This window comes from Equus przewalskii, unplaced genomic scaffold (genome assembly GCF_037783145.1).
Source record: "Equus przewalskii isolate Varuska unplaced genomic scaffold, EquPr2 ChrUn-3, whole genome shotgun sequence".
In the NCBI taxonomy this organism is placed as follows: Eukaryota; Metazoa; Chordata; class Mammalia; order Perissodactyla; family Equidae; genus Equus; species Equus przewalskii.
The window spans coordinates 1,374,302-1,446,390 of NW_027228751.1; the positions used below are offsets into that span (position 1 = coordinate 1,374,302).

The 72,089-nt window shown below is 41.0% G+C and overlaps 1 long non-coding RNA gene across 1 annotated transcript; it reads left to right on the forward strand.

The window, feature by feature from the left end:
• Positions 1–17,586: 17,586 nt before the first annotated feature.
• Positions 17,587–48,607, forward strand: LOC139081667 (uncharacterized). The gene is made up of 2 exons (XR_011536859.1): positions 17,587–17,696; positions 47,458–48,607. It is a non-coding gene; the product is annotated as an uncharacterized lncRNA (long non-coding RNA).
• Positions 48,608–72,089: the final 23,482 nt, after the last annotated feature.

Here is a 72,089-nt window from a genome sequence, read left to right on the forward strand (position 1 = left end):
AGCTGAGGCCAGGGGCATGAAAGCCCTGTTGGATGTAGCACTTACAGATGAGACTGCTGTGGGAGAGAGCAGGGGAGAGGAGAGTGCATGCTAGATCTGGATAAGTAAACAAGCCTTCTTCAGCATAATTTTTCGCCTTCCCCCTCATATCATCTCAAACAGAGGACACAGACAATCCCATCAGTAACTTTTTCGTCACGGGGAGATGTTAGATTAATCACACACCCCCTGAAACTTAAAACATTAGCCACTGTTGGGTTCTTCGTTTATCTCTGTAAGGGAAAAATGAGGAGAAAGAAAATGATAAAGTAACATAAAATCTATTAGAATCTCTGCCTCTATGGCATCATGGATCTGAGTTGGGATTCATAGCAGCCTTCTACTACCACAAATTTCTTATTCCTCTGACCTTTTGCCAGTATCTCAGATGGACAGGATTATTTACTAGGGATAATTAAACTTTAATTTTTGCAGAATCTGAGTCCTTGACGGTCAAGTTTTTATATTGTTGCCACAGATTTCCATTGACCAGGGTTATGGAGAAAAGGAGTACTAAGAAACAATCCAGTGAATCCCTCCTATTCTCAGTATGGTCTTTCTTAATGCCTTTCTCAATTTGGTCTTATGGTCTTTCTTAATTTTTTAAAGACCAAATGTCTCTCCAAAAATTGGGATCAACCACCCTACCCAGTACAGTGTTCTCCTGTTCTCTACTTGTTCGTCTGGAGGAATGAGGAACCCAAAATGGGCAGAAGGCAGACTTAGCTTCCAATTCATCTGGGTGACTTGGTTCCCTAGTGGAAGCTTTCTTCCAATGGGCACTAGAACCTCAAGACACATAACCTAGGTTCATGGGAACAAGAAAGAAAATTCTTCCAGTAGGTTATTAGTTATAATAGCGAGAGAGGCCTCTCCCAGGTCCGGTTCTTGACTCCTGAACCCATGCATCCTGACTAAGGGGAGGTGGTGTTGATTTAAGGTGTATACAACATCTGAAAAGTAGTCCCCCAATTGTGCACAGTGTTGTCTCTCAGCTGGGACCTTAACTGAACCAGTAGGCCGGGCCACTGCTTTATCAAGCCAGCTGCCTCTGGATGTTGGGGTATTTGATAAAACCACTGAATTCTGTGGTTGTAAAATATATCTCATTCTTTTATAAAATACGTCTACTATTATGTCATGTGAGATATCATAATGATGGATGAGTTATTTTTAAGTCCACAAATAAGGATGTTGACCAAAACACTTAAGGTGGGAGAAGCAATATATGTTTATTCCGGTGAGGACAAGGTACTTCCTACTTTATAACAAGCAGGATCCAATGTAACCAACCTGTAAGCTGACAGGTCTCTCTGGGGAATAGTGTCGCATAGAGGGTTCCCCATGGGCCTCTGCTGTTAGCAGATTGGTCACTCAGCCATGATGGCAGTCAGACTTGCTTTTATGAAGGAAGACCATGGTTTTGAACCCACGTAGAGTTTTCCTCCATGCTTCCGCAGCCACTTTGTAGCTGGGTTCATCGAGAAAGCGCTGGAGTGGGTACGGATTGAGGCCGATTGGCATGTTCAAGATAGGTCATCTTGTCCATTTATTTATTGGGAGTCTCCTTAGTTGTGGATGCCCTCTAGTGGGCATTTATCAGCACACTCTCTTGATTCTCTATTCTCAGAGCTCTATTTAAGTACTCCATGTCATCAGTTTTCCAATTTTGTCCTTTCCAAATTTCTGATCAGCTGGCCAACTCATTAGCCACCATCATAAATCAGCATTGACATGTAACTCAGGCTATCTTTTCTTCCAAAGCATGTGATAGAATATGCTGCATACAATTCTGCCCTTGTGTGGGCATATTTCTCTGACATTGTCTTTCAGGGCCACCCAGGAATGCAATCTTGGGAAGCATCTGCAGACTTTTTGCTGCCTACTGTGTAGATGTATGCATGAACCACACCAATGCTTTTCTTCCTCTGTTAATTAGTCATAAGAAACATCACATGAGACCATAGGTGTGGACTGAGGAACAGGCAATGAAACACAGTATGGACAGGTATCATAGTAATCTGGGCTTTCTCTTTGTGTAATTTACCAGTGCCTTTCTGACCATTTGGGATTCAATCTTTTATACACCACCTCTCTCTTATACTGGAGTGATTCTATGTATGTCTAATTTTATGGTTCTGTAAATAACACTCAGTTCATTATGGGAAGTTCAGGTCACATAGTCACTTGGTGACCCATTGCCAGGCATTCAGTCTCTACTAGTGGCAGTCATAAGCTACTTTCAAATGCAGAATAGTCATTGGTGGAGAAGAGCTTGGCCTTATGCTGTGATTTTCCTATTGGGCCTTCCAGAGGCTCCATACTGCATCTGTGTCTAACATAGATGCTTCTGATATAAACGAGTTTTCTGGGTCATAAAGGCGGCTGGCATCATAGCTTTGATTTGTCACAGAGCTCTTTCTTCTTCTGGGATTTACTAAAAACTGACAGACTTATGGGTTACTTGGTAAATGGGTCAGAACAGCATGTCAAGATAAGTATATGTTGTGTTCAAAAACTAAAAAGGCCATTAAGGCATTGTGCTCTGGCTTCATGATGGGTGGTGTAAGTATAACAACTAGTGTGTTGCTTTTATTTTTTTTTCTTTTTCTCCCCAAAGCCCCCCAGTACATAGTTGTACATTCCAGCTGTAGGTCCTTCTAGCTGTGGCATGTGGGACACCGCCTCAGCATGGCCTGATGAACGGTGCCATGTCTGCCTCCAGGATCTGAATCAGCAAAACCCTGGGCTGCCGAAGCGGAGCGTGCAAACCTAACCATGGCTCTGGCCCTCTTTTTTTTTTTGTTGTTGTTGTTTTTTTCAGTCTGTTGCTTTATAAGAGATATCCCAATGAGCTCTGGACCACTACAAGACCCTGAGAAACTTCCCCAATGTGGCAAGACTTAGAAACTTTACAGGGTTTATCTCCTAACCTTTAGAGTTTAACTCCTACCATGCATAGGTTTTACTAAGGCATCTAGGAGGCTTATTATTCCCTGATTACCAGCTCTGAAGAGCATAATGGTATTAACTGACATTGATGCTGAAAAATCACGTTGTAATGTTCTGCAGGATATCAGGAAAATTATGACCGAGAACGAGAGTTGTTATAGCTCTGGGGAAACACTGTAAAAGTAGATTGTTAACACTGCCATGTGAATGCAAACTGCTGTGGATTTTCCTTAGTGATGGAAATGGAAAATAAAGCATTTACCATCTCTGTGGCCGTGTATCTGATGTGAAGGGTTGGTTTGTTCTAGTAAGTATACCTCATTTAGAGTTGCAACAGTGGTTGTAATAACAGTATAATTAAGTTTTCAATAATATTTTGCCATTCTTTAAAATTCCTCTGGTTTTTGCACTAAACACTTAGGAAAGTTTATCGAGTATTTGGAAGGAATTTCCACCTTTGCCTCTCTAAGTCTTTGATGGGGATCCTATTCTCTGAAGTTTCCCTAAAGTTACAGTATCGATTTTGCTTTACTATCTTGGTACAGGGGGAGGTCAGTTGCAAGGGCTTCCACTTGGTCCTTCCTAACAGAATAGCCTTACTTCAGCGGAAGGGAATAATGCATGGAATCTGCCTTTTACTTACTATTTCTATTTTTATTATGCAGTCTGGGACCCATGAAATAATCCCAGAATGAGTCTGCATGGGCCCATTGTAAAGAGGGGCTGGGCCAAGACTTCACCTATGACCTGATCTCCACTGTAATATGAAGATCTTAGTTCTAATACTCCATCTATCACCTCACCTCCATAGGCCCCTACTTCACAAGTGCACCATGATGGCATTTTGTGTCTCCAGGGATCAGCATTAGTTCAGAGCTAGCATCTAATAACCCCAGGGAATTGATTATTTCCCCTTTTCCAGCGTACGATCACACTGGTAAATGGCCTCAGATCCCTGTGATGAAGGCTTGGTATAAGTTTCATGGTATACTCATATGGCTGTATTGCAGGGTCCAAACTCAAAGGAATCTGGCCTCCTACTCCAACAAAGAGCTCTGAGTCTGGGAATGGGCTTAAATTAGTTAAGGGGTTGGGAATCCCCATTCTGGCAACTTAAGTTCCTGCACATCAGACGTAAGATATTTTCTCTTACACCATAGTAGACAGCCCATCTATATTATACCTAGGGATCCTGTGATTAATTAATCATCCTTGCACATTAAAATACTCTGATTATCATTTTATCATTGTGGCCTATGATAGTAATTGCCTTCCTGGTCTCTGATATTTAAATGATACCACCTGGCCTGTACCAGTGCAGGATCCCATTAGTGCCATTGAGATCAGAGAATCCAAATCTATTGCATCATTCCCCACCATCTTCTCTAGCCTATAGAGGACTGATGCTATGAGAGCCTTCAACAGTGCTGAGGCCCCACTCACCAACACATTTCTTAATTCCTTGATGAATAAAAGTACCCTTTGTGCCTTCCTTTGCTGGAGTGGAGGTGGGGGTGAGGAGGAGTGTATTTAGGAAAGATATGAACAGATTGTGCATAATGGATCCATTCCAACATTCTCATTTACTGAGCCTTCAGACTCATCCCTCTGAATGAGTCTTAGTGAACTTAGTGAGTCAAATGAGAACTTAGTGAAGTTCTGGCATTTGATCTCATTAATTCAAGGCCATTGTTGATTATAGGCTTTGATTAGCCAAAACACTAAACCCCAAATTTTGGTTTAGTGCACCTATGTCAATGAAATCAACTTGCTTGAATCCAATATTTATTTCTTCTAGTCTAATGCCCTTAAATTGATCCTCAAGCTTCCCCTGTTCTGTTTGGGGAGGTCTCATAATTCCTTTGGTGTATAGGCTATCTTCTCATGGAGCAGGGCTCTTACCTCTCCAACTGGGCTAACTCTTGTTATTGGCTTGGAGGCAAAAAGACATGGTGGTGGTGGTGGTGGGTCTGAGGAGAATTGGCATCAGCTTGTGAGGCAAGTGCCCTAGATGCAGCCATTGAAAAACTTTTATTCAGAGAAGGGTGAGTTGGGGAAGGAAATGAGGGAGGAGGGAAGAGGAGGAGCTGCCTCCACTGACAAGGGAAGTCGAGGGATTTTGGAGGTTCAAAGTGTTCAGCTCCTTCATATCTTTGCAAATATCTACATCCCACGTCTCACGGTTCCACTCCTTCTCCCACAGGGCTCTTAACGTAGCCTGAGATGCATGGAGGTAGTTCACTGGTACTGTAATGCTTGAAACTCTGCAATACAGAGCTAGGACTTGGTACTCAGCCATATTGCCTTACGACTATTGGAGACGAAGGATTCTTCAAAGCTGCCGTGGAGTCCTTCGGATTCCATACACTACCCTTAATTCCATATTCATAGCTTTTAATTGGTTTTCCCTAGGTTTGCACTCTAAATCAACACACACAAGAATGTTAACTTGTCCCGAACAGGATTTTTCATCCTCTTCTCTAAACCCTACTCCTTCCCCAGTCTTCTCTGTCTCATTCAATGTTACTAGTATCCACCTAGTTGCTGAATCCCAAATCTAAGATCCCTCTCGTTCCCTCACTCTGCATATCCTACCTTTTAGTGGGTCCTGTGACTCCATCTATCTCTAAGATGTGCTCCTAAACCTTATTTCTCTGAGTACATTGCTATAATCCTAGTCTAAGCCATCACCATCTCTTGCCGGTATCCTAACTGGTCCTCTTGCTTTCACTCTTGACACCCTACAATTTATTCTCCAACCAGAACTCTGAGTGGTCCTTAAAAAACTGTTAGTGGAATGGTGTTCCTCTGATGTTTAAAAACCCTCCAATGCCTTTCCATCATACTTAGAATTTAAAAAAATAATCATTTTTTAATTTAAAAGCCACCCATGCTCTGGTCCTTGCTTATTTCTCTATTTTTCTCTGTTATTATTCTCCCTAGATCACAATGCTACAGCCACACACTCCTTTCAAGTCCTTGAACATGCCAGCTTCTCCCACCTGTGAACTTGTGCCCCAGTTGGTCCCTCTGCTTGGAATATTCTTCCTTTTGATCTTTGAAGAGCTAGCTCCTTGTCATTCAGATTTCAGCTGAGATGTCTTTTCCTTGGAGACCTCAGCATAGCACTATCACCATCTAACTATTTTTTTTAGTTAACTATTATTTATTAGTTAATCCTTTATCTATTTTTCTGCTTGTTTATCATCTACCTCTCCCTTTACAATATAAGCGGGAATTTTGTTTGCCTTGTTCACTAATGTATCTTTACACCTAGAACCTTGCAAATAGTAATAAATAAATAATAATTCAATAAACATTTACTGAATGAAGGAAGGAAGCTTCCACCTGTGAAGAAGCTGCCTTGGCTAATATGATGTCACTAAAGTAAAATCATAGAGCAAATGAAATATTTATTAAACCATTGGGGGCAATGTAGACATCATAAATAAAAAGACATAACAGGCCCAATAAACCTGATTTCTTTGAAATATTCAGATTATTGATGACAAAAGAGAACTAACAGCAGGCAAATAGGAAATTACTCAATTATGAGAGACTGGATATGCAAATGCAAAATGAGCAGACTAGATATAAAGATAGAACTCTGACCCATAATCTGCAGCAAGTAGTTCAGGAACACAACCCATTATCTGCAGTAACCAGTCCAGGAAGCCAACCTACCACGTATATAACCAGTCAAGGCAGCCCAACAACAACTCCTGTAGCAGTTGGCCCCAAATAGCCAGGACTTGATTAATAGACAGCTTTCTCACCTTTTGCCTTCACTTCCAACTTAGGACCAACTGCAGAAAGCCAAGTATATACCCTAAACCCATCACCCAGGATGCCGCTTTGCTGGTTAGCATGCTTACAGCTTCCCAGTGCCAACAGCCTCCAATCAGGGCATATCTGAAGCCTTCCCTTTGTTTCCACTATAAAAGTGTTCTCACTTGTCTGCCTATAGTTGAGTTTCTGCCAAATGCATGTGATGGTGGCCGACTCCCTCTCTATAGCAAGCTCTGAGTAAACAGCCTTTGTTTATTCTCTTTTAGGTGGTATTTTTTTATTTTCACAACTACACCAATGTATCTAATACCTAGATAATTCAGGATAGTGAAGGGATTCAGCATGAATTTTCCAGATAATTTTGGTGGGGGGACCACCCCTCTGGGATCTGAGATGGACTTTTGAATTTAGATGCTGTGTATAGCTCACTCTTTAATGCCAGAATAGTCTAATGAGGTTGCATTGTATTGTGTGATATATATCCCCACGAGTATGTGCTTGATAGATCATTATGCAGTTACATTGCCTCCTTGCTTCAAAAAGAACAGAAAAAATGGGAAAAAGAGGTTGAGTTTGAAAAAAGTATAAAGTTCCTTTTCTTCAAGGAATGTCTGCCAAATTAAACATATATAATTATGTATGGTTATTTATCTGTAATGGGTGTTTCTGAGACAGAATTATAAGGGAAACTACCTTGCTGTTGTGGCTGCCTGTTTGGGTACTGTGAGCGAGACAGAAATTGCTTTATTCAAACCATTAATGAAATGTCACTGTCAATCCACCTCTAACTGCATCATGTGCTTTTTATTCTTTGTGTTAAAAATAAAGAAATAAAGAAGAAAATATTTCCAGATACCATCTTATTCTTGTAGAAGCGAGCTGTGTTCTAACCCTAAGCTTTACACTTATTTCCTGCTTATTTATAAATTTCACCATAAAAAAATCAAATATCTAAATTTAAAGATATAAGATAAAATTACTATGAAAAATTTTCCCTTGTATGTCATTATTTCCAGTTACAGCCTTTAATTTTTCTGATGATTTGGTAAAATGTTTTCCCTCCCTTCCTCCTTCCCTCCCTCTCTTCCTCTCTTACTTTCTTCCTCCCTCCCTCCCTGACTTCCTTTTGTTTTTGTTTTTTCAAAGAGAGAAGCAGAGTCTCTTTCTAATTTACATCTTCTCCCTGTGGCCCTACACTTCTTACTCAGCCCCCTGATATGTGCATGCTGAACCCAGGGTTTGAAAACACATCTTAAGAAATCATAATATGTTAATATTGGCCCCAACTCCTGGTGTGGTCCTAGAACACAAAATTTGGAGTAATTTGAGGTGTACTTGATAAAAATTGCTCTGGGTTTCACGTGTCAACACCTGCTTTGTAGAATAGGACATACCAGGAGACATGTTTAACTGAATCCTATATACTAAAGACGTGGTGTTTCCCCTTGATGACATGGCACCAGAGCAGTCACAGCCCACTCTGACCTGGCTCCGTCAAATCCCCCAGCTCCCTCAGGAACACACTTTGGCAAAACTAAACCAAGGCAACTAGTGTTTTTGCAAGAAATTGTATTACTGGGGCTAAGAGATTGCCTGCCAGATGTTAGTACCGTGACTCAAACTTCCGAGCCTGGCTTTTGACACCATTGGTAGAGGGTGGGTCTGACCAGCTTATTGTGGGGAAGAGGATGATAGTGGAGGGCACATTGAATTGGAAACACAAAAGGGTCAACTGTGGCATCTTTCTTGCAAACTTTCATTTATTTTGTTACATTGGGTAGAAAAAAGGGATTACAGGGATATGTTTTGACCCCTAGACCCAGGAGTAGAGAGGATAAGTGTCTTCAGTGGACCTGACAGCATCTCCTATACTGGGCACAGTGAACAGATTAGGAGAAGGGCATGAGTGGGCCCTAGGCATCAGTGGAGTGCTAGGATGGAGCCTACTCATTGCAGAGTTTATCTTTGTGTCTGACAAGACTCTCAGCTGCCTTCGGAATTTTTAGGAGCATCAGTAGAATAGGGCCTACCAATTAGCAAACTTTGGCCCTTAATCACCAATAGCACTGAAGTATTTTGAGCATTTGGTAAACTGGCTTACCCCACAACAGCCATAATGTTAGTTAACATGTGTTGAATATTTTGCACGTATAGGCACAGTGCAAAGAGCAGTATGTAAATTAATTCTTCTGATCTTCATTACAACATCACAGGTGGGTACAAATAACATCCCTCTTTTCCAGAAGATGAAACTGAGGCCCAGCAAGCTTATGAGACTTGCCCAAGTCAGTAGGTGCGGGGTGGGGAAAGAATGAAAATTTCTCATGTCCAAACCCTTGATATTAGTTTCTATGCTATCTGGGAGAAATAAAGACCCTTAACCTTTCCCTTTCTCCTTTCTCCTTTGTCCCTGCTTATCCAAAACAATTTCCCCTGCCCTCAGAAGAAATGAGAGAATTTCTCAGTTTTCTGAATGGTACTAAAACAAGATGGGGTCCACACCTAACTTGACATGGGGGTCTAGGTTTAGTAGTTATGCCATCACACATGTCCCAGTTGTTGAGTTTTAGACTCCGTTATATTTTTTCTTCCAGGGCCGAGCAATAAAAATGCAAGGCCTGTCACCACTGTTGGTGTCTTACATCTTCCCAATCCCTAATTCTGCTTTTCCTAATGATTATCAACTGTAAGTTTCCACAGTGATTCATTTGGTACCATTCCCATTTATTTTCATAATATATGTGCCGCCTGGCTTCGTGTTCACTCCTCTCCAGCCCTCGTCTTCGTAGCTCTTTCTCCCCCCATCTCAATTTTGGAACAATCATCTATAGCCATTAACTGACTTAACAAATCTTTCTGTCAGTGGGGTACTTTATGGAAATTGAAAACTAATTAACGTTTATCTCAGCAGCTAATCACATAAAATCTACTGCTTTCCTATCTCAGGTTCTAAAATAATGATTGCCTGTGAATTGAGCAAGGAAGATCTTGATAAGTCCTGACAGGCCACAAGCTGAGATGAGAGACAACGGGTAAGTTTCAGCCTCTTCTGCTAATGAGGACCACGGGGGTACAGGAGCTCAGAGACTCCAGGAAAAGATGGCCTCACCACTGGGACAGTTAGTCACCGAGACACACAGGTTGTGTCCACGTACAAACACACACACAGAGGAATATCAAAGACTGAAAAGTTGTTGGTTTCAATGTCTTAAAACAGTCCTCTTGTAAAAAATACTTAACCATTTATTTATCTATCCCTTCATGCAGTGACCATTCACGTATTGCCCATAATATGCATTTTTTCTGTTGTGTGCTGGGGAGAAAAAAAATTAAATCATTTAATTTAAATTATAAGTCACAGAAACGCAGCAGATGGAAGAAAAGGGATGTCCGGGGACATGTCTTAAGCAGAAAAGGATTAACTGAGCAGTACACATCAACAGAAGGAAGGAAAGAAACAGATTCTCTTTTGATTTGAGAAACTGAGTTAAGTCATGTTCTATGAGTCAGCCAGGTCTCTTTACTGCTGGAGTTTGCAGAGCCTCTGGTATGCTAATGTGTGTTAATCTCCAAGAGGGAAATAGCATATGCTGCTTCTCAGATTTATGTGACTATGGACTTGTAGGGGTGTGTGTGTGTGTGATATTTATCACATAGGATGAAGGTCCCCAGAATATATTTTGGAAAACTGTGGCATAGAGTGAAATCCTTTATGCAAGAGAATTAAGATTAGAAAACACACGTGAAAAAAATTTGTATGTGGTGGCTAGGCCTTGGGAAGGACACTCTATTAAAGGGATGGAGGCAGATGTTGAACTGGCCCGGATATTATTTGGCATGGGGGCTATAATCACACAGCTGGCCCCTGTCACTGGGCTGCTGCTGGCCCATCAATGCCTTAGAACAAATTTGAAACAGAAACCCCTCCTCTGGGGAGATGCAGTCCTGTGCCAGGTGCAAGGCTGGCAGTGGAGGGAGGGCTGGGTTTCAGCCCCTATTGCCTCCCCAGTGGATGCCCTTGGCCAATATGCAACTTAGACAACTGAATGAGGCACCTGTTCCGGAAATCGGGGCTCTCCTTCCTGCTGACCTTAATTAACTTTCTCAATGCCACACTTCCGTCTTCCAAACGGTAGATCAACTATCAACACAGAATCACATCACACCACAGTCAACTAGAAAATGGTTGAAAATAAAGATTTCAGGCCCATCCTCAGACCTACTGTGTCAGAGACACCAAATGTATCCCCGAAGTTTGTATTTCTTCTAAGCATTCCAAGTTATTCTGGTGGGCAGCCACTTTGGGGAACACGTGAGGAGAACTGCTTGATTGCATTTAAGTGGCGGAAGAGAGAACAATTTTAACCTAAAACCAGGAATTCTGTTTTTTCCTAATACCAGGAGGCAGATGGAAAGTTTGTGTGAAAAATAGAATAGAACCTCTAAGATTAAAAATTCTTACCTAATGTTAATCTAACTAGGTTTCATAGTTAATCTGTCTATATGTACATTTTCCATTAGAATTTAGTTAATGTTACTAAAGCATGTCCTAGTCTAATCAAGTACATACTAAAGAGATGGGTGCTTCAAAAGGACAATATGAGGGGAACCTGCTGTGATCCTGAGTTCAAAGTCTCAAGCAGTTCCGTTCCCCAGGTTCCTTTGAGGTATAGAAGATGGAAGACGGAGCCAGAGCTGGACACTCAGGCCCTGAATAGGTTTGCTCTGCTGGGTGGGATGAAACCAAAGACCTTGTAGAAAAATAAAACAAATAACGGTTTAAAAGACCTACTTGCCTTCATTTTGTCATAGGTAAATTTGTTGAAATTCAACTTTTATTAGTACTAAATCCATCAAATCATGGTAATAACCTTGTCAAAGTGAACGGCACACAGTTAGTGCTCGATAGATGTAAGCTTCTCAAGGATAGGAATTAGCATCTTATTCATTTCTGTATCTCCCAGAACCTAGCGTTAGTTGAACAAACATGTTCTGATTATTTATGACTCAACACATAATAGGTTATCTGTAAGTATTTGTGGAGTTAATAAACATTTTATTAAAAAAAATTTTGAACATTTTTTTCAAGTGCTTTAAATTGGTTGATATAAAAATCCAGCCACAGGCATTGCAACATCTATTTGGGAAAAAGTTCTTTTAGTTACAGTGAACATAAACCTAGCTGAAATAGGAAATCTGGGGCGACTTGAGCAGAAGCAGAGCGGGGTCTCGGGAGGTCTAGGAGCAGGAATCAGAATATCTCCGGGTGCTCTGGCTTTCTTGCTTCTCTCTCACTCTGTCTCCTCTCTCCAGACAGCTTTGTGTGCTTTGCTCTATGATCATTGCCAAACAGAGTCTCCCAAGGGCTCCCAAATTTATATGTCCTCAGTTCACATGGATACATCAAAGTCAAATGGCCAGTCTCTCAACCTCAATTCCAAATTCTCAGAGGAGAGAATCTGATGGGCTCATTTTTGATCAAGCTGTCACTCAAGGTCAAATCAACCATAACTGCATGTGGGGAAAGCGGGGCATGTCGTACAAACATGGCCAACTGGACTCACTCCCATTGTATTTGTGACGTTCTCAAAGAAGAGGGATATGAACTGGGAGGATCCCTGTGTAGCCATCTCTTACCCATAGACATCTCTCTACATTGTGCCTCTACAATGTCCCTTGTCATTTGTACCTGCCGCCACCCTACTCCATCTTTAGGGAATCTTCATGCTTTGCCTTTATAAGGGGAATTTTTCAAACACAATGATGTGTCAATTGAATTTTAGTAAATGGGACATGCGATTTGGATTCTGCAGGAAGTGAGTCATCTAAAGGGATCTTGTGGCGAACACCTTTAAGTTAAGAAACAACATTAATTTCTACGTTCTCGAAGTGAAGGTTTTTGCTGTTTAGATTTTCTGAAGGCAAGAACACCAATACCATAGACACACCTCTCCTTTTTCTGCACTTCATTTTGCTTAACAGAACCAAACACAGAATTTGAATGGAGCACTTAGAGGAAATAACATTAGTGATGGCTAGGATTTCCACTCAACAGAAAAGAAATATATACACACATATATATTTTATTTTAATGAATCAAGAACAGAAATTTATAAGGACAAATATAGTATTAAAGTCCTAATGTATAAACATTTCAAAGTGGTTAAAATTATATTATTGATAAGATTGGATAAAGAACAAAATACTTATGATATACCATGTGAATTGCAAAAGAAAATTCAACATTTCATACATATTATAATTCCAACTATGTAAAATACACTTTTTTGTCTGAGAGAAATTGCCAAAATATTAAAAGTAGTTATATATGAATAATTATACTAGGGACTTTTCACATGTTTTTCTATATATCTTCTTATGTTTTCAAAGTGACATGTCTTACTTTTTTACTGGGGATTGATGTAGCATTTATTTAGTAAGTTATTATTGTTTTTTTAACCACAGGCTTTATTCAGATTTAAACAGTTTTTCCAATACTGTTCTTTGTCTGTTCCAGGATGCACTTCAGCATATATTGTTGCAGTTAGTCTTTGCGTCTTGTTAGTCCCTCTGAGCTGTGACAGCTTCTCACTCATGCCTTGGTTTTGATGGCCTTGACATTTTTGAAGACTATAGGTCAGGTATTCTGGAAATGTTCCTCAGTGTTTGTTTGTTTGATGTTTAGACTGGACTTATGTATTTTTTAAGACTTTTTTTTTTTTTTACCAGTTTTAGATTTACAGAAAAATTGAGCAGAAAATGCAGAAAGCTCCCATATGCCCCCTGTCACCAACAGAAAATATGTACACATTTTTTTGAGGAAGATTAGCCCTGAGCTAACTGCTGCCAATCCTCCTCTTTTTGCTGAAGAAGACTGGCCCTGAGCTAACATCCATGCCCATCTTCCTCTACTTTATATGCGGGATGCCTGCCACAGCATGGCTTGCCAAGTGGTGCCATGTCCAACCCGGGATCCAAACCGGCGAACCCGGGGCCGCCGAGAAGCGGAACGTTCGCAATTAACCGCTGCACCACCGGGCCAGCCAGGAAAATATTTTTATAGACATAGAACCAGGTGGGACCTTATGGATCATGAGATTCCAAACCATTCACTTTACAGACGAGAAATAGGAGGTGCAGATACTCAAGCAATTTGCCTAGGGTCACCCAGTACTGGGGCTTACTTAGAAGACACACAGTTTTGGTGTTTTTTTCAATGATTTCTAAGTTACTTCTCTGTAACCTAAGAGGTGTCTTTGTAATAAAAGTGTTAAACTCAGAGAATTTTGCATAGCTTTTTTTTTAACTTGTTTTAATTATAGAACTTGGAGACTGCCTTGCCTTAAGTTTCTCTCAGAAACAATGCGTGTTGACACTCATTCTTCCAGCAAAGAGGCAGGGAGAGCCAGCATCTGGTTTTAAACATTTCTGGCACAATGGGATCAAGGCCCTAGTGAATGCGTACAGACTGCTTTTTACACAATCTAAGGGGGCCTCTGGGCTGGATTATTTTCCTTCTCTTTTGGTGGCTGACCAAGACACAGACACCTTCTGAGAAAAATATCTTGGTTTTGAATAATGGTTTTCAAATTTGCAAGGGATTCAAAGGCTATTTGGCAAACGAAGTTCAACTTGTCTGAAATTACGGATTGTCTTTGTGGTATTCCACGTTTTTGAGTGAGTGTTATTTCTGAGTCCAACGTCTTTCTCCTTTTTTGGTCTGTAGATTGCACTCACTGCCTCCAGCTCTAGCAGAGCATTTGTTCCCAGATAATGTCAAGGAAAATGGCCAGAAAGCAGGCATCATAAGTATGAAAGCTTAGAGGTGCAAATTTTCTTACATTTTCCTTAACATGGCCCAGATGAAAAGCACCACCAAAATGCCTCAAATTTTCTTTGGCTCAAAATTCTTATCTTCCTAGAATATAGCAGCAAAAAGAAAAATCTTGAACTCAGGTTACCATCAGAGGAATGTTGGAGTCCCAGCCCACACTTAGTTTCGTTCAAGATCCTGCAGACACTTCAGCTCTCTGACTTCTCTACCGGAGATGCCAACCTTCCATCTCTGCTACCAGTCCTTAAAGCCACATAGACCCTGTCTGATGCTGTTGTCACCACAGGGCACTATTTTTTTGGTACTACTGCAACTGCCATCATCACTGTAAGAGCTGTTTCTGCCACAAGTGTAAAGATAATTTCCATTAATGCTTCTTTTATTCGCCAATGTGTACAATGCTTCTTTCCTTCATCTGTCAAAGAACATAACTGAATTCACTTTTGGGGGATATATCCTTGCCTCACTGTCTCACTGAGGGTATTCCTTAGTGACCTTGAACTGACAGCCTCAACTGGTTCATTTATCTTTCAGTATTCTCATACTTCAAGGCTTGCTCCTCTCACTGCCCTTGCCCCAACCATGGCAGTGAGGTAAGCATCGTCTCCCCTTTCTTTGTTGACAAACCCTTAAGCCCCAGATGTATTTTTTATTTTTTAGGTGGACTGAGAAACCACACAAAAACAAGACTTTGGTATTCTACTGCGATATCTAGTTGCTGTATTCTTAGGCATATCAGCCCCTGACTGTATAGTTCTGGAGGTTTGGAAACCCCAGAGTACAGGAGAAAGATCTAGAATGTGGGTTAATAAAAAATTTACCAGTCCTAACTCAGTTTCTCCTTTAAATTGGACATAAGCTATGTTTTATGTTGGCAAAGTCTGCCTTGGGGACCTCTTGCCTCCTTTTTTGGATCTTTTGTCCAACTCCTGCTGTCCAATGTTTTGCTTAAATGATGCCAAACATTTGGATACTTAGCTGGGTTTTTCGGTTTTGCACCCAGATGTTTGGAATCCTGTGGACATTGTCAGAGATTTGTTTATCATCATCCAGCTTGTAATCCTACTGTGTCTGCATAATCTTCATCTTCCAGATGAAAACTGGAAGAGTCAGTCAGTCATCCAGATGTCTCCAAATGTCTGGGTGTTTGTCATTGCCAAAGAACATCTGGATGACTGCAATTTTTTTTCAGTTTTTATTCGTGTCTTTGGCACAGACACGGTTTTGGGTTTCGTTGCTCTGGATACAGCACAACAAATAATCTTAATGGGATGGGTAGATATTTAACAGAAATACATTCGCAGGGTTCCTGTGGTTAAAATGTCAGTCATTTGTCTGTACGATTCGAACATCATCTCCACTTAAGAAAATATCCGAGGGAAGCGGCAGGGTGACTCCTTTGCGCTCTCTCGACAGGCCCCAGCATCGGGGGAGTTAGGAAGTTGCGTGCCATCTGCATTTGTCTGAAGAGAGCCACAAGGCTGGAGATCCAGTTCAGAAGGGGAACCAGCCTTGGCACCATTTGCAGCCTAGAACATAAAACCTGAAAATAACCACTCATCACAAATATAAGCATATCTCTAAATAAATCTTGGGAAAATTGTTTGCCTTTTTAGGGAAAGTGTAAAATGAGGGAGCTGGATGAGATAATCACTAAATTCTCTTCCAGCTCTGGCAGTTTATTATTTTATAAAACCTATGTGCCCATTGCACAAAGGAGGCAAGAAAACTGGAAGCACAATGGCCTGATGGTTGATGGAGTATGACTTTCAGAGTCTGAAAGGCCCAGTTCAAATGCCTAGCCTCCTTGAGCCTCACTTTCCTTGCCTTGACAAGTGTAATAATTTGGAGCATCGTTGTAAGGATTAAATGAGACAACATATTTAAAGAGGTGACATAGTGCCTGTGCCATAGTGCACAAAGCTCTAAGAAATTAAACTCAAAGTAGAGTTGAGATTCATCCGTTAATTAGTGTCCAGAGTGGGTCTGGAATTCAGAAGAGAGGCATGACTGGAGTTGCAAACACGGGAGTCAGGTGGAAAAGACAGGAAAAAAGGGTAGAGAGTGAGGCCTAGAGATGGAGGAGTCAGAGCCAAAGACACTCCAATGAGAAAGGTAGGGTGGAGAAAGATCAGCGAGTGAGGTGGGAGGTGGGGTGGGAACAGGAGGGTGTGGTGTCCTGAAAATCAAGAGAGGAGAATTTTCAAGAAAGACAGTGATTTTCTGGGTCACATGGTGCTAATTGGTCAGTGAGGTGAGATGGAGAAATGTGTGTTAAGAGCTAGCGTAACAGTGGTTGTCTTGGTTTGGATTCTTTCAGAAGCAAACCCAGAAACAGCAATTCAAGTGGAAGTAGTTTATATAAGAGGTGAAGGTAAGGGAGTGGGGAAGTGAGACAAGAAGGGAAGACAGCCAGCTACCAGTGCGGGCAAGTGACGATGAATACCACAGGGAAACCCTAGAAGTCCTAAAGACCCTCCTCAGCGGGTCGCTCCGAGGGAGGGGATATGTCAAACCCTGTCAATCATTAGTTGAGTGCTGCTCCTGCGGTGGGGAGAGGGCATTGATTTGCTGGCTTTTCTGGTTTGCTGCATAGAGGTGAATTGGGCTCCAGTGGCAAAAAAAACCACTCGAGTGAAGAAGTGCACGTGCTTGTGTTTGGAAGTTGAGCTTGCAGGCACAGGAGTGGGAAGAATGTGGGTTAAAAGCAGTGTCAGTGGAGCGATCGGAACAGAAACCAGACTAAAGCGGACTGAAGGGTGAATCAAGAGTGAATCAAAGTGATGAAATGGAAGAGCATGTGCTGACAACTTGTTTCCGAAGGTTAAGTATGCAGAGGAGAAAATAAATGGGCTATTAGCCAATGTGAGATATAGTTTCAAAGGGAGATGCTTCCTTAGAGTCGGTTTTTATGGTGATTGGAAAGACTCAACAAAAAGGGAGAGATTGATGATGAAAGGGAGAGTGGAGAACTGGAGTGAAGTCCGTGAGAAGCCGAGAAGGGACAGGAGTCTTGTGCACACAGAGGTATTGGCTTTAATACGTGTGGCTTTTCTGTTTCTTGGGAGCATGGATGGAGAAGGTGGGTATAGGTAATGCATCTACATACGGTTTCCATTTTTCTGAAAGAATTATGAGGCCATGTTGTCTGTGTGCGGGGTGGAAGAGCAGGGTGGGAGAGGTTTGACAAGATGATGTAAGGTGATTATCTTAGAGAGGGAACAACAAACTCTCCTCTATTTTCAGTTTCTTCTCTGAGCTCTCTCTTTACTTGCTTTCTTTTCCGTTTTACTTTCATTTAACTGAAACCTGCCTGTCTCCTGAGGACACAATTTTTCCTACAGCCCTATGAAGAGGAGGCTGCTTTTTCCTTTCCACTCTGCATCCCTCAGAACCAGGATGGGGACAGATGTCCTGCTTGTTCCCCATTGCCACTTCGAGATCTTTTATGTTCTGTTTACCTGTAAAATTTACAATTTCTGTATTCTGAAGAGTGTGTCAAAGTTTTCCATTGCATCATTCATTCACTTTTCTGCAACATCAATTCTGCTTTTTTACCTCCTTCAATGAGGATTTCAATCCTGCATTTTTGTTTTTAGTTCTGTTGGAATCATTTCTTATGTCATTTACATCTATTTTTATCTCATGTTGTTGCTTTTCTCCAATCCTGTTGCCCTATCATCTCAGCCTGGCCAGTCTTTGTTATTTTCTGCTTCTGCTTCAGAGAGGCAATCTCTTCTAGACCCCCATTAAGGCGCACATTTTCTTTTGTCTGCTTCAAAAGGTTAGTTGCAGAGAAATGATCTTATTCTGGGTCTTCTGGGTGCCTTCTTTGGTCTGGAGTATTTTTTTTACAGTCTCATTTTGGTTTATTTCTCCTTAGTGATCTTTGAATAAAGCAGCACCTTTGTCCACATTTGTTGTTTATGGTGAAGGCATTATTTTGTTTACATCTTTGTTTACCCTTGTGGGGGTTTAATCCTCTCTTCAAATACAATGAAGGGTCAGTTGATGAGTACAGTTCCTAATTTATGTCTCAATTTCTAGATGAGTTTCATCAAGTGCACCTCTGCTCTCCTGAGTTGGCAACCTATATCCACTTGAATGCTTTATTTTCTGGTATTTAAGTCTATATGGTACTTTAAAAACTATTATTTATGGTGTATATAGCTCTTCTAGTCTCTGCCACCAACAAACTCTACCTTATTTCTAACTTAACTATTTTCTAGGATTGCTGTCCCCGCCTGAATGACAATGACCTGTATGTGTGGGTAGCTGCAGGACTAGGGAAGAAATGGTGTTAGAGGAAAGAGACCTTCCCACTTAGACTCACACCAAGTGGGGAGAAAAATGGCTGTCTGGTTTTCAACTTGAGTCAGGAGATGTATGGCGAAAGGGCTACAGAGCATTTCTTTATCATTGTTGAGGTCAACTTTGGTCCATGAAGTGAAGTCAGATTATGCTGTACACTAAAGTCTGGTCAGGGTTTTATCCATCCAGATCTCTTGGTGTTACTTTTTGTAGCAATTCCTCCCCATTTCCAGTATTAGATGATCTGTCATTTTCGTTTTCCAGAATGTCATCTTTTTTTCCTGAATCCTCTATGATGTTTTAGGAACCAGTTGAGAGAGGGTGAATTGGGGTCGTTAACTAGACTCACTTTGGATCAACGGTTCCTATGCTTTAGAGATGGAAATGTCCTGGTGGCTCCATGTTTCCAAAGGGGTAGCATGATGGGATGGAGAGTCATTGTTTCAGTTGGACATATCTGCACCCTGGGTTTGATTACCAGCTGCCATTTTATAATTGCATGGTCTTACATCTGTTAAATTGGGCAAACAATATTGACTTCATGGGGTTCATAAAAGAGTTTGACAAAAGTGATAAAATGTGAAACATCTAACCCAGCACATGACTCATTATTATGATTCACATGACATTTGCAGAAGCCTTGTAACACACCTATGATAAAGAGCTTAGTAAACCAGACCAACTAAGTTATACTACTAATAACTAATTTTCTATTGCATCTTTATCAAGTCCTTTTTTACGTATATTTTTTCACTGACTCCTCATAAGCACCTTGGGAATCAGGGAGGTTGCCTTCAATTCATCTTTCAGAATGAGCAGTAGAGAAGTAAAGTGAATTCTTCAATACAACTTGCTCATTTAGAGTTGGGTCTTGAACCCAAGTCTTCTGCTATGGAAACCTACACTGCATCTTAAATCTTTGTTGGCACCCTGTAGGGCACCTGTTCCAATAACCCCAATCCCAGAGAGGACCTTCTGCACCACTGTGTGCTGGAAGAGCAGGCAAGCTTTCCTAGAAAAAGGAAAGGTCTTTAGGACCTAAGGGAAACATCTCATCCTACTTTTAGGCACATCCAGTTCAGTTGTACATGTTAAAACATAGCTACATGAGATGTCTTATCAGGTGTCATTTGTGCTCTTTGCGAGAAAAGCTTTCCAGTGAACACACTTAAGGTACGACTGTTTCTTCTATTATTAATGGAAACTGAGCCGCAACCGTACCCTGCAGCAACGTTGTCACTTGGATCATTTATGTCTTGTTTTTAGACTAAAAGTAAATTCGCAAGCAACTGAGAAAAATGAACAATTGCTTTAACAAAAAAAATTACCATCTTAGGAAGAGAGCTAAAACTGAAAGTGTATAGGCATGGCAGGAGAGAACTCTTGGTCTTTTGGACTTTATCTCTGCTTTTTTTTAGATAGAAAAGAAATCCAAACAGCAGCCTTCACTTTACTTGGGGTGGGACGGGGAGAAATAGTCAAAAGCAAAATTTCTTCTTCCAATTTTGATGTTTGCTGGAATAATACCTAGGAACTGACAAGAGTGAGTAAATTCTCACTTAGTCATTCTCCCTTCTCCATGGAAGTTTACAGGGACAAGGGCCTTTACACATTTTTGAGTTAAGGGCCTGGAAAAACAGAGTCATGGTGACATTTTCTCAGAGAAGTGCCCCTACATTTGTTATCAAATAATTCAAAGCCATTTGAACTTTATTATCCAGCTTGTGCATGGTCTCGATTTCATTTACCTTCCAAGCCTTGTAAAAGCTGGTAACTCTTGTGCACAGTCACTGCAGCACCACATATAAGGCATGGAAGTAGTGCTCAGCTGTGTCTGGTGGAGAGAATGCATGTGCGATAGCACCAGAAAAGTAGAAATCTTCTCCAAAGGAAATGTGAGTAAATAACCAAACCAGAGAGATGAAAATAGAGCAAGAAGAACTAGAGTCTAAAAGCATAACAAATCTCGACTGACTGGCTTATGAATATCATAATAATTCTTTGCATTGATGAAGTGAATAGTTGCCCACATCATCTAATTCATTCAATCAAAAAATTTATTAGACACATGCTATTCTCCAGGCACTGTTCTAGATACTGGGGATACAGCAGTGAACAATGCCTGCCCTAAAGAGCTTACTTTCTAACAAAAGGAGACTAACACCCAACAAATAAATAAGTGAAACCTCAGATGGTAATACGCATATGGAGGAGGAAAGTGGGAGAGGAGAAGGCAGTGGTTTAATTTTAAATAGAGTGGCTAAGGGAAGGTTTTACTGAGAAGGTGATATTTATCAAAGACCGAAAACACAGTGAGCCATGCATGCAGATATCTAGGCAAAGAGGATACCAGGCAGAGGAAATGGTGAGTGGAATAGTTCTGAGGTGAGAATGAGACGTCAAGGAAGCTAGTGGGGCTGGAGCAAAGACAGTGATGAGATAAGATCAGAGAAGTGGCAGGGACCCAGATTGTATGGGAACTTATAGGTTATTGGAGAGACCTTGGTTTCTGGGATGAGTGAGATGAAAAGCCTTTGGAGAGTTTGAACAGAGAGAAGGGGTGACCTGGCCTGGTTAACATTAGAGACTACAAAGAACAAGAGAAGACAGCCTGGGGACAAGGGAGCCCTGTTAGGAGGCCACTGCAATAATCCAAGTAAGAGAGGATGTTAGCTTGGAGGTAGTCAGTAGTGGTGGATGTGGTGAAGTGGTCAGGTTTAGGATATATTGTGCAGGTAGAACTAACATTTTAAAATTGAGATATAATTCACATACCATAAAGTTCACCCTTTTAAAGTATACAATTTGATGTTTTTTAGGATGTTCACAAAGTTGTGCAACTATTGGCATTATCCAACTATAGAATATTTTTATCACTCCCAAAAGAAACCCTGTACTCTTAGCAAGCATTCCCCAGCCTCATTTCCCTCAGCCCCTAGAAACTATCAATCTGTTTTCTGTCTTTCTGGATTTGCCTATCCTGGACATTTTCATAAATGGGATCCTACAATACATGACCTCCATGTCTGGTTTTTTTCAGTTAGCATAATGTTTGCAAAATTCACCAATGTTGCAGCGTGTATCAGTACTTTGTCCTGTTAATTACCAAAAAGTATTCCATTGCATGGCTATACCACATTCTATGTATCTATTCATCAGTAGATAGACATCTGAGTTATTCGCGTTCTTCTCAAGTACACATGGAATATTTCCAGGATAGATCATATATTAGGTCATAACACGAGTCTTTACAAATTTAAGAAAATTACAATCATATCAACTATCTTTTTAGACCACAATGAAGTGAAATTGGAAACCAATGATAAGAGGAAAACTGGAAAATTCACAAATATTTGGAAGTTAAACAAGACATTCTTGAGCAACAAATTGGCCAAAGAATAAATCAAAAGGGAAATTAGAAATATTTTGAGACAAATGAAAACAAAAACACAACATACCAAAACTTATGGGATGCAGCAAGAACAGTACTAAAATGGGAGTTTATAACAGTAAATACTTACATTAACAAGGAAGAAAAATCTCAAATAAACAACTAACTTTACACCTCAAGGAAGTAGAAAAAACGGAAAAAACGCAGCCCAAAATTAGCAGAAAGAAGGAAGTACTGATAATTAGAGCAGAAATAAACAAAATAGAAAATAGAAAAATGATAGAAAAAAATCAACAAACCTAAGATGGTTTTTTGAAAAGATAAACATAATTGACAAACCCTTAACCAGACTAAGAAAAATAATGAAAAGATTCAAATAAATGAAATCAGAAATGAAAGAGGAGACATTACAACTGATGCCATGGAAATAAAAAGCATCATGAGAGAATACAATGAACAATTACATGCCAACAGACTGAATAACCTAGAAGAAACAGATAAATTCTTAGAAACAAACAACATGCCAAGACTAAATCATAAAGAAATAGAAAATCTGAACAGTCCAATAATGAATAAGGAGATTGAATCAAAAACCTCCCTACAAAGAAAAGCCCAGATGGCTTCACTGGCAAATTCTACAAAATATTTAAAGAAGAATTAACATGAATCTTTTATAAAAATCTTCCAAAAAGACTTTATAAAGAGAGAACACATCCAAACTTATTTTATGAGGCCAGCATTACCCTGATGCCAAAGCTAGATGAAGACGCTAAAAGAAAACTACAGGCCAATATCTCTCATGAACATATAGGCAAATATCCACAACAAACCAGCAAATCATATTCAACAGTACGTTAAAAGGATCATATATCACAACAAGTAGAATTTATGCCTAGGGTGTAAATATGGCTCAACACATGCAAATTAATTGATGTGATACACCACATTAACAGACTGAAGAACAAAAACCATACAATCATCTCAATTGATGCGGAAAAGCATTTCACAAAATTCAACACACTTTCATAAAAAAGCTCTCAACAAACTAGGTAAAGAAGGAATTTACCTTAACATAATAAAGTTCATATGTGAAAAGCCCACAGCTATTGTCATACAGAATGGTGAAAAAAATGAAAGCTTTTTTGTTCCTCTAGGATCAGGAACCAGGCAAGGATGCCGACTCTCACTACTTCTATTCAACATAGACTGGAAGTCTTAACCTGAGCAGTTATGCAAGAAAGAGAAATGAAAGGCATCCAAATCAGAAAGGAGAAAGTAAAATTATCTCTATTTGTGGATGACACTATCTTATATGTAGAAAACTCTAAAGATTCCACACAGAAAATACTCTGTAAGAACTATTACATGAATTTAGTAAGCTTGGATACAAAATCAACATAAAAAATCAATTGTGTTTTCATACACTAACAACTAACTACCCAAAAAGGAAATTAGGAAAACAGTCCTATTTTAATAGCATCAAAAAGAATAAAATACTTAGGAATAAATTTAACCAAGGAGGTGAAAGACTTATACACTGAAAACTGTAAAACTTTGATGAAAGAAATTAAAGAAGACACAAATAAATAGAAATATATTTTGTGTTCATGGACTGGAACACTTAGTACTGTTAAAGTGTCCATACTGTTCAAAGCGATCTACAGATTCAATGCAATCTCTGTTGATATCCCAATGGCATGTTTCACAGAATAGAAAACACAATCCTAAAATTCACATGGAACCACGAAAGAGCCCAAATAGCCAAAGCGATCTTGAGAAAGAAGAATCAAGCTGGAGATATCACACTTCCAGATTTCAAAATATATGTCAAAACTACAGTTAATAAAACAGTATGGTACTGACATAAAAACAGACATATAGACTTATAGAACAGAACAGAGAGCCTAGAAATGAACTCATGCATATACAGTCATCTGATCTTCAACAAGGATGCCAAGAATATACAAGGGGGAAAGCATAGTCTTTTCAACAAATGGTGTTGGGAAAAATGGATATACACATGGAAAAAGGGTAAAAAGAACAAACGGTGTTTGTCACAATTTCTGTGTCTACAAGACCTGCCTACTTTCCCTCTCATCTTTCTCTACTCTGATTCACGCTACCATCTTGCCACGCTGGTTCTCTTTCTTTCCCTCAAACGCACCAAGCTTGTATCATACTCAGGGCCTTTGCACTAGTTATTCCTTCCACTTGAAATGCTTTTTCCACAGACATTTGTATGGCTGCCTTCTCCTCATCACTTACATATCATCTTTTCAGAGTTGCTTTAGCTGCATTCCACAAGTTTTGATATGCTGTGTTTCCATTTTCATTTTCATTCACCTAAAATTTTTTTCTATTTTCCATTGTTATTTTTTCTTTGACTCATTGATTACTTACAAATATTTTGTTTAATTTCACATATTTGTGAATTTCTCAAATTCCCTTCTTTTACTGATTTCTAATTGTATTTCCTTGTTATCAGAGAATATACCTTGTATGATTTCAATCTTTTTAAGTTTATTGAAACTTGTTTTATGGCCTAATATTTGATCTATGCTGAAGAAGGTTCCATGTGCACTTGAGAATAATGTATTCTGATAAATAAAAAATCAGCTTCCAGGGGCTCTTTTTTACCTTTTAGAAAAACTGCCTCTTGACTGTAGGCTGTTGGTGTTCTCGTCACCTAGGACATCACAGGTGGCTGCAGTAACTCACATGCTTAGTCTCCCAGGACCTTTTTTATGCAAAATTCCTAAGGCAAATAGGTTCTACTCAGCAATATTTAAATATATAGAGGGAGCAATATATGCTATTTCTTAAAGATGTCACCCAAAACTGAGAAGTGCGCAAAGCCAGTCAATCAACTGACCATAGACTGATCCATTTTGAGGTTTCTCTTCTTTAAGCTACTTAGCTGATTTCCTTTTATGATCTGGCATAACTGACTGTGAGCTTACCATATGAGCATAGCCTTGGGAGTGAGCATATGGAGTAACTTGTCCAGAGTTATACTCAATCAGTCAACAAGAATTGATTGGTAATCTACTATGTACCAGGCATTGTTTTAGGGACTGAAGACAGCAGTGATGAAATATGTGACCCAATAAATTGACATTCTAGAGGGTAGAAACAAATAGTATAAACCTATAAACATTACAGTATTTTAATTTTGGACACTGTTAAGTGCTACGAAGAAAATAAAATGGAAAAGTGTGATATGAAGTGATTGATGAAGAGTGGGGTGGGAGAAAACTACATTACTTAGGGTGGTTGGGGATGTCCTCTTTGAGAAGATGATATGTAAATGATGAGGAGGAGGCAGCCATACCAACATCTGTGGAAAAAGCATTTCAAATGGAAGGAGTAACTAGTGCAAAGGCCCTGAGTAGGATATAAGCTTGGTGCGTTTGAGGGAAAGAAAGAGAACCAGTGTGGCAAGATGGTAGTGTGTGAACAAGAGTAGAGAAAGATGAGTTGGGAAAGTAGGCAGGTCTTGTAGGCACAGAAATTGTGACAAACACCGTTTGTTCTTTTTCCCCTTTTGTGATCACCTGCCTTTTCAGAAATGGGACCTCAACGTCTCTGGAAAGGTATGCTTTTTTCATTCCCCTTGAAATGAATCACGATTGGCTTGAACATTTATTTTTACCAGTAATTAATTTAGGGCTAGTCATGTGACTCAGTTCTGGGATCTGAGGAGGAGTCTGCTTAGAGCATTTGGGAAAGATTCTCCTCCCTCCTAATAAAATGAAGCTCTTTCTTTATTTCCTACTCTTTGACACCGTTATGTGAGGATGTGATACTTGGAGCTGCAGCAGCCATCTTGCACCATGAAGCAAGATATCACTGATGCACTGAAGATGACAGATCAAAAAGATGAAAGAGATTAGGTCTTCAATGACATTATGGGGCTCTTGAACCAAACTTGGAGCCACTGACCTTTAGAATTACTTAGGAGTAAAATATAAAATAATTTTCTTTTGGGTATTTATGACTTGCAGCTACAAGTATTCTAACTAATATAGCAAGAATATTGGAACTTATTGCAATTATAATGAAAAGACATTGAGGGTTTTAAACAGAGTGGTACTACATTTTTGGTTTATGGTTTAAAAGATTTCTTTGGATGCTGTTTGGAGAATGGACCAGAGTGGAAGTAGGAAGAGCAATTCAGAAGCTATTGCAGTGGTCCAGGATTAGACCTGGGATGTAAAATGGAAATGAAAAGAAGTGTTTGGATTGGGGATTTACTGTGGAGATAATGTTGGTAGGACATGCTGATACATTGGTTTGGGTGTGGAATATGAGGAAAAGAAGGATTAGAGCATGCCTCCTGGATTTATGTCCCAAGCAAATGACAGGTACTGATGCCATTTATTGAGATGGAGAAGATTTGGAGAGATGGAGTTTAGAGTCAATGGTTCTATTTGGTCGAGCTAATTTTTATATGTTTATTATAAACTCAAGTGGATATGAAGATATTATCCAGTAGAAAAATGTATATACTCGTCTAGAGCTCAGAAAAGAGGTTTGGGGATAGAGATATAGTTTGGAGTCATCAGTGTTTAGAGGGTACTAGATGAAATCACCTGGGAAGAGTATAGATAGAGAAGTAAAGAGGATGAAAGACAAAGCCTGGGGGCACTTTAATGTTTGGAAGTGTGGTAGAGGAAGCAGAGAGAATAAAGGAGAAAACAAAAAAAGGACCTTGACAAGAAATGACCAAGGACGTAGGAAGTAAACCAGATAAGGGTGGTATTGCCAAAGCCCTGACGGAAATAATTCAAGAATGTGGGAGTGGTCAACCATGCTAAGTGTAGCTAGGAGCAATGAGGGCAGACCATTGGTCATTTGTCTGGGGAAGATCTAAGTCTATTTTTCTAAATCTTTAAAGAGCGTAGGGATTCCCTGGGGCATCTTATTAAAATCATATTCTGGGGTTGGGCTAGGGACCCTGCATTTCTAACAAGTTGCTGGGTGATGCTGAAGCTATTGGTCCTTGGAGCACACTTTGAGTATCACTGAGCTAGGTCATTGGTGACCTTGACAAAGGTCAGGTTCCAGTGGAGTGGTGGAGGATGAAAGTCATATTGGAGTGGACTAGAGAGAGAATGGGAATTTAGGGAGTAGAGACAGAATGTGGACAATTTTAGAAGACTCAAAAGGTGTCTCTCTCTCTCTCCTGCCACTTTTAGTGTGTGTTTGTTTGATTTTTATCTACATGTACTTGCACAAATTCATCCTTCTGGTTATAGTCCCCTTAGATGGTTGCTGTTTTTCTTGAGGGAGAGCAGATCTGCCCTGTGTAGCCCCAGTGCCCAGCCCTTAGGCTAAAGCCTGGAGTGACCCCGGCACTCGAGAGGCAGAGCATATGACCATCAAGCTGCTATGATCTTTGTGTGTTTGCCACACTGCTGAAGGCACCACAGAGCCACCCAGCAGACTTCTAAACATTACATTCCCTTCCAGAGGCCCTTCAAGCACAATTACTTTTGTTATGACATATTTTATGGAAAATGCTACATATAAATATGATATGTGTAAACTATATATTGTTTATTACAAGGCTATCTTATGGGCTTCTTTTTTCTTTTAAGGCACATTCTACTACTCACACGTCTCCAAGGTTACCAGAACTCTGGTGTCAGACTGCTTAGGTTCAAAATCCAGCTCTAACACTTGTCAGCTATGTAACAGTGAGCAGATTACTTAATTCCCCTAAATATTCATTTCTTCATTCACTAGGGATGAAAGTACTCAATAGCTTTGTGAGAGAATTAAACAAGGTGATAAATATAAATACTTAACATAGTACCCGGCACGAAGTAAAATCTTCATAATTGTGTCTGTTATTGCATTATTTAATGCACAAGGCATGAAATAGTCAATCCAGAGAATTGGACCTCTATTAATCATCAGATTAGGCTGACTTTATAATGGGTTTATGGAATGATCAAAAAGGAGATGTTAGTGATGAATTAAATATCATTTTCACCCCAAATTAATAATGTAAAAATCATGTGTGATAATCAAAATACTACTAACTAGCAAAATAATTTCTAATGTTGCTTTATTCTTTAAAAAACATATTAATTTCTGCTTTCTGGCATCCAGTGTCAAGTTCCTGCCTTGCTCTCTTCTTTCTACCTCAGAATCAGAACTTCCAAGACAAGTGATCTTAGAGACCAACTTGTCTGACTACTTCCATACAAACTTGGTATCAAGGCTCGTAAATTTGGCCAGCTCATACAAGTTCACATTGTCCATAAATAAGTGAAAGAATTAGAATTTAAATGTAGGTCTCCAGGCTCTTTAACGAATGTTCTGGCATCAGATGAGTGAAGAGATTAGCAGGGGAAATATTTAGGGTTAAATAATTCAAGAGATTTTTATGGCAGCAACCTGAGAGGTGAAGGGCAGCCTGAGCCCCACAAGCAGGACACACACAGAATCAATGCTGGGAAGAGTGCAATGTCTTGACACGTGACCTCCTCATCCTCATCCACATTTTGCCCAACCCTGTTGGTTCTGATCTGATGCCCTGCTTGTCCCTCCAAGTTCTCTGGTTCCTCATTCTGGTTTATGAAACATCTCCCTTCAACAAGTGTTTGTGTGGACTGGCTCTCTGTTGCATCGGCATTGTTTCAAAATCTGTCTAAGGCACTGTCCCCATAGGGAGTGTCACGGGGTGTCCAGGGTCCCCTTTTTCTGACCTCAGGGGGTTGAATCTGAGCACATTTGACTCACTTAAACCTTTTAAAGACCAACCTATCCAGACAAAAATCAAGAAATAGGATCAACTGAGAACTGCTCTATGTAGGGGCGCATTTGAATATCTATCTTGGTGAACTTGGGCAGGGATGGCAAATGGCTTTTATTTCATGTGCTAACTACAGGTAATTGGGAATGGCTGCCTAGAACGTTCTGATGGCAGTGACATGGGCTGCATCTTACCTTAAAGGGTACAGAAGAAAAGAGCCAGTGCTGTGACCCGTTAGAAATGCCTGCTACCGCCACTGAGTGGGGAGTGGTGGCTCATGTCTGCTTATTTTCAGGCTCTGAACGGCTAATTGGGTGTTTTTTAGGACTTGCTTTGTAGATGTGCCCTTGGAAATTTAAATTTTTCTCTGATTCCCAAGTGATCAACTTTATACCTCTTCACTTTTAGGGGATAACACCATATTTAGAGAACTTGAGAAGTTCCAAAGAGGAGAAGGATACGAAAATTTGCTGAAGGCTCAGTGTGTCCTCCATACTTTCATGTATATGACCTTTTTGAAGGATTAAAAAAATTGTGTGGGGGGAGTGATTTGCCCTGACTCTGAAGCAGAGCCTGCTGGCAAAGGTCAAATGTCCCAGCTGTTGGAAGAAAAGGAGCTAGGGATCAGGGAGCCTGCAGGCCTTGATATTTTTGGTGTCACATTGTCACAGTTAAGTGTCAGGGAAGCAGAAAGGCAACATCGGATAATGAGAGAGGAAATAATGAGAAGCCTATTAACATATTTTATAAAAATTAATAAATTTGACATATCTCTACTGTTGTACGATGTCTTGAGATCCCCAGCTCTGCCTTGTGTTGGAAATGTGCCCCCGTCACCCAGTTCCTTGCTCTGGTGGATAACTCTGGAATCCTTATGATCAGAGACATCATCCCATTTGAGAACAAGCTGTAATATAGATGACGGGGTCCAGGACTCTAGTGACCCTGGTCCAGTTTTTGGGTCTACAGCTTTCTGATTGAAAAATACCCGGTGAATCATAAAACCTTTAACTCCATTTTTTCAAAAATAACAAACTGTAGCTCCATTCTGTACTTTAAAGTTTGCAATTTCATTGTACTGAAAGTGCTGGTAGCCTCCTCAAAAACTATTTATACCCTAGCAAATGAAACTTTGCTTTTCGGACCAGTTTGCCTAAGACTTGTTCTCTTGTGGAAACAAATGAGGCCCTATGACATTTAATAATATAAATTTCACTGGCACCTGCCCATGGAGGACATTTTGCTAAGTACCACCACCCCAAACACACAGGCACACACACACACACTCATGCGCACACATATACCTGTTTCTGGCAGCCCCCTAGAGATAGCTCGTGTGTATCCAGGAATAAATCCAGTCAGCTACCATGCGGAGTTGCCAGGTACTGCTGCTCTCTCTGCCCCCAATGTCACCACCTCCCCCAGGCAGTCCAGCTGTTCTACCATGTTCAGTAAACTCTGCTTCTTCTGCTGGTACTGCTATGAGACCATTTGGTTTCCCACTGGATGCCATATCTCTTGCCATTGGTTCCACTACTTCCTATAAGGTACCACAGGATCCTGCCAGATACTGCTGTCTCCTATATGTCACCACTGTGGCTTCTCCCATCTTCAACCAGACCCCAAAATCTGCCAGGAATGGTAACTTAACTGTTAAGGTGATATATCTGCATGGCAGTTTTTGGTTAAAAGGGGGACACTGTCTTCCTATTTGTTGGTGTTCCGATAAATTAGAGGGGCCCTAAAGGAGTTTAGCTCATTCCTCAAAGGTTTGCCATTATTTAATTAAACATGTTTGACCTTTTAGTTTTTCCTTATACTGCTCTCTCTAACTAGGCCCCGGACATGAGTCCACATGGCTGGGCTAAGTGTGGATTAGGTTGACAGGGGAACCAGAATCACTCTTACCTCCAACAACCATTGCCTTGATACTGGGTATGGCAGCAATTACTAATAGCTCCAGAACTTATTACCTCCTTTTTTCCCTTAGTAACAGAACCTCCCCTCCCCTTCTCCAATAAGTTAGCTGGGCACATGGCATTCACCTAAAGACTACATTTTCTAAGCACTCTTGCAATGGAATGTGACCATGTGATCAAGTTTAGGCCAAAGGTTTCAAGCAGGACTGAAATCTATTTTTACAATTTTCAAGAACTCCTAGGAGAAAGACTGTCCTAAGGGAAGGGGGTTGATTTTAGTTTTAGTTAAAGTACAGACTGTGATGCTGTAACAAAGAGACTTAAAAATATATAGTGTGATAAACAAATGGCAAGCAATAGGATATTGGAGTGCATGAGGAAGCCATTTGGTGTAAAATTAATTCGGCCTGAACTTGCTTTTCCAAAAGGGCCTGATGTGGCCATTGAGCATGCATTGTGTATGCTTTAAGCATTTGCTATGTCCCAAAGAGAAGAACAAATGCCCTTAACATAAAGATGCAACTTCCCCCACATTGGCATTTCCTTAAGGATAAGCCTCTCTCCCTAGGCTAGGGATTGATTACTGCACCCACCTGTGACCACCCAGCTTGAGACAACAGACCTGTTACCTGCTGTATGAATTTCTGTGCCAGCTAGGCAATCTTATGACTGTTGTAAAAGGGACATTCCCATCATATGTGATATATGCTCTTTGATGATATATAACCACTCTGTATACCCCACTTCTTTGGTGCGCTTCCTTCTTTAGGGAAGGAAGGCCTTGGGCTGGTCTTCAGATCTGGCTTATAATAAACTCACCCCAATTTTTAGGGTGATAATAATCTATAAAACAATTTATAGATTAGTTGTTGATTATTTGCATCAACAAGTGGCATAAAGGGGCTGGCTTGGTGGCATAGTGGTTAAGTTTGTGCACTTCACTTTGGCAGCCTGGGGTTTGTGGGTTCAGATTCCAGGCATGGACCCACCCACCCCCACCACTCATCAGGCCATGCTGTGGTGGCATCTCACATACCAAATAGAGGAAGATTGGCATAGATGTTAGCTTAGGGCCAATCTTCCTCAAGCAAAAAGAGGAAGATTGCCTATAGATGTTAGCTCAGTGCCAATCTTTCTCACCAGAAAAACACTATATATACATACACACACACACACACACGCACACATGTCGCATAAGATAGACCTTTGTTTTGGCCAAATCATTGGCGTTGAAGCACTGGGCAGGGGTTTCTCCAGGGCTTTGTTCTCTGTGTGGGCTGGAGCACAAACATGGTAATGGCCCTTTGACCATTCAGACAAGGGTAATACACTAGCGGGCAGCAGAGTTACCAGATGTAAGAGACCTGGGTCCTTCAGTGACTTCACAGAATATAGCCACTTGACTATCTCAGACTGCCCACTTCTGAATTGTTTCTGTCTAATTTACACTATTGTGTTTTTAAGTTTTCTTTGTTTTAGCAGCATAGCCTGTACTCTAGGTGGTCATATGACTAATTCTTTATTCCCTCAGAATGAGCTGTCCCCTAGGAGGATTCTACAGAACCAAGAAAACAGGCTTCTAATGGGCTGCTTCACTAACATGTTAAACATACTCAGGCATGCCTCTAAACACAGTAGAGCTTCAAGAGGGGATTCCGGCTCCATTTCTGGACTAAATCTCTTCCAATTATTATCACAACTTTGGTTGTGGTTGTCATTGTTATTGCTTTACCAAGCTCAAGAAGGTTTCCTGTTTATGTTTGCAAATCTATTTTTAGCAAGGTTGTAAAATTTGTACCTTTAGGAATTCTTTTATGCACTCTCTGACCTGAGGCTTAAAGCAAGATCTCAAGAGAAAACTTGTGTTTTACGGAAGTTACAAAGAAGAGACTTTGTAAGTGACTTTGTGCATGAGATAACTGTGCTGCTGTTAGGACAGGCTCTCTTCCCTGAAGCCCTCATGGCTGTTAAAGGGACAAAGAGCCTTGATGAACTAGTTCCGTGAAACAGCGTTCCCAGATTTGAGCACACGACTGCTGGGCAGGGCAGCCATTTCATTCTTGATCTGGGGAAAGGTGTAAAACAAACCACCATTATGAAGGGACTTATCTGTGGTAATATGTCACTTTTTCAGTCCATATGGTCTGGAAAGCAAAGCTTTCCATGGTATTCTCTATTTTCCCAGGAAAATAAAACAACCAAAATTAGTATTTATATAGAATTTGTTAGTTGATAAAATGCCTTATACTCCTCACTTACATACCTTGCTATGCTTTCCTTGTCACAACCCTTTAAGGTATATTCTATGGTCACCACCAATTTAAGGATGTAGGAATTGAGATGCACGGGAGAGAAGTCAGGTGAATTTCCCAAGTTACAGAGAGAGTATATGGCTTGAAGAATCATCATACCCACATTTGATTCTTAATTCCTTGCCTCTTCCAGCATTCCACATGACCTCATTCATGTTGGCCTCTATTCATTTTCCTTCTTATTCTTAAAAATTGTTTGAAATCATGGTGATATTGCAGACCCCAAAAGAGAAAAAGATTGCAGATACATGCTTTTAAGGTGTGTTATATAGAGGAGTGGATGAGTAAAATGTGGTATATTCACCCAAGGAAATACATGTAGCAGTTAACAATGGATTAGGTAAAAATACAGAAACATAGCAAGACTTGAACCATGCAGTTGGGTGAAAAAAATAAGAGACCGGGTGAGTTCTATTGCATGATATCATTTATATAAATTAAGCAAATGCATACACAAAACAGTAGTATGTCTGCACCATATTAATATCTGAGAATATCTACATTAAACATAATAGAGTGGGTGCATGGGGAAGGGAGAGAGATAGGAATGGGGATGTTGACAAGAATCTGCCATAACATGAGGAATATGGTTAAATCTTCTCTTTGCACTTAAGATCTCAAAGGGAAAAAATGCATAACAGCATTGTTTCAAGATCAAGGATGGAAGATATAATAGCCAGAGCAACAGAAGAAGCAAATCAGGAAACCACTGACACATAACATTTTCTTGCATAAATATCTTAATCTTTCTGGGAAACAATTTTTAATTTCTTATTCTAAAAAAGGAGGGTTTGCGTCAGATAAATCCCTAGAGTCCCTTTTAGTGCTAACAATTTATGTCCACTGATCTTCATTCATTTTTTCATCCCATATTTATTGAGTGTCTACCCCATGCCTGGCAATGTTCTAGGTGCCCAGGGTGCAGCAAAAAAAAAAAACAGGACAAGAGTCCCTGCCACTGTGGAGTTATAGACTAGTGAGAGGAGAGAGAAGACAAACAATAGATAAAATATTCAGTAAATTGTGGTATATAGAAAGGTGATGAATATTTTTAAGATTTTAGTTTTCCTTTTTCTCCCAAAGCTCCGGGTACATAGTTGTGTATTTTCAGTTGTGGGTCCTTCTAGTTGTGGCACATGGGGTACCACCTCAGCATGGCTTGACAAGCGGTGCCGTGTCCGCGCCCACAATTTGAACTGACGAAACCCACAGCCGCCGAAGCAGAGTGCCTGAACTTAACCACTCAGCTGTGGGGCTGGTGCCAGGTGATGAATATTAAAGGAGAAAAAATTCCAGGTAGGAGAAGAGATTAGGAGTACAGAAGAAGAGGGGGAGTTGCAACTTCAAATGGGGTGCTCAAGAGAGGCCTTATTTTAAAAGGGAAATATTTAAGCAAATACTTGAAAAAGTGGGACCCTCAGCCATATGGATATCTGAGAGAAGAGCATTCCAGGGAGCGATTTGAGCCCATGCAAAGGCCTAAGGCAGGAATATGCCTGACATGATCAAAGAACAGCAAGGAGGTCTGGGAATTTGGGCTTTGATCTGAGTGAGATAGGAGCCATTGGAGAGTTTTGAACAGAGGGTGACATGCTATGACTTACACTTGAAACGGATCATTCTGACTGCTGTATGAAGTATAGGCTGTAGGGTCTATATGCTGGAAGGGTGGAGGCAGGGAGACCCCCAGGAGGCAACTGAAGTATGCAGGTGAGAGATGGTTTAGACAAGAGTAGTAGCAGTGGAGGTGGTAAGAACTGGTTGGATTCTGGATATATTTTGAAGGGAAAGACAGTAGGAATTCTTGGTGGATTAAGTGCGGGTGTGAGAAAAGTGGGGAATCAAGAATGATTTCAAGATTTTTAAATTGAGCAACCTTAAGGATGGAGTTGTCAAAACCTGGGATGGGGAAGAAGACTGCAGGTTGTGTAGGTTTGGCTGAGACCAGTGGGTGGAGTGGAGCTCATGGGTTCAGATGTGTTAAGATGTGTTGATTGAGATGTCTATTAGATGTCCAAGAGGATGTGTCAAATAGGCAAGATACATGAATCTGGAGTTCAAGAAAGAGGTTTAGTTTGGAGATAAAACATTTCCAAGTCTTGAGCTAAGAACCTCATAGATGGTATATACTAAGGGCTAGGTGTATGTCTTATTCCTGAGGATTTTATATGTTGAGCATTTACAGTCATCACTGATGTCATTGTCACCACCATAACTAAACCCCCACTGGACTAGAGGTACTTTGTGAAGTTTTCTGGGCATTTGGGTGTGTGCCTGTGTTCTTGGTCTTCCCTCGTGCATACAAGAGACCTATTGAAATTGCTCTGAAGTTGGTTCCAGTAGAATGGGTTATGGTATACAGCCCAATGGCCATTATATTCTGACATTACAAGAGAAGAAAGTCATAGTAGGTATTCATTTAAAGGCATTTCTTCAGGTTTGCAGAAATGTAGCTTCATATTTATTTTATAGCTATCAGTTCCATTTTTATCCCCTGATTTGCTTGATCCCTGAAATGCAATCTTAGTCAATTTAAAGTAGATTCAGCCATTTTTGGTTTATAGTTGGTAAATTATAAATTTTCTCTTGTCTCTCCTTTCCCAAGTTAGCATATAAGTTCTGGAGAGCATATTCACGTTGGAGTGGAGGCAAGTGTCTGGTGGAGTCTCTAATCATCCAAGTGCAGAGATGCAAATGACTACATCTCCTTCTTGGTTGTCATCATCCTTCACATGGGCCTCCACTGCGATCTCTGCATCCACATCCAGTCCTCTGTCCTTGGGGCTTGACTATAGGATCCCCTTGTCAAGACTGAGAAACTCCTTCAGGTGGGCTGTTTCTCTCTCTATGTATATATCTCCATTACATCTTCTATGTCTACTTCTTAGCTTATTTAACAGAACTGAATAGAGAAACACCCAGCTGTTCTCCCAGCCATTCTGGGGTCCCAGGAAACATGTGCTGGACTGTCTCAGGCCCTTTCTTCCTTGACTTGCTTTTTGGCTCACTTTCTCTTCAGCTGCTGCTTGACACCTCAAAGTTTTGGGGAACCCCATGAGGGTTCTTTATAGGAAGCAGACCCTGTTTCTTACCTCCTCCTCATCTTTGCATTTACCAGGGAGTTTCTACATTTCCCAGCAATGCCCACAGCACAAAGTGAGTAGGTGACAGGGCCTATTCTCAGAAACCCAAACTAGGTTTTAACTCTCTTGTTTTCTTTCCTACCGTCTTCTAACTTGCCAGCTTGGACATTTTATTTTTCATCTTCCTCTATGTGGTAGGAAATGGGCTAGACAATTGTTTCTCTGAACCTATAATTTATGCTGGGTTTTGGAAGCTTAAAAGCCAGGAAGTAACTTCTTTTGTTTTTCCTTGCATTTTTGGTGTGGCTACTCTTCCTGGTATGGTAAGAAACCACGGTGTAATTCAAAGGGATGAGGTGGGGAAGGGCATTACAGAGAAGGATAAGGCAAAGAGATTCTGGAGACAAAATCATGTATCTTCCCAATATTATTCAGTCACAGATTCTCTGAGGTTCTGTGCTGTGAGCTCCAGCACAGTCTCCTCCATCTCCAGGCTCTAGCTCAACCCTGACCTAAGACCTGGGCTCTGAAGCATGAGAAGCAAATTATGAAATGTGTCAGACAGTGCATCCAACTGTAGGTCACTAGCCTGGCTACAATCACTACCTTCCAGGGAACCCAAGTAGGGCACTTCTTTTGAAAATTTTAGTGTCTCTATGTCCCTCAACACATGTTGGGGACAGTGGGAGGTGATGGGGATGTAGGGAAGGCGGTGGTGATCAGGGGCATCTGGAAAAGCACCATACGGGGAATCAAAGAATCAAAGGTGTATGTCAAGCTCTGCTAAAAACCTGCAGTGTGGTTTTATGCTGCTCATTTAGCCCCTACATTCCTCAGTGCCCTTTTCTGAAACATGAAGGAGAATATTAGACTCATTCATCTATTTATTTGTTCAGTCATAAATTCAACATTAACTGAGCATCGTCTGTGTTCATTGTGCTAGGTACCAGTTGCTACTGAAACTACTGCTACCTCTTACAGCACCATCTGTGGCAACCACAATGACAACAGGCATGAACTGGGCTCCTACTAGGTGTCAGACACTGTACAGAGTGCTTCGTATAGACTATTTCATTCAATCCTCAGAATAGCATGGTGAGCGCCCAATTCGATCTCTATTTTTCAGTCAAGGAAGAAAAAACTTGAGAGGTTAAGAGACATGTTCAAGGCTTTCCAACTAATGATAAGTGCCAGAGTCAAGGTTTGAATCCAAGCATTTCTGTTGCCAAAGCAGATGAATGAAAAAGAATCACTATCCTCCAGTGTCTCAGTCTTGTTCCTCCAGATTTAAACGTCTATGATTTTATAGAGGGGTGAATGCATGGTGTGCATGTCCAAACAAGTACATGTAGGAAGACTTCATGAATTTGTTCATCATTGTAATCTCAAAAATGAGTGAAACACATAGCACAGTGGACACTCAGGTGTGTCCTGTAGGTAAAGATGGCTCTGTGAGTTCTTTGATACAACATCTCACTGTCTGTGGTGCTCCCAAACCCTCAGGGCTGTGCTCCCATGAAAGAGTGAATCTCTGGCCCCATCTGTACTCTGACCATACAGTGATCTGCAGAGAAGGAAAAGCTTCCCTCTCTCTTCCACTCCCGCAGTTGGGTATCTCTTTTCCTGAACTCAGCATGGGTAAAACAGGAATGCTTCCGGGGAACGCCACCCTGGCTACACATTTAGGTGCTAAAGAGCAGTTTCATGTATATGGTAGAAACCGGGGCACAGCACTGGCTGTTCTGGACTGGATGGGGCTTCCCCTATTCTCCTATTTGGTGAATGAATCCTTTTTCCTCAAAAGATGCCTCAGACAAACAGGAGATATCATTTTGGAACATAGCAATTCAGGAAAAACTTGGGAAAGTACTTGCAAGAAACTGCTCTGGAGTGACTTGATCTCAAAGAATTGCTGAGGATGAGCTGTTATCAAATTAAATGGCAGACCTCAATGTATCCACTCTCCCAATAAACCACATTTATTACCTTACAAAAGCGACATTTTCCTTGACAGTCAAGCAGTAATATTCTAAAGAAATAATTGTGTGTAACATTGTTAGTCACTGGCATGCGAAGTCATTCTCAGGCATTAAACTCAAGTGATGTCTTTGATGATGATTATCACCAAAAAAAGATGGACTGGGCTTGGTTATTATGGAAGGGGTTGGGGGGAAAGGAGGAGAAAAAGCATTTCCCATGATCCCTCTATTATAGGAACTGAGCTTGGCATCTGGACATGAAGGCTACAATGTATGGAGACTTACTCCAACCATTTCCATTTCAACCAGTCAAAATGGGCATCAAGAAATGTTCCCATTTCCCTGGGGGAGGAGTGATACTGAGCTAACTGTTACTATGGGAAATTGAAATGGGAAAACCATTAATAACAAATACAAATCAAGCTGCATAGACAATGTGCTTTTCCATCATCCTGTCATCTTCCAGAAGAAGGAAGGGTAGGCAAGTAGATACTACTACATAACATTTGTTTAGCAGTTGAAGTTTACAGTGTCTTTTCACATTAATTGACGCAGTATGGCTCCCAAAGTCCTGTGAGTTTGGAATTATTATTCACATTTAATAGACCAGGAAACTGAAGCTCAGAGAAGGGAGTTGAATCTAGCATTTTATAAAATCATGGGCTGACAGAATATTAGTTTTAGATGGCACCTTAGAAATGCTTTAGTTGGAACTCTAGTTCAGATTGGTTTAATTTACCTTGGTTCCATTGGATTCAAAAACATTCATTTATTACCTGTTTGTACCCAGCACTATGTCAGACTGGGTATAAAAATAGGAGTTGATCCTGTTTCTGTCCTTGAAGAGTGTACCTTTTGGCAGAGGAGACAGCGTGGTAACAAATAGCTCTCACATTGTGAAGTAAGTGATCCCTGGAAAGGTATGCATGGTGCAGTCAGGGCAGGAGCCATTCTACCTGGAAGGACAGGTGTTGGAAGCAGTAGCCTAGAGGGGCTCTTGAGCTGAGCTCTGGAGGAGGAAGAGGGGAGGAGGAAGAGCTCTTCTGGAGGACTAGGAGGGGAAGGAGATTGAGCAGCAGGGGAGGCCCAGGCAGGCGGAGGGAACAGCAGGAGCAGAGGACCAAGAGATGCTTGCAGAAGATGTGTGGTTCTGTGTGGCTGGAGCACAGCATGCTGGGAAAACAGGATTGGGAGGAAGTTGGAAAGAGAAATTGGAGTCAGAAGCTGAAGGACTTTATGGACCACATTAGGTAAGTCAAGTTTTCTCCTATAGGACATAGGGACCCATCAAAGACTTTTAAGCACAGAAGCTCAGTACTAGTGATAATAATGGTGATAATGACAACAGGTCACATTTATTGAGTATTTACCACAGGCCAGGAACTTCTCTAAACACTTTACAGGCAGTGGCTCAGTTAATCTTCTCAAAAACACTTTGAGGTAGGAACTGTTATAATCCCCACTTTACTGATGTGGAAACTAAGGATTTGGGAGCCAAAGTAGCCTCTTTGGTAAAGCCAGGATCTCCAGCCATGACAGGTTCTGATGCCTGCGTTTGCTAGAAGTATCGCTAAAAGCAGCATGGAAAGTGGGCTTTGAGGGAGAAAGGGGTTTTCCTGCTCAGAAAAATGAGAAGTCGGCCCCCCAGGGATGCCCCTAATTTCTGAGCCGGAGAGGGAAATGCCTCCTTGTTTCAGTGCTTGCTTCATTCCCCCAGGAAGCTCAGGAAGGAGTGTGGCCCCAGCTACCCAGGCCATTTAGCTACTGCCTCCCACCTGTCCCCACCATCTCTGTCCCCATTTCCAACATACATTCATTTGCACTCTTCATTAGTGACAGCCCTGCAGTCCATCACTGTGGTCCCAAGGCCTTTAGTCAAATCAAGGCTGTTCTTCCTAGGAGGGGGACGACAAGCAGGATGGGGTGCTACCTGTGGTCCAAGACAGGCTGAGGAAGGCAGGATGAGCAGAGACCACCATACCATTGGCCCTCACAGAACGGTGTCCAGAAATGCTTGGATTCCATGCCAATTAAACGTGGGTAGTGTAATTGTGAACATGCTGGTTAAAGAGATGAAAATGGCTGAACTGTAAATCAGTTTATTTAAATGCATTTTTTGATAGCAGAGTATAGGCATATCATTAGCTTGTAAATGTGTCTAATAAGCCTGTCTTCACTAATATGCCAAAAAAGAGCCTAATTAACTTTTTTTCCCCTCCAGTTAGACAGTAGTGTGAGGATCCCTGATCACATTTCCACACTATCTTTTTAGCATCAGCAAAGCAGCACTAAAACTGCCCTTGTGACATCTATAAAAATGCTGGTTTATAATTAGGACGATCTTGGCTTGAACAATAATGTTGCAATTTGTAGTGATGGCTTCTGTTTCTCTTTAATTTTAATGTATTAGCCTACAACGCTCTGGAGATTTCTAGGCATACTAGCCTGTTTCCGTTTCCAAAATTGCTGGCATAATATGCTTTAGGTTAAGGAAGGAGAAGCAGCTGCTATTTGGTAGGGTTTTTTTGAAATGAATGCAAGGGCAGAGGAATAGTGACAAGACAGCCAAGTATAACATCACCTGTTTATTTCTTAACTCATCATCTCAATGTGAGGACCATGTCCCGGAGGCGATGCTGATGAGAACCAGACACAGGAACCACAAACAACAGAATCCTGGTGTTTCCCAGTATTCTCAGGGCAGGAATCGTTAGCCTCTCTCCTTCTAAGACCTGGAGGCCTGCAAAGATCTGCCATGGATTCCAAAAGGAAAATTCAGGAAGGCTGGCCATTTTCCTTTTTTAGTCCTCTCATTCTTCCTGGACTCCATTTGTATATTGAAACAGAATGCCAACATCACTGTCAGATCCACATGACCGATGCCTGCTACGTCTCTTCTGTCAGGTCCAGGATGCAATGGTGCCTATTGCCTAATGCTAGGGTTCTTAATATTGGGAGAGAGTGGCCCATGGATAAGCTTCAGGAAATCTTTGAACATCCTGAAATAGAGTGAACATCAGAATTATCTGCGAGAGATTTTACCCATAGTAAAAACTTGGGTTTTACCATTGAAGAATCTGATTCAGGAGATCTTGGGTGGGATTAGGGAATCTATATCTTTTTAAAGAACCCCCAGATAATTTTCATACTGCATCTTTAACTGGGGAGAATGCTGACAACTTTTATCAGGACCTCGAATAACCTTCTGACTCCCAAGAAGTTGAAGAATTATTGGCATAAAGACTGGCATTCCAGGAGTGCTCCCTAATGTGGTCTCATCTTCTTTTTTCAAGACTGTTCTCCTCTTGGGGGTTGAGGGACCCAACAGATAGTACCACTCTTCCCTGCCTGAGCTCTAAGCCCATTGAGAAATAAGACAAATGAGTAAGGCAGAAAGGAGATGAGCAGATTGCCTCTATTTCCTAAATGGCTATCATTGAAGAATGTGGCATACAGCTTCAGGCTAGTGGACTTATTAATCCTGAAACCTCAGGTTTAGACAGATCTACCCACCCAGTCTCAGGCAATGTTGGACTGGAGCAGGCGCCCTCCATCCCCCAGGAGCAGAAGTTGCCCCTGGAGATTTACAGGATGGAGGAGCAGAGTGGTACCTGTGCTTCCCCTGAGCAGCTGGCTTCTGTGGAGGAGAAAGGACAGGGCCTGGACGGCACATGTCCAATTTCTTTCCTAAACTGCTCTGGGGCAGCATGAGTGAGGAAGTGAGAGAGGCCAGGACTTTTCGCTAACAGAACTCCCTCCACACGGAGGGAAGCATCAGGACCACTTCTTACTCCTTGACTAAGATCCCCCTTATTTCATGTATTTTCCTGCCTCTGTATCCTTTTCATGCCATTTATTCCATCTGAAATGCCCTTTTGATTATTATCATTTATCTGAATTTCATTTGTTCTTAAAAACCAGGTGGCGTTTGACTTCCACAGCTGAGTGTTCTCTATCCGCTTCCCTGTGTAAACTTTCCCTGTGCCGAGGATGCGTCTGCTCTGAGCTCCTACAGCAGTTGTCCAAAGCCTGACTGAACATCAGAATTACCCGGGGGAGATTTTACCCACACCAAGCTTGGGTCTCGCTATTGGAGAATCTGCTTCAGTACATCTTGGGTAGGGTTGGGGAATCTGCATCTTTAAAAATTCCCCCCCAAAATTTATGGTAATCTGCCCAGTCCAGAAAATACTGTTCAGTCATTATTTGCATGACTCTTTTGACACTCACAACCCTGTGTGTGAGAGGGAAAAATGCGTCTCATAAATTGCAAGGGTCACAAAAAAGCTGGTAGGGTACAGAGGAACACAGGTAGGATGGGCCCATAGATAAGGGTCTTAAACACTTGGGTGAGACAACAGGTGCTGGTCATGAAGGAGGTAGTGAAACAACATCCAGCCATTTCTTTGCAGCTGAAAAATGACCTCAGGTATCAAGAGGGCATAAGAGAATTATTTGACCACTATCTGTAAATGAATATAATAATAATATCCTTGTAGAGTTACTGAGTGGATTAAGAGAACAAGTATAGGAAGTATATAAAGCACCTAGCATGTGCCTAGAATATAAATGATTTTTTGTAAACAACAGCCAAAATTATTTTTAAAGATAGAGTGAATGCAACTTGGAATATCACTGTAATCCAGATTCGATTATGTACCTGTAATACCGGTCTGTGGGAAAGACATAGGATTAGTAATCACAAAATCACATCTGAATAGGAGAATTAACACTGATATTCTTATTTTGCTCACCTCTCATTTGCCTGATTTCCATTCGTTCTTTGTCTGTGTTTCCCTGTAGCATTTTGAGCATATTTAAAAAGTTGTTTTAAAGTCTTTGTTTAGTAAATCCAATGCCTATGCTTCTTCAGGGTTAGTGTCTGCCAATTTATTTTCTTCCTTTGAATGGGCCATGTTTTCCTGTTTCTCTGTATGCCTTGTGATTTTTTGTTTTGTTGAAAATTGGGCATTTGAAAAAACAGCTCCCTCTCTCAGTCTTCACAGACTGGCTCTGAGCTAGGGCAGTCCTTTGTTAATTAGCTGAGTGTGCTCTGAGCCTAGGGATTGGCCCAAAGTGAAAGCTTAAGGTCTTCTCAGGTCTTTTCTAAACATGTGTCTTGGCTGAGCCTGTGTGTGGCTTTTTCAATTCCCCTGTGTACGTGGCTGCTTTTGCATGTCTTAATTTCCTGAAAAGTCTCACTTCAGCTTCTCAGAGCCTTAGATGATCTGTTATACATCTCCACCTGCAATGTCTTGCCACAGGCTTCTGCAGCCCTGAAGTCCCCCTGCAGCTTTCATGAACATCCCCCACCACTTCTCCTCACCTCAGATTCAGGTTAGGTACGACAGAGACCAGTCCTTCATATGGCCCCCAGAGAGGGTAGAACATTGCAAATAAAGTCTGCTAGGCTCCATCTGATTTGAAGAGAGGGAACTGGAAACTGGGTCACCACCTTCTCCAGGCCAGAGAGAAGGTGGGACAGGGCAAGTAAATATGCCTCAACATTTCCCACTTTTTGAATGTAGCTTTTTCTTGATTGGGTGTTCACTTGGTTACTGTAGACTTTTGACTGTTTTCCAGAATTTCTGTAAGGTTATTTTAGCCATTTTCTGGTTGTTTCTTGATATTTCCCTGGGGTACAAGGGCTTGGAGTAGCCTATCCACCATTTTTGTATCAGACTTTCTTGGTCATCCCTTTTGGTTATCTATCCTAAGATTTTCAGGATGTTACTACTATTTTTCTGACAAGTTCAGAATCACAGAGGTAGCATTTTAAAGAATAATAAAATTATTGAATTGTTAGAACAGCGATGGACTTCAGGAATCATCTTTCCCAAATTCTTCATTTTTTTAACGAGGAAGTGAAGCCTTCCTCCTGGAATGGGGGAAGAGACTTTTCTGAAGCTACGCAGTCTGTGAGTGCCAGATCGAGGCCTCAAGCCCAGATTTCCTAACTTGATGTTCATTGCAATCAGCATAAGAAATACATGCAACCCAGGAGAGTGTTCAGCCAGCAGGATTTAAGCAATCCTAGCAAGGCTCCCATCCTGCGTGCCTTTTGCTCTGCCCCATCATAAACAGCCTTTTCCTCTTTGCACCAGTAGCCATCATTTCTAGGTCTCTATATTAATTTATGAAGTGTTGCTGTGGCTGCTCAGGAGCAAGTGCAACAGCTCTTTGTAGATACTGCCTCTGGAAACCCCCAACAACTGTCCAGGAATGCAGCTGATGGAGTGAAGAGTGACCCACACTCTCGTCTCAGGACACTCAATATTTCATTATGTGGCTGTTGTTGTTCTCAGGCTCAAAGACTGGTTCACAGAACCTGGGAGAGAGACAGGACAGACTCTGCTATAAAGCCATTCATGAATTTAAGTGCATTTTTTGCTGGCAAATATTCACCTCCTAATTTATGAGTTACAGATTCTGCTTTTGCACTCATTTTCTTATTATCAGTCGTAGTTGTAGTGACAGTGGTGGTAGCAGCAGTAATAGCAGTAATGTTTCGTAGCTATGCAATGACCTCGTTCAGGTCATGGTTTTACAAATGTCTTCTGGATCACTAGCTCCTTGGGAATCTTACAAAAGCTAAGGACTCTCTCCCGAGAAAAATGTACATACAAATAAACATGCAATTATCCATGAGATTGTAGGGGCTTCATAAACCTCCTGAAATCCAGACCTCAGATTGAGAATTCCTGTGGACAGAAAGCTGAGCTCAGGAGTCAGTGGGCCTTGATGGTGCCATTCACTTATTTGCTGTGTTATTTTGGATAAGCCAATCTCTCTGGCTTCTGTTTACTCATCTGTTAAAATGGGAATGGACAGTGTATTTGTAGTTGGAGAGAACAAAGTTAGGAGCAGGGGGGCATGCCTGGTGCAGTCTCAGCCACCGGAGCGAGCAGATGTGGGGATACACAGGAAAGAGGGAAGAGACCCTGCTTGGGGGGATGTGAGGGGATCCTGCAAGAGGGACAGGTGACAGACAACAGGCTGGCAGAGAGGTCCATCCATAAGAATTGGTTGGGAATGGGGAGATGGGCAGATCTCAACAGGCAGGATACTCAGAAGCTGGTAATGTTACATTCCTGGTAGGGAGACCAGCAGTCAGCCCCAGGGAGGTTGGAATGGAAGGAGCAGGAACTGAATCCCAGGCTGGGATCAGGGGTAGAACTGCCATCCCTGGGAAGGTGAGTCAGGGCAACAGTCCAAGAGGAAGGAGAATGTTGGCAGGGCCTGGAAGAAAGACCTGGAAACAGGCACCAAGACCCATCTAACCATAAGAAGCGGGCTCAAGATGGGGGCTGAAACAAGGACAAAGCAGCCCACTCACAGAAACCAGACAGATTAAGGACAGACACAGGCCATGTACAAAGAAAGAATGCGATTAGTCAGGACAGATATAAAAATGTTAAACCTCAATATTAATCAAATAACTGCAAATTAAAACAACACAAGATACCATCTTTTACTTATTATCAAAATAGCAGTGTTGTGTTTTTTGTTTTTTTGTAAGGAAGATTGTCGCTGAGCTAACATCTGTGCCAATCTTCCTCTGTTTTATGTGGGATGCTGCCACAGCGTGGCTTGATGAGCAGTGCTAGGTCTGCACCTGGGATCTGAACCTACGAACACCGGGCCACCAATGCAGAGCACACAAACTTAACAATACCCTACCAGGCTGGCTCCCATTGATTCTTTTTTTCTTTAAAGCTGGAAAACAAGTAGTGTTGGTTAGGGAGTAAGGAAATGGGTGCACACACTCAATGCTGGGCATTTTGACTGGTACAATCTATTCTAATTTGAAAAGACACGTCAAAAACTTGAAAGATATGCACATAGTTCTACCTAGTATTTTCACCTTGAGAAACTTACGCTAAGGAAATGTTTAAGAATGTGCACACACACTTAGCTACAAGAATGCTAACTGCAGAGAAATCAGATGTCCAACAATAGGTAACAAGTTAATATATTACACAATATCCATATATTGGCATACGATGAACAAGAATAACCGATGGTGCATAATTACTTTTATTGGCCTGGAAAGATGTTCATGATGTATTGCTAAATAAAAGAAAAATAACTGGTTGCAAATATGTGCATTTGGTATGTTTGCGACACATAGTATTCTCTTAATAAAATGTGATTTATTGATATGGTACAACTCTAGGAAGGAGAACCTATGCCAAAATGTCAACAATAATTACACCTGGCTAGTGGATAATGGGAATTTTTTTCTTTTTTTGCTTATCTGTTTTCCTACTCTTCCTCCAATGAACAAGTATTATTTGTATAAGAGAGAAAAAGTAAAAGTTACTTTTAAAAAGTGCAGATCATTAACTAGATGCCTCCTTTACCAGGGTTCTACAGAATCCTAACTAGCATGTCCTGACCTGTAAATCAGGCTTATAGGACGTCCCTATGGCCTGGCTGTGAGGCCACCAGGCCCACCTGAAGGGAAGGCAAGAACTACCCTGCTTTCCTCACCACACCCCACACTCTGCTCTAAACAGGTGGCTATCAGACCAGCAGCCAGATCCCAATTGCCCGCTGACCTCCCCTGGAGGAGCCTCTCTCAAGCTCCTATTTGGTAATTATACAAGTATCAATTACAAACCTTCACAAAGACAGCCAGTAGGGCTGCCTGTTTACTACACGATCCTCAGTATCTAGAGTACAGATGGTGGCACATAATAGAAGCTTGATAAATATTTGAGAAACTTAGTATAACTCTTAAGAAATAATGTGAAAAAAGAGAGGAAAGGAAATAAAATTGGATTCCATGAGGACATTCTAGATGCCAGACACTGTTTTAGGAATTTTTCAGGACTCTTACAAGTCAGTACAGAGTGGAGGTCAAAGACACAAACTCTGAAACTCAGGATGCCTCTGTCTGAATCCTAGTTCTGCTTCTTATTAGCTCTGTGACTTTGAGAAAGTTGCTTAACTCTCTAAGCCTTGGTTTTCTCATAAGTAAAATGCCAACATGGTGGCCAGTCAACCAAGCCAGCCCCCGATAAACCATGTCTCCTGGTCTTCATGCCCTTGTCTAATCCCTTCTCACATTCAACTTCTGCAGGCCTGCAACCTGATTGGATGTGTAGAAGGACTCTATCAGCGATGTTTTGAGGATCCAGATCCCAGGCATGAAAAGGCCTGGTAGCTCCTGCTTTTGTGCTTTTGGGAGTGCTGAGCTGCCAGGTGAGAAGTCTATCCTGAAGAGGCCACAAGGACAGGCGAGGCCCTGAGACCACATAGGGAGAGTGACCCAGCCATTCCAGCGTCCCAGTGGAGCCCAGGTGACTCCATCCCCAACTGTACTGACTGCACCACATGACGGACACCAAGAGCAACCAGCAGAAGAACCCCAGCAGAGTCCCATCAACTCACGGAACTGTAAGAGATAATAAAATGTTTGTTGTTTGAAGCCACCTAATTTCAAAGTGGATTATTACACAACAATAGATAACTCAAACCTGGAACAATAGTTCCCGTCTTTTAGATAAAACACAATCATGCACATAAAGGATGCGGAGCATAATGTTTGCTCAGTGTCTATTAATTATTTAATCATTGCAAACAACTCTGCAAGGGAGCGATTGACATCCCCACTTTCATAATGGAAAACCTGCAGCAGAAAACAGAAGGGAGGAGTAGAGACAGGATTCAAGGAGCCAGGTCCACTTCCCTCCCAAACATATCTTTTCCTTCCTTCTCAGCCATCTCTCTAGGGAAAGAAAAGTAGCAACTCGCCCCAAAGTCTTAGGAAATCAACAGCTGTTTTTCCATATCAAATCCCGTTAGTAATAAATAACGAGGGAAATGAAGGACTGTGCGAACCAAAGTGTGTGCTCTGTCTCGTGGTGGAAATGGTTGCTGTGGAGATGGCTGTGATGTCTCAAACTGATGATGATTTCAGCCGGGGAAATGAGCCGCAGGAGCGGATGCACCAGGAAGCAACAACGTTTTTCCTCCTAATGCAACGTAATGAAGGAAGTTAAACTACAAATGAATGAAAATAGGGATGGAATATTTTCTAAAGATAATGCTTTCCCGGCATCTCCACAGTGTTCTAACGAACACCATCAGCTGGCAGAATGAGAACAGCAGTAAGTGCCATTCGGTGTTAATTACATTTAAATGTAAATCTAAAGGAATCAGGCTCAGACAAGTCATTTTTAATAACACTTCGTCCTGGGCTATTAAAATTTTTATTTGTCACCATCTAATTGATTTGTGTCCGTTTCAATTATTTGTTTACTTTATGCTCGTCACTTTTCCTGGGCCAGCGGGAAAAGATGGCCAGCAACCTTCATTTCTTCCTTCCATGTCTGTTCATTCTTGCCAACACCCACCATCCCAAATATCTGACAGTGGACCTTTTTAAGGTAGTTCACTTGCTGCCTGCTCCCTGGCCATTGAAATTAGCCTTGTGGGGATGCTAATCAATCTCTTAGCCCTTCAGGACCAGTTTAAGAGTCACCCCAGGAAGGCTTCCCAGAGGAACACCACCTAACTCTCACTTTTCCACATTTATCACTCAATAGAGTCACTGGGAACCTGTGTCATTTTGCTTTTCAGTGTATGTCACCTAACTTGTATACACGTATGCTTTGTCTCATTAGGTATCTATAAGTTCCTCACGACAAAGCTATGCCTACCATCTTCCACCTCAGTTGTTTTTCGTAATGTGCACACACACGCACACACACACACACACATATCCTACATCAAGGCTCTGACTGAGTTCTAGTTCCTCTCATCAAAATTCACCCATCATGTGTTCCCCCATTCTCTCAAGTCTTCTACAAGGAGCCAAGAGTGGTGACGGTTTAGTTACTTAATGTAATGAAGTGCTACTAATGTGTTAGTTTTCATGTGTGACCCTTGCCAGATAACAATATGCTCTAAATTAAATAAAAATGTATGTATCTCCTTAAGATGAAAACTGAGTTAATGGAGGAAGTAAGGAGCCATAGATCAGAATAGGAGGGTAGAGAATTTGAGACACAGAGACCTTTCTGGATCCTCAAATTGTATCAGGAAATCAGTTGCCTATTATGCCCAGAACTTTCAATGCTGGGACTGGAGTAACTCTGTTTTGTATACCTGATGGTGATGAACATTGTCGTTTGGTCCCCTAGGACCCACCAACCCACAAGCTAGATACTAAGAAGCAGGTGAGAGATGGTACTCAGAGACCCAGGGCTTTGGGTCGAATAGAGGATGGAGGCAGCAGTAGAGGTGGAAAGGGGGATGCCCCCCTCCCATACCCTGGTATGCATGCATGTCCCCTTCTCGCACTCTCCCACACTGTCCTTGGTTCTCAGACAATGTGCTCATGCCTTTGAATTCCTCCATCTCGAGGCATGATGTTTTTCCACAGCGCTATGAATCAGAGCAGACATGGCTTCCAAAGAGCCAAAGGGAATGGCATTCACCCATCACTGCAGGGACAGGCATCGGAGGCTCCAGCAGTTGACAATATGTTTGTAACAGATCACTGGGCAATTTTCCAGTCTGATACTTCCAACTCTGCCTGTGTCCTCCAAAGCACAAGGTATCAGGAAAGTTGGCAGTCTAGTGTGATAAAGGCTTTGAAACACAACTCCCATCACACCCCGTGTGCTGGAAGACATCCAAGCCACAGTCCCCTGTTGGACTCATTTGCAAGTCTCTGAGTCCCAGGTTAATAGTACCCAACAATGGCCCTGACCCATCAGTACGAAAAGAAGGCTGGCAGGCTCACAAGCGTCTGTTCCTTTAACTCACCCTTCTAAGTGTGAAGGTACTTACAGGCACATGTGCATGGGCAGTGAGCACAGGAATACGTACAGCTGATGCATAATTACACACATATGCACCTACACAGATAGCCACATGTACACATACACATATATTCATGCACATGAACAGACATACATACACACACTGCAAACTAGATAAATCATCCCTCAGGCTGGTTCTTGAGTTAAGCCAACTGGACTTGGCCTTCTCCGTCTGCTCCAGAGCCAGAGAGTGCAGCTCTGCAATGCTCTGAGTAGACGCACCCCCTGGCTCCTGATAGTCACCTGAGCCTGAATTCCAGTAAAGCATGGCTACTTTGCTTTGAAAGTCAGCAAGTCTGTGTCCCAGCCATGAAACAGAAGGCTTTTCACAGCTGCCTAACCAGCGTCCAGGATGCCATTGACTCCTTCCTGTGCTGCAAGAAAGGCCCAGAGGCCCCACCCTGGCTCCCTTTGGCTTGCAGCTCTGCTTCCTGCCACATAACTCTCCTGCCCCACGACTTCCATTGGTCATTTGGCTGATGAGCATCTGTCCACTCTTGCATCCCCTCCTGTTACTTCAGGTGTAGGTCCAGCTGGCAGAGCTCCACACATGGGCTTGGCGAGAATGCCAAATGCCTGCTTAACATGCTCCTAAAGGCTTCTGGCTTTTGGGTACCACAACCTAGAGTAGGCAGGAGAGGGAGGGGCTTAAGAGCAAGGACATTAGAAAGAAACTGATCTGGGTTTGAATCACCACTTCTTAGCTACGTATCCTTGGACATGATCTCTTTGACCCCCAGTTTCCTCAACTATAAAATGTGGATAAATAATACCCACCTCACAGGATGCTTGTGAGAACTGAATATGTCACAAGCTTTGCCCAGTTCCAGGTACATACTGAGGACACCTGAGTCGTGGGCATCACCATCAACATCTTCATCATCATCATTTTTAGCATCACGTCACGCTCTTTAGCAGCAGAAAATATTAGATCTTTATAATGACCTTTCCCCCTGCCACTTGCTATTTCCTGCCCTGCAACCTCAGCTATTCCAAGTAGGAATCCAGAAATCAAAAACTTCTTTCTTTTCAGAAACAAAAGCTTTCTTTTTACTTATTGACATTTTCTTTGTTGTGTTGGTTTAGGGAAAGGGAATAAAAATTTACTAAGAAGCAAACACATCCTAAGCACTTTATGAAGTTAAAAGCTGGAAAATGCTTCCACAAAATCTGGTTGCATCTGAGAGTGGAACTTTGAGAGAACAGGTCTGCTGGGTAAGGGACTGGGAGAGCCACTTCTGAGAGGAGAAAGACTCAACCCATATGCGAGTTGTAAAGGGCAGGAGCAGAGCAGCCCATTGCAAACTTGGGAGAGAGAAGAAGGAGAACCCAGGCCCAAGTCTGGTCAGAAAGGTGGGAGGCAGGGCTCCAAGGGCTTCAGGGGCCCCACTGAGAAGTCAATTCTGTGGCAGGATAGAGCCTGTCTAGGGGCCTGGGGCACACGTTAACCCCTGGAGAGGTTTCTGATTCAAGGTAAGACGTATGAGAGGAGGGAAAGCTATTGTCCTCCTTAGAAGATGAATTTCCTAAGAACTTCAGAATCCCATTGCCTTTGACTCAGAGTCTGGCACAGAGAGTGCTACCCAAGAGAATACTAATATTAGGTTTATTGTGCAATTACTGTATACCAGGCATTGTTCTAAATACTCTACACATATTGGTTCATTTAATCCTCACAACATCTCTGCAAAGCAGAGACTTATTATTCCCATTCTGTGTTTGAGGAAACTGAAATAACAGAGACATTATTTCTAGCACAAGATCACACAGCTAGCAAATGCACCTCTGGGATTTGAACCCTAGAGTCTAATTCAAGAGCCTTCACTAATAAGCATGAGAAAGCAAGGTTCTGCAGAGAAATAGTTGGGTATACTCAAAAGCTGGCCTGGGCAGAATCAGTTGGTGCTGGACCAACTGGACAGTGGTATGAGACTTCTCTGGGCAGAAACAATGGCACTTTCTCAACCTTTGTGACCGAGTGACCACATGGAACACAGATAACTGAAACAGTTTGTGGAATCTCAGAAATAGTTTTTTTTCCTCCCTTCAAATAGGACAGATCTGGATGAAGACCCAAATCTAGCAACCAGCTGAGGATAAGGGAAAGAGGGAATTTTATTTAATTAATTAATTTATTTATTCATTTTAAGATTTTTTTTTATTTTTCGTTTTTCTCCCCAAAGCCCCCTGGTGCACAGCTGCGTATTTTTAGTTGGAGGTCCCTCTAGTTGTGGCATGTGGGACGCCGTCTCAGCATAGCCTGATGAGCGGTGCCATGTCCGCGCCCAGGATTCGAACTGGCGAAACCCTGGGTCGCCGAAGCAGAGCACACAAACTTAACCACTTGGCCATGGGGCCGGCCCCAAAAGAGGGAATTTTAAATAGGGAGTAACCGGGTAATTTTACTGTACCTTCAATGTGCCCCCAGACAGATTTTGTCCAGCACAATGTTTATAAACTACTGCCTGCCTGCAGCCAAATTCAGTCTGACACCAGTTTTGGTAAATAGAAATGGGACATATCCGTGCCTATTCACATCCGTATTCTCTATGGGTGCTTTTGCACCACAACATCGAGGTTGAATAGTTGCGACAGACTGTATGGTCTGCAAAGCCTAAAATATCTAAGATCTGGCCTTTTATAGAAAGAATTTTGCTGACTCCTGATCTAGAGAAATATTTGCCCTTAGCATTTTCTCATTCAATCCTTCCAGGCCAGGTCAGAGTGTTATGTTTTATCATCCCCATTTTACAGAGGGGAAATCTGAGGTCCAGAGAAGTTAGGCAGTTTCTTCAAAGTCCTATGGGCACAGAGTTCTATGTGTCAGAATTAGCCCAGATCTCTCGACTCCAAAGACTATTTCCTTTGATTTCATCTTTCCACAAAAGATTTCCTCCATGTGTGTAGACAACATAGAAGCCTCTATTTCTCCTCCAAAACTCAAAGCCCTGAGGAACAGGAAAGGTGGTAATACATGTTTGCATCCAAAAACATACTGTTTCCTTTCACTTTCTGTTTCCAAAAACTCAAGAAGGACACTGGACATCAATTGTGCCAAATTACCTGTACTTTACACAATACCTATATATGTAAAGACTTCAGGCTTCCATCTAATTTCATATTCATGATGATTTTCGGGCCCATAGGAGAGCTAAGATCACAGAGAAATCAACTGGCCCCAAATCTAAGGAGAGACAGTGCCCGTAGGGAGAGAAGAAATGCAGAAACATGCTCACCCGGGGTGGACTCATCTGGACACTGGTAGGAAGAGTTCTGTTGCAGTAGTTGACAAATTAGTGAAGGTTAAGTGTGGTCTGGGGCTGGTGGGATAGTGTGATACCTCCCGGGGACTACAGAATTGGAGGAATCTGCTCTGTCTTACAACTTCGTTCTCCCTGAACTCACCAGGCACTCACAGAAAACATTGGAAGAGCCCTAAGAAGTGTCTATTGTAGTGCAAACGTGGAGAAGAGGAAAAGCAGCCCTAGAGAGAGGCAAGAAATTTACCTAGATCTTTCTCCTCTATCTCTCATGCAGAACAAAAGCTTTAATCTTTGGAAAGAAGGGCAATAAGCACTTCTGGCCTTAGGATATTAGTGAACAGTCATTTCAGCTGAGAAAAGGGGACAAAGGAAAATTCTACTCCTGGGGAGAATCCTGATGGACACCACCTTAGTAAAATGGTGGAGGTTAACCTCAGTAGTAATACATATTGCCATCAAGTACCTCCTGATACAATGCACTGAGAAGGGCACATCACCTCTGTGACATCCTTCTAATAATGCACCACCTCAGCCTAATCATGAGCAAACATCAGACAAATCCAATTGAGGGACAGTCTATAAAATAACTAAGCAGTAATCTTCACAACTGTCAAAGTCATGAAAGAAAAGGAAAGACTGAGGAACTGTCACAGATAGGAGGAAACTACGAGACATGACAGTTAAATGCAGTGCGGGGTCCTGGATAGGATCCTAGAATGAAAAAAAAAAAGACATTAGTGGAAAAATATTGAAATCTGAATAACTTCTATACTTTAGTTAATAGTATTGTGCTAAGGTTAATTTATTAGATTTAATTAATGTTTATCTAAGATGTTAACATAAGGGGAAGCTGGGTGAAGTGTATATGAGAACACTATATTTTGCAATTCTGCTGTAAATCTAAAATATTATTTCAAATTTAAAAAATAACTATTAAAAGAGTATACGTGAGTTGAATTTTACTTCACCACTGATTGCCTTTGGAATTCCAGAAACCTGTTATTTGATTCTGATTGCTCTTTAAGGTACTGACTATAGCATGTTAGTTTTCTATATCTCTACTCTGCTAACAAGCTGACAATTATGTCATTATCTGTAAACAAACACATAATTTTACTAGTATAGCATGTTTCAAAGAATCTTGCATTGACGTTTTCAAATAAATGACATCTTTTGCAAACTTGCATTTCCTCCAATATGTATACTTTGTAAATTTATTTTTCACATATCAGATCACATAGGTTAATGAGTAGCTACCCAATTGAACATACTAAGCATTTTCACACCTCAGTACTTTTGTTCTTGCTATTTCCTCAGCTGAAATGGGCTATCTCCTGTTGTCTATTAGTCCTTCTCATCATTCAAGATGCAGCTCAAATGCTCCATTTTCCTCCTTTTGTGCTTTTGATGCTTCCAGAATATGATGTCTTTCACGGCAGTGATAGTCAAAATATCAGAAAGCTGGTGCATCATAGGCACTTATCTATCGGACTGACATTGGCCATAAACATCTAGTTTGGCCATATTGGTACCTACTTAGAGAATATCAGCTCTTCTTTTCCAATTGCACATTCCATTGAGCCTTGCAATTTAGAAAGTCTTTTAAAAATTATGTCTGTCTTTGCCCATTGAATGGTAGAACCTTTAAGAGTAGCTTCCTCATTTTTGTATACCCCCAATGCATTTTCCCTTCCCCTAACACTCCCTCTAAGGGCCCACAGAGGCTGAGTGATGGAGCTGGAATTTGAACCTCTGTCATTAGCTCCTATGACTGCAAATTCTGTGCTCTTTGCAATGTACCTTTCACATATGTTGTGCCAGTTAGGATGTGTTTGATTCCAAGAAACATAATACCTGGTCAATAATGGCTTTGACAATGACAAAGTGTAATTATCTCACGTCACAAAATTCTGGAGATAGATAATACCAGGTTTATTGCAGAGGATCAACATAGTATCAAGAACCCAGGATTGCCCTATCTCTTCTCTCTGTCATCCTCAGTGTATTGGCTTTTTGTTCTTAGGGTTATTGCCTGATGATTTCAAAATGGCTGCAAGCACCACAGTCACACGTAATAGAAACTCACGTGGAGAGAAAGATGCAGAGAAGATCCCTGCACCCCAAGAGACTTCCCTTTCAGTCTTACTGTTCAGAAGAGGTTCACATGCCTAACCTTAGGCCAATCACTGGCAATAAGAAACGGCATGTCTGTGACCAATTTACACCAATCATAATTCCTTCCCTGGAACTGGAGTAAGGACCTACATTCTCAGAGCATGTTATAATCTGTGTCATATCTGAGCAAACTTTGGGTTCTGTTAGTGATGAGGAGGGAGAGAATGTCTGTTGAGTAGGCAACTAGCATCTACCACATACACTAATTTGAGTTCTTCCTTTTTTTTTTTGTTTTTTTGAGGAAGATTGGCCCTGAGCTAACATCCATGCCCATCTTCCTCTCTTTCACATGTGGGACGCCTGCCACCACATGCTTTGATAAGCAGTGCATAGGTCCGTGCCCGGGTTCCGAAGCGGGGATGCTCAAGCCACCAAAGTGGAGCATGTGCACTTAACCACTATGCCACTGGGCCAGCCTCAGTATTTTTTATTTTTTATATCTGTTTATACTGCCCTTTTAATGGTATTTGTTATCATCCTGACGGAAAGAATCAAGTCTTAGATTTCTTTTGCCTTCTCCAGAGCGCCTTGTCTAGAGGTGAGCTCAATAAATGTTTGTTGATGGGTTGGAAGAAGGAAAAAAACCCCACAAACTAATACCAAAGAGTTGAAGACCCTGTCATTCACAATGCTTCCATATTCCTATGCCAGCCTTAGATGTGTCCCTTTGGTGCACTTGCAGAGCATGCCGAGCTGGAAGAAAGGCACCAGGAATTCTGTGTGGCAATATACAGTTCATTGGCTGGGCATGAACACATGCCAAATTGTACACCAGGCAGGCATTGGGACACCTGCTTTGACAAAACACGTCTATTATGGGATTTGTGTAACTACTAATGCCAGCATCAGAGTTCCCCACATTCATCATGCTGTGTCTCATTTCCATATTTTTGCTCATACTACCCCTTATCCTGGAATGCCTTATCCTCTCCCACTCCTCTTTCGCCTGGCTGAATCTCGCTTAAAACCCTTCTAGGGAGTCTTTCTTCCCAGATTCTCCCCAGCAGGTAGGATTTAGGGGTTCCTCCTCTGCGACCCTGGGTGAGTATCCTAATAATTGCACATAATAATATTATATCTTACATATATATGATGGTATTTGCTATTTATCGAGTGCTTATTATTTTCTGGCTTGTGATAAATGTCTTAAATACATGTTTTCTCAATCAGAAAAAATATATTTTCTCAATCAGAAAAACCTATGATACATTATGGGGCTCACTTTCTGGTCTGAAGTACAGACAATCAAATAATAACAAAATTAAAGGTATAGTTACAAGTTCCAAAAAATGTTGTGAAGGAAAACATACCGGGCCATGAAAGCATCTAAGAGAGCAAGCTGATTAAGTCCATCACAAGGAACCAACATTTAAGTTGACAGTGACGTACTGAATGAACATTAATCGGGTCACGGGGAGAGGGAGAGAGGAGTCCAAGCGCAGGGCAGAGCATCTGTGAGGCCCTGTCATGGGAAGGAGAATGACAGAGAAGAGGAGAAAAAGTCAGTTAGAGTGCAGCAGAGACAGTGAGGAAAAGAGTGGTCAAGGCGAAGCTGGAATGATGGGTGGGGGCCAGTAAACACAAGCCCCAGTAGGTCATGTAAAGGATCTTGTGTTCTTTGTCTAAAAGCCACTGAAGATGGTTTTAAGATGTTCTAGAGAGGATAAGCGTGTGTGGGGTTCGGGAAAGAAATCATGTGATCAAGTTTCTCTTTGAAAGAGAATTATTTGGGCTACAGTGTAAAGACCTCATAGAAGATGAACCAGAAGGGATGTGGAGAGAAGAGTCAGGAGGCTACTTCAGTGGACCAGAAGAGAATGGTGGTGACTTACACTTGGGCAGTAGCCTTGGAGATGGAGCAAAATAGATGGATTCAAGCTGCACTAGTTTTCTATTGCTGCTGTAACAAATTAACAGAAACCTAGTGGCTTAAAATAATACCCGTTTAGTATCCCACAATGGGTCAGAAGTCCCAGCACAGAGTGGCTCAACTGGGTCCTCTGCTCAGGCCCTATCAAGGCTGAAGTCATGGTTTAGCCAGTCTGGGCTCTTATCTAGAGACTCTGAAGCAGATTCTGCTTCCAAATTCATTTCAGTCCTTGAGACCGTAGGACTGTGGTCCCTGTTTCTTTGATACACGATCTCCTTCATGTTCAAGCCAATGATGGTACATCAAGTTCTTCTCATGCTTGAAATCTCCCACTTCCCCTTCTGCTACATCTGTCTGATTTCTTCTTCTGCTTCCTTTTCTGCTTTTAAGGGCTCATGTGATTACATTGGGCCCACCTGCATAATACAGGATAATCTCCCTATTTTAAGGTCAGTTGATTAACAACCTTAATTACATCTGTAATATCTCTTTTACCACGTAACATAACCATGGGCATGACATCAGAGGACAAAGGCCATGGGGGCCAAAATCCTACTACACAAGCTTAATTAAACAGATAACATTAATTAATCCGTTCTTGGAAACGGATTGAAGGGACAACAATTATATTCTTCCTTGAACACAGATGCAAGTAGAAACAAGTTACAGCCCAATATCAGATAATAGGCTATGGTTATTTGTCAGCCAGCATCATCATATGTTTTGAAGGTCAGGTAAGCAATCATGGGTAATGAGAACTGAGTCAGAGGAAGAATGACCTGAGCTCTAGTTCCAGCTCTGTGTATCTTTGAGCATGTCAGTCCACCTCGTGGGGTCTTGTTTTCCTAATTTGTAAAATGAAGGATTTGAACCCGGTAGTTTCTTCCAGCTGCAAATTTCTAACACTGAGTTAATCATATTCATTTGTCTTTTCCTCTTGCTACTTGATCAGAACGGGCCAGGTGCAAGGAGGAGGGACTGTGGAACTCTGCAAATGCTGAATTCATCACGTCTTTTCATAGAGTGTAATGCCAACAGATGTTTCTGAGTCATAATAAAAGGTTAAATATTTTAATAAAAAAGACACATGTTGAAGGTGATTTGGGTTTCTATTAAACTCCCCCATACCCACAATTTTTCCTCTCATGCAAATGAACTGGAAGCTTATTAATGAGATGAGAGGCTGGAGCCTAATTAGCCACAGGACTGGGGAAGCTTATATTAGCTGAATCAGCAAACTAACTGGATAATTACTGTAGCTGGACTTTGGCAGCTTCTAGAAAAGCTTATTAATGGAGCTCTCAGAAATTGCCTTGATTATGGCCTCTCAACCTAAGGGCTTAATCCAGGCCATAGACATTTTATGGTTATTCTGTTCAGGGAATCACCCTCTTCCATCATTGTTAGTGGGCAGGCAGAAGACAAACCATCTCCTGCTAGGTCAAAGCTTTATCAACTGGGAGACCCAAGGGAAATTCTGTGTCTACTGCTGACCCAATCTTTTCTTGAGCCCAGCTTTATTTGCTCCTTGGCTCGGAGAGATACACCTGATGATCGTTTTCACATTCATTGCCTATTTGAGACTAGAAGGTCTAGTATTTTAGATATTCATTTTTAACTTAAAAAACACTTATATGGTGTTTAGCATGTCAGACATAGTTCTAAGTGATTCACACTTATCAAACCTCATTTAATCTTTACAACGATCCTATGAGGTACATGTTATTAATATCCTCAATTTGCAGATAAGGAAATTGAGGCACAAAGTAATTTACCATAAGTCTTGCAGTTAGTAAGGAATAGAACCAAAATATAAACTCAAGAAGTTTGACTCCTGAATCCAGACTTTTAGACACACCTCTACAATGCCTTTGTAGCTTGATATAGTAAGAGTTAAGAGGAAAAACTGAACAAGACAAAGCACTAGGCTCCCAGACTAAAGCTGGCTATCTGAAATGGTGATTGTAAAAACAGAACCTCAACTCTATTTCGTTACAAGTATTTAATGCCATTTGACTTTTCCCAGATCTTGTCGTTTTGTTATTGGACGATCATTTCTTCTCCATGTTCACTACTTCAAATCTGTGTGGCCAAATAGCTTTCAAATAGCAATTATTTTGCATGATTTTTGAAGTTCAGAGTTAACTGGCTCCAACTTACTGGTCTTAGTTTGTATCACCTAAACTGTTCCTTTGAGCTACTGCCCCGGGAATAGACGGGGGAGGGCAAGGATCTCATTCTATTCAAGGCTTTGGTCCTGGGTTATTTATACCAAGCTCTCCTTCACGCTGAAACCTTTGTCCTGATCTTCCTGCTTTCCACCGAACTTATTAATCTCCTATTCTGTTCTATGCATCACTGGGCTGAAAGCTGGAAGTACAGAGTAAAAAACAGGACATGGTTGTTGCTCTTGAGGAACTTTAGTTCAATGAAGAAAAGAGACCCCTGTTTTTAAAATAAATCAATATAATACGATGTGTGGAGATAAGAAGTAAACATGGAGTTCTTTGAAAGTCAGAGGACAAAATAATTTTTGGAGAAGACGATGTCTGAGATGGGTCTTGAAAGATAAGTAAGAGTTAGGCAAGTAAAGAGAAGTGGGCAATTGAACATAGGAGATGGTGCCATCAGAGAATAACACAGCCTGGTGTATATGCGGAATTACAAGCAGTGCAAAGTGAAAAGCATAAGGTGGGGAGGAGTTGTGTGAAATGAGTCTGGAGAGATGGTAGGCCCATGTCATGGAAGACCTTGTGTGTCCTGACCAGGTGCTTGAGCTTATTCTTTAGTTGATGAAGACCTCTTGAGAGGCACTGAGCAGAGTTGTGAGTAGGTCAAATTTAGACTTTAAAGAGAGTAACCTGACTGCAGTATGGGGAGTGGATTTAATGGATCGAGACTGGAGAACAGGCACGTGAAAAGATGTTCAACATCACTAATTAGGGAAATGCAAATCAAAACTACAATGAGATACCACCTCACATCTGTCAGAATGGCTGTAATTAACAAGACAAGAAGTAGCAAGTGTTGGAGAGGATGTGGAGAAAGGGAACCTTCATACACTGCTGGGAGGAATGCAAACTGGTGCACCCATTACAGAAACAGTATGGAGATTTCTCAAAAAATTAAAAGTAGAAATAGCAAATGATTCAGCCATTCCGCTACTGGGTATTTATCAAAAGAACATGAAATCAATAATTAAAAAAGATTTATGCACCCATATGTTCATTGCAGCATTATTCACAATAGCCAAGGTATGGAAGCAACCCAAGTGCCCATCAGTGGATGAATGGACAAAGATGTGGTATACATATACAATGGAATACTACTCAGCCTTAAAAAAACCCCACAAAATTGTGCCATTTGCAACAACATAGCTGGACCTTAGTATTAAGGTATTAGAGGTATTAAGTATTAAGTATTAGGGTATTAAGCTAAGCGAGATAAGTCAGAGAAAGACAAATGCCATATGATTTCAGTCATATGTGAAAGATAAACAAATAAACATGCAGATAAGGACAACAGATTGGTGGTTACAAGAAGGGAAGGGAGTGGGGGGAGCGCAAAAGGGGTAAAGGGGCACATATGCCTGGTGACAGATAAAAACTAGACCACTGATGGTGGCCATGATACAGTCTACACAGAAACTGAAATATAAGAATATACACTCAAAATTTACAGTTATAAGCCAATATGACCTCAATAAAATAATTAAATAATAATAATAAAAATGGTCTATATTACTCAAGAAAAATAAAGAAAGACTGGAGACAGGAAGACCAGTTGAGCTGTTTTTGAGGAGATACTGCTTGTAAATGGCATCCAGCTTGCAATCCCAATTTGTGTGGATTCTAACATTCCACTAAAATAGCTGTGAACTAACCAAAATCAAAGCCTTATGGACCACACAATAACAGAATTTTTGAAGACTCTTCACTGACTAAAAGTCAAAGGGCTGAATTAAGAAGTTTCAATTCATGTAGAAGAGATCCCCAGAGAAAAGATAGGCAGATGCTTCATATCTCTGAGCCAGGGCCCTCACTTGATCCCCACATTCCCCTTCACAGTTTTCTTGATTTTTCTTCTTCTTTTGGGCATAATACTTCTTGGAAGAGTTGTATTAATATTCTGTTACCTTTTCCTCAACTCCCCATTCTTCAAACCATCATAAGATGGCTTCTACCCTCATGTTCTACCAAAACTGTTCTGATCAAGATCACTACTGATGTCCCTGAGACCAAACCCAAAGGAATCTCCTTTGTCTTCATCTTACTTAAAATCTCAGAAGCATTTGACCGAGCCAACAATACCCTCCTTCTCAAAACATGTTCTTTGATGACTTTTATGACACCTTTCTCTCTTGAGGTTTTTTCTACCTTACTGATCCTTTCTCAGTCCCCTTTCTGTGATCTCTTCCTTCACTCAGAAAATGCTGGAATTCCACAGGGTTCAGTCCTAGTATTTCTTCATTCTGTTCCTAGATAAGCTCATGCTTTCCCGTGGTTGAAATAACACTATTTTATGATCATGGTTCTCAAACGTATCTCTTTAGCCGAGATAACTCCTCTGAGCTCCAGAATCACATTTCCAACTCTATTCAACATCTCCACTTGAAGATCTCTCACACATCTTAAACACAACATATCCAAAAGGGGACTCTTGACTTATGCCTTCTACCCACTACATGCCTATGCCTCCCAGATACTTGAATACTTGAGCTGAGACTCTCCTTGAGTATTTAGCTGTGCACTCATCAGCACATGCATGTGGGGAAGCTACTCAAGGCTGGAGAAAGAACTCCCCAAAAAGATTAGAGGAAACGATTCCTGGTGCTGACACAGAGCTGGAAATTATGTCTGTTCCCACCAGCAAGGGTAGGAAGCCTCCTAATTCACAGGGCATTGGGTAGAGTAGTCAAAGGGTTTGCCTCAGTAGTGGGGAAAATTAACACAAAAAATCCCAGGCTGTTGTACTGAGTAACCAAATCACAGGTGACGGGAAACAGCTTAAAAGCGAAACCTGAAAGGACCAAACTGTTTCCTGGCAACTGAAACAGAAACCCCAAACAATGCTCAAGGACAGTTATAGAAATACAAAGGCATCCAGTATCCAACAATGTCAAAGTCATGTCTGACATCCAATAAAAAATTACCAGGCATGCGAAGAAGCAGGAAAACACTACCCACAATGAGGAGAAAAATCAGCCAATTGAAACTGACCCAGAATGACACAGATGCTAGAATTAGTAGACAAGAGCATTAAAAAAGTAATTATAATTGTATTCCATATGTTTAAGAACCTAGAGGAAAAATTAAACATGTTAAGTAGAGACATAGAATACACATATATATCATATACATATATATTATATACATACACATATATATGATATGTGTATATATGTATATGATATCACGTGTGATATATATGTGTATATATAATATACATGTATATGGTATATATGTGATATCATAAAATTAAAAATTTTCAGTTTCCTGATAAATTTCCGTTAAATTTTCTGATAAAATTGAAAGTAGGAACATACATCATATATATATATAGTATATATCATATATACATGCCAAGCCAAATTTCTAGACATGAAAACATGGTTGAGATGTAAAATACACTAGATAGTGTTAATGGTAGATTAGACATTGCAGAATAAAAGAATAATGAAATTGAAGACATAGCTGTAGAAACCATCCAAAATGAAACACTAATAGAAAAAAAAATAGAAAAAATATAAAAAAATAGGAAGAAGAAGAGAGCTGGGAAATAACTTCAAGCAGCCTAATAAATAGGCACTTGGAGTCTCTGAAAGTGAGTTCGGGGAACAGAAAAAAATATTTAAAGAAGCAATAGCTAAAAATTTTCCAAATTTCGTGAAAACCATGAACCCACAGATCCATAGAATGGAATACTACACAGAAATAAAAATCAATGAACTACAGACACATGTGGTAATACAGAGGAATCTCAAAATAATTATGCTGAGTGAAATAAGACAGACTCTGTCTCCATTTCCCCTCCAAAAAGAGAGAAGATATGGTATGATTATATTTCTATAAAATTCTAGAAAATGCACACTAATCTATAATGACAGAAAGCAGATCAGTGTTTGTCTGGGGAATCAGAGGTGGGGCTGGAGGTATGGGAGCCAAGCATTACCAAGGGGCATGAGGAAACTTTTGGAGATGATGAATACATTTATTATTTTGACTGCAGCGATAGTTTCACAAGTGTGTATAAATTTCAAAGTTTATAAAATTGCCACTTTAAATAGTGCAGTTTATTGTCAATCAATTATGACCCAATAAAGATAGAGCTTTTCAAATTTTTTTTTTTTGGTGAGGAAGATTGGCTCTGAGCAAACATCTGTTGCCAATTTTCCTCTTTTTGCTGCTTCTATTTTGTACGTGGGATGCCACCACAGCATGGTTTGATGAGCAGTGTGCAGGTCCACGCCCGGGATGTGAATCCACTAACCCTGGGCTGCCAAAGCAGAGTGTGCAAACTTCACCATTATGCCACCAGGCTGGCCCCAAATCTATTTTTAAAAAAATCTAATTGATCATCACTGGAGAAATCTTGTGAACTACTCATTATTTTGAAAACTACTAAATAAAGAGAAAAGAAATAAACAATAAAATCAACACTTTTTTCTCCTCTCCTATACGAACTGTACCCCCATTTATCCAAATAATAGGTGAAGGGAAATTTCTCTTATGGGTGTATTCTAGATTTTAAAAAGTGACAGAAGAATGATAGAATTTGAACTTACCATTTTCTAATCCCTAGCAATTAATGGATCTAGGCATTGAGAAACAATGGCTACTAAGATTACAAAAAGAGTGAGAACCAGAAATTACATGCTGCCTAACGTTAGGGCATAATATCACCTCTGAAGTGGTCTTGCCAAAAAAAATTGAACTTACATATCCGACAACTGAATCATGGGAAATGCAGAGGACAGGAGAACGTGTTAAAGCACACCATGGAGGTGCAACAGGCAAATCCAGCCTGTGGGAAACCCCACAGAACAAGTCACCCAGATTCTTCAACAAATAAATTATAAGGAAAAAAAATCAAATGAATTTACAGATTAAAAGAAACTTAGGAGGCATTTTGATTAATTACAATGTGAACAACTTATTTGGATCTTGATTTAAACAATATGTAAAAAATTGATACAAGTGATATAAAACTGATAAAATTGCAAGTTGAAACACTGGGTATTAGATGGTATTAAGTAATTATCATTAATATTTTAGCTGTGAAAATATTATGTCATTTTTTTAGGAGCTCATATATCTTATTCTAAGAATTATGAACTCAAATATTTGTGGATGAAATAACATGATGTCTGGAATTTGCTTCAAAAAAACATTAGATGGGGTAGTGAGCAAGAGTATAAGATTTGCCATGAGTTAACAATTATTAAAGCTGAAGGATGCATACGACAGAGTTTATTATATTATTCTATGCACACAATTGAAAATTTTCATAACAATTTTTAAAAGAATTTTATCTTATTTGAAACCTGAGTTTTATTTTTTCTTTCACAAAGCTAAAGGGAACTACATTAAATAATGTAAAGTGACGTGACATAGAGAAAAATGAAGGTTAAATAAAATTTTGTTTTTAATTAGATACACAACTAGTTTCAAGGATAGCAATGGCATCTGGATATAGAAGAGAAACCTGCTTGTTTATACCCCAGGACAGAAATTATAGTATTTGTTTATACACAAACTGCACAAATCAGACACTGCGAGAAACCACAGACTTCCTTACCGGCGTCATTGGCAGAAGCCCCTGCCTCAGCGGGGTGCGGGCATCCAGATTCTTGGATGTTCATCAAGACCAGATTGAATCTTTAGGGCTTCACCCATCACCAAGCAGAAGGATGTTTCATTGCTTTTCGCCATCACATATGTCACTGAAGATTAGGATTTCCTAGCTAAATTCTTACCCTTAGGTAGTTGCGGGAAGCACATCTCATTTACCTAAGGCCAACGCCTGGATCAGCCTCGGAACTGTTTCCTTTTCCAACAAAGGAAATGCCAGTCTTCCGTGTCTTGTTGGTTCTCAGCATACAGTACAGCTTTAGAAGCCTATACATCTCTTCTGCATATTTCTGCCTAGTCACTAAACCTCTTGACTAGCTTTGAGTTCAAAATCTTTGCTGAGTTGGCAACGTGCAATACAGCTCAGTGGGCGATTCCTCTGTGAAAGCTGTTGTTCTAGAATCCCACAGGAGAGTAAGTCCCACTAGAAGAGGGGTTTAAATTACTTTTGTTGGCGCTGGCCCCGTGCCTGAGTGGTTAAGTTCACACACTCCGCTTTGGCGGCCCAGGGTTTCACAGGTTCGGATCCTGGACGCTGACGTGGCACCGCTCATCAAGCCATGCTGAGGCGGCATCCCACATGCCACAACTGGAAGGACCCGCAACTAAAAATACACAACTATGTACCTGGGGGCCTTGGGGAGAAAAAGGAAAAAAATAAAATCTTTAAATTACGTTTGACTCTCTCAATGTCATTCTGCTGTAGTCAGGATATGGCAGCGATACTCAGTCCTGAATCTACATTAGAATCACTTGTGGAACTTGCAAATATACTGATGCATGGGCCCCACCTCTAGAGACTCTCATTATTGGTATGAAATAGCCTCAGGCATCAGTATTTTTTTTTAACGGGTTTTCCAGATGATTCCAATGCTTACTAAAGGCTGAGAATCCCTGACGAAAAGGCTCTGACTACTATCAATGACAACGCGAAGGTCTGTCTATGAACAGGGTTCCCGAATGCGTATCACATACCTACTCCTGAAGGTCCATGGGAGACAAAGAGAGACAATGCTAAGCGCTATAAAAATAGCAAATGTTTTACCTGAAGTAACTTGATCAATGTTTTCTACTTTTCCGTCCTCTGGTCACTTCAACCAGCAAAAGACTCTGTGGTCCAGCCCTTCCATTCACTTTTGTCTATTGCTGCCCAACTACAGAATTCATGGATGGGGACAACAAGTGTGGACAGCGCACAGAAATGGGAGTCAAGGGAGTTGGGTTCTAGTCCTAGCTTGGCCATTATCTTGCTAACCTGTCTGGCAGAACACATCCTTACCCACGATCTCTCTACCTGTGGGCACAGCCACAGACACCCTGTAACCAGAGGTGGTGATGTTCATCTCAAGGAAAGATTGACTTCTACTTGGAACCTGCTTGCTTTGTTTTGTTGTGTTTCTGCCTCGGGTTTCACCCCATTGCCTTAAACCTCATCTCTATTTGCTCGCCTAGCCCCTTTCGTCTTCAGTTTAATTTAGCTCCAATCTCAGTTTTGCTCCGGTCTCTGCATTTCAGATTTCCCCAGGCTCACAGCAATCCAATCCCACTCCAGCCACAGCCCAGCCTGTTAGGATTCCTACCCCAAATCTGTACACCTTAGGGCCACCCCCGCCCTGAATTTGGCCCCCCTAGGCTGTCACTCTTTCTAGAAGTCTGGGCCTCATTGGAGGAAACTTCGTAGAGAAGGACGATGGGCTTTGTTGTTGGCCAAGTTTAGATTTGAGTCCCACTCTCTGGCTTCCTAACTCTGTGAACTTTCTTAAACTCTTTCCACCTCTGCTTATCATGCATGATGATATTTACCCATGAGAAATATTGTAGGGAGTAAATTAGATAATACATGTAAAATACCTGCCATATAATAGGCAACACATATCATTGTATTGTCTTTCAGTTCCAAATTCAAACTTTGTTGTCTGCTCTGTGAAAATGGAGATGGGCCCTTTAAATATTTCTCCTTTGTCAGCTAGTACAAAGTAAAGCTTTGTTAGTAGAGGATGCTGGAAGGACACTGGTAGAGGATAGAGTTTTTCTTCCTAGTTCTTTGTGCTTTCTTGGCAGTGTCTTGTAGTAAACGCAGCTTTCTGAGTGCCCGAATCCTGCAGTGCAAGTGTCTTTTCCAGGACCAGGTTCCTGCAGCATGCACAGCCTCCTCAGCACTCAGCTTCGACAGTGTGCATGGCTTCCCCATAGCCCAGAGCCTGCAGCAGCACAGGCAGCTTCTCCTGTGCCTGACTCCTGCAGCATGGACAGATTCTCCTGAGCCTGGCTCCTGCAGCAAATGGCTTGTCTAGCATTCAGCTTCTGTAGCATGCCCAGTGGCCAGCCGTACCCCAGCACCCACTCAAGCATCTTTGTAAAGGAGCATACCGGCAAGGCACCTCCTCATCATAAGCTTCCTCAGCTGATCATTTGTGGGATTTTTCAGCAAGTTCTGAGGTGCAGGCAGCTCCCTGTCAGCAGTTTCCCCTGGCGCCCTAGGGGACTGATTCCTAGCAAAGTCCATCTGCTTGAAACCTCGGTGAATTCTTCACTGTCCAGTAGCCTCTCTGGATCTCAACTCTGGGGGAGATGGGGGGAACTTGATTGAGCAAGCATCAGCCTAGTGGTAGTGGCTGTTCCTTCTATCTGCTATCTTAGATTCTTCGGGGAGCCCCTCTCTTCTTACTAGCCAATCCCCTGTTACTTCAATCCCCTATTATAGTTAATAATTCTCCATATTAACTTTTCCTTTTCCAGGTTATTGTGTGGTTTCCATCTCCTGGTTGGACCCTGGCACTCCATTCATATTAGACTGAAGAGATTGGCCTATGTAATCTCTTGCATTTCCCTTCCAGTTCTTAGACTTAAAAAAAAAAAAACCTATTCTATAGCTAGTGTTACTTGTTATGATAATAAAAAGTATAATGCATAAGCTATGGAGCAACACCTGAAGACAAACAACAATGAAGGCTCTGACATGTGATATGTATCCATACGGACACACGGCCAGACCCACGCCTAGCAAGAGGCCTTCATAATCCACACTTCCTGTGTGAGGGCCTTTGTTCTGCAGTAACATACTCTCCTGTCTTGCCTTCTGAAGTATTTTTAGAAAAGAGATTCTATCAAGAAGGAGTTTGTTCTTTTCTGGAATGTCCTTCAATATAGTTTCACGGGAAGGGGTGGATAAGCTCAAAAATGAGATTGCTTATCATTAGAAAACAAAATGTTTTTAGGACCTCAGAAAAATCCAATGGAAAATTGTCTCCATTAGTGTTTGCTAGAGAAACTGAACAATAAGAATGAGGAAAGTTTGGATAACAAAGGTTGAAGTGTCAATTGTATTACCAAACTGGCAGTCGCTTTAATTTCCTGCCAATGGGTATTGTTGAGAAATTTGACTTAAAATTAAAGGCAGCCCCTTTCCCAATGAGTCACTGGTAATTGGTGCCTTTGAAAAGACTGAACAGGACTTACGACTTGAGGTTTCTTCTTAATTTGCATTTTTAATTAGATGGGATCTCAAAGGCTTTCTGAGCCTTTTTGCTTTTTGCCTTCTGTATTGCGTTTTTTTGGATTATTGTTCTGCAATTACGATTTGTAACAAATGAGCTGCTGGCATATAAACGTCAACTCTGAGGTAAAATATTGTTGCTGAAGGACTGAGCTGGGTTCTGACCACAGCTTTCGAGATGAAAGCACTTTTCAAGAGGTTAGCACATTCCTTTGATGAGAGAGAATCAGTTGGGCTGGAAGAAGAAATGTTTGGATTGAACTCTGGTTCAAGTTCTTCTTATAAACTGTTTTCTCCATGTGTATTTGAGTCATTTCTGAAACACAGCACGCAACTCCCACTTCAGAGAATATGTCCTTCTTATTCAAGAGCCTGTGTAGAATCATCAAGTGAACAAAGTTAACAATCCAAAAGAAGGACTTGGACTCGCTAATTTCTCAAAGAAACTTCTGGCCACATGGTGCGCAGCTGGTCAAATCCTGTTTTATTAAACAATTGTAGGAAAATAACCATGGGGCCAATATTTAACTAGCCATAAACCAGTGGACTGTAATTGATCATTGCTAAATCATTTTATCCAGACTCCCGACTTCACTGATTCATTCACATTTACAGAGCTGCCCGTGTTCTACGTCTGTTGCGGGTAGACAATGAGTAAGACGCCTGGGCTTTTGTCTCTGCTCTCAGTCTAGAAAAGGCACAGCTGGACCTACAAGAGTTTTTTAAATGTGCAATGGACACAGGCAAAGCAGGGCACACATCTACCATTCCAGGCACAGATCATCTAAACTATTTTTAAAGGTTTCTAAAGAAGAGGATTCTGTAAACGCCTGTGACAACCTATCTAGCACGCTGCCAGGAACCACTTCCTCATATCTGGCTTAAGCCCCTCATTCTACGGTTGAGCCATTATTCTCTGTTCTGTTCTCAGCTGAGAGAGAAAGCAGCTGCTCCCCATCCTGCCTAGGTGAGCCTTTTATAGACTTCAAGACAGTGTCTGCCTTCTGTCTACTTGTGACAGGAAAGAAACCGGGGCTGCCAACGAAGATAACAATAATAATTTTCACTCAGAGATGGAATTATTATTGCTATGGTTACTAGTAAAATTTTTTCCAAAGGGGAAAAAGGCATTTATTCAGCACTCTGCCTCTGAGAAGAACAAAGTGCTAATAAACCCTCCCTGGTTTGTCTGCTTTGTTGATTACTCAGAAACGTCAAACGCGAACTGGTCAAAATATGTTCTGCTGCCATCTGGACGATGGTGGAGAACTTGACGAAAACCAGTCCTTCCCTCAATTTCTGGAGCTGCAAAAGTTCAATGCTTAAAGCAAATAGAATCTCCCAGTTTATTAAATCAGGGTAATTAAAAGAAGGGGCTTTGAAGGGAGGAGTGAGTAGAGTGTGATTTAGAAGTTATAATTGTCATCAAGAGAAAAGGGATCTAATAATTTTTTTTTTTTTTTAACTATGAAGAAAACCCTGTAGAAGTCACAAAATGGTCAGGACAGGCTTATGTGTGATTAGGTGCCTAGGTCTTGTGATTTGAACCATCCCAACCATACTGCCTTTGCAAACACATGTCCCCTAGTGGCCAGCCAAGTGCCTGCCATTCTCCTGTTTTTTCATTTCTATAGTTTAAGACTGACAAGTTCAAAATTAAAGTAAAACTGTCTTCTGGGACAAATATTTAGTCATTATTGCTTTTTAACTCTTGGGCTCAAATCAGTTTGTTAGGTTCATTTTAGCCAAGAACAGGGCTTTGAGAGAATGGATGGAGGACAAATGCATGCTGCCGAGCTGAGGAGTGGGGTGACAGGGAGCCCTGGGATCATGCCATTGGGACACTGGCCTCAGGATGGAAAGTTTATGAGGCAGGGGGTGAACAGGCCCACTGAAAACAAACTTACCAATTTCCCAATTTGCCTTAACATGGCACTTTATATACATTGACCACACATTATGCAATACCTGTTTTTAGTGCAAATCAAATTCCGTAAGTAGAATGTCGCTTGCAAATATTTTTGCAATTAATAAAATATACTCATGCACTAATTTGTTCATTTGTGCTCTTTAAAAAATGATTTGTGGTGGCTTAAACAATTAAAAGTTAATATATATACATTAATAAGGAACTAAAAATAGAGTGTAGTTGTGGAGAAGCAGTAGTTACCATATTAAAGATATGTATTTTTTTAGCTTTTGTTTTATTTCTTCTTAAATCTTCCTTGAAGTATGACACACAAAAAGAGAAGTGTATGTAAGACAGAGCTATATGAATTTTTACAAACTGACTACGTCATGTAACCAGTGCCCAGATTGACACACAGGACATTCCTTCCACCCCAGAAAACCATCTTGTGTTTTCTTTGCCTACTACCTCGCCCCAAGTGTAACCAGTCCCCTGGCTTCCAACAGTAGAAGTAATGTTTCCATTATACTTTATATAATTGGCATCATACTGTATATATTCTTTGTTTTTTATCTGCCCATTTTAGCTTTCAAATTATATTTGTGAGATTCATCAATATTTTTATGCATATTTATAGATCATTTGTTCTCATTGCTGCTTAACATTCCATTGTGTGGATAAACAACAATGTATTTATCATTCCATTGTTAATGGGCATTCAGGTAAGGTCCAGGTTGGGGTATTAAAAATAGTGCTATGAATGGGGCCGGCCTGGTGGCATAGCAGTTAAGTTCCGTGCTATGCTTCAGTGGCCCAGGGTTCACTGGGTCGGATCCCAGGCGAGGACTTACACATCGCTTATCCAGCCATGCTGTGGCAAGCATCCCACGTATAAAGTAGAGGGAGATGGACACAGATGTTAGCCCAGGGCTAATCTTCCTCAAAAAAAGAAAAATTGTGCTATGAACATTCTGTTACATGACATTTGTTGAGTAAATGTACTGATTGCTGTTGGTATATACTCAGAAGTGGAATTCCTTGGTCATAGGGAACATATATGTTCAGCTTTTCCATTTAAAGAAAACGCCTACTGGGATTTTGAGTGCAATTGCATTAAATCTATAGATTAATTTGGGGAAAATTGACATGTTTAATATACCGCATTCTCCAATCTATGAACATAGTATATCACTTGGTGTAACTCATTTCTCTTAGTAATGTTTCCTAGTTTTCAGCAGAGTAGTCTTATATAGCTTTCACTAGATTTATTTGTAAACATTTGATACAGTTTGGTATTATATTTTATACTCTTTTATTTTG